Source organism: Leptidea sinapis, chromosome 18 (assembly GCF_905404315.1).
Source record: "Leptidea sinapis chromosome 18, ilLepSina1.1, whole genome shotgun sequence".
NCBI lineage: Eukaryota > Metazoa > Arthropoda > Insecta > Lepidoptera > Pieridae > Leptidea > Leptidea sinapis.
In genome coordinates, this window is record NC_066282.1 from 1,407,346 (window position 1) to 1,468,293 (window position 60,948).

The window sequence follows — 60,948 nt, forward strand, 5'->3', positions numbered from 1 at the left end:
TAGCGAAGGCCTTTGATCGTGTATGGCACAAGGCGCTCCTCTCAAAACGTCGATCATTTGGGCTTCGTGAGCGCTAATGTAAGTGGACTACCAGCTTCATCACTGGGAGCAGCATACAGATCTTTATCAACGGTTATTTGCTCGAATCCGAAGCCCGTGAACGCTGGAGCTCCCCAAGGCTGTGTGTTATCTCCTACATTGTTTCTTATGCATATCAATGTCTTTGGACGCCTCTCGGGAAATCTGCATGCTTTTAATTTCTGGAACAGGTTAGTTTAGGTAACGCAGTTAGTAGAAGTTAGTTGTGCAGATCTCTAGAGTAGGCCTTTGTCGAGCAGTGCACGTCTTCCAATTGAAATGATGAGCGAGGTGTGGGTGAAACGATATTATATCAAACACTTTATTTATTTATCATTGTTTATTGAGAAAAAGGCGAAGTTGTTTCATTTAAACATATTCATAGATACAATATACCGGCGCGCCTGCAGCGCCCCCACCAGACAACTTACATCAACAAAGACATCCGCACTTCACAAACGGCTATGCCACTCTCTATTGAACCTGATCGCTATATTCGATATATCGTGCGATCATACAAACGTCACCGTCAAGCCTCTTACTAAAGTACAATATATTTATTCGCTACAACTAGGTGCCTATGTGTTTACACTAGAACAACTATAACTATATTATATAGTGCTAAATAGTTTACATTATATAGAGGCACCCGCAGACGCACAGTCCGCTACCGTTCACGAACACACCCCTGTGAATTGTACAACTCCATAAATAATAATAATACATAGGTATACTAATAAACAGACACGTCCCCGCTTACTAATTATCGCACATGAGCCTTAGCTACTGAACATAAAAAGAAAAATATGAACATTGAGATTGGATTTAATTAAATTTTATAAAAATAAGGGACGAGATGAGCAGGAGGTTCAGCTGATGGTAATTGCTACGCCCTGCTCATTACAATGCAGTGCCGCTCAAGATTCTTGAAAAACCCAAAAACTGAGCGGCACTACAATTGCGCTCGTCATCTAGAGACATAAGATGTTTAGTCTCATTTGCCGAGTAATTTCACTAGCTACGGCGCCCTTCAGACCAAAACACAGTTATGTTTACACATTACTGCTTCACGGCAGATATAGACGCCGTTGTGGTACCCAAAATCTAGCCGGGATCCTGTGCAAAGGAGCCTCCCACTGGATTTCTCAAAGTAACAGTGACACAGCGTAAACATTGTCTGACATCCCCCTGAAGAAGTGTAACACGATCGGAAATATTGTACGAAGATCTATTACAGTATGAGCTAAGATAAGTGCCATCAAGGTTTTGGAAAGAAATAAGTTATTTTTATATCAACAAGAGACTAAAAAAAGAGTTTGTTGAAAAATACTCCGTCTATGAAACCAACATCTAAAGACTAATGACATGTTATATGTAACAATCATAGACTTACAATATACTAGGATATAGACGAACAAGGCGTGTATAAGACAAGAACATCTCTAATGGATATACAAAAAAATATAAAAGGAAAGCGAATCTATACTCACTGTAATCGAGTTCGATTTGTACAAGTCCTAAACAGTCAGCCACGTTTGGCATAAGCTTCTTACTATTTTGAATATTAAACAAATCAAAATTGGTCACGTATTATCGAGCTGTCAAATCGTCTATACGCTAGTCTATTACTACTACGTCTATTTCGGGATGTAAAAACGGTTGATTTTGATTAATATAAATCAGTCAGATAGTAAGTAAAACGTATAACTGTCTATTTAACAACCTAATCATAAATATTTCTCATATACATAATAATTATATCTACCTAATATGAGCTACAAAACTATTATTTGTCGAAACAAAATCAAATTAATTATACAGATAGATATAAATGTATAGATAATACAATATACTGATAGAAATATTTATAATAATAAATATTGATAACGTGAAATGATATCGGCGGGGACTGTGCGTCTATCGGATGCTTTATAAACGTATATATTTATAATATTTATATTATGAGTGTTACCACACCAAAACCTATATACATAATGTAAGTAGATTTGTTCGAACACCGAAGTCCTCTTAATAATCGGCGAGCTATCGAGATTGTCAAAATATAAGTCTGATATTGGCCAGCAAGCGATTATAGATCAACTCAGGATTAGCCGGCAATTATGTCGTCAAATACAAATTAATAATTTGATTAATCTGTGCGGCTCTGTCGAGGCGTTCCTAAGTCAAAATAGCATAATATAAAACTTATACCAGCTGACTGACATAATGTCATTGAAACTTTTACTTTCACAAAATTAGTATAATAGTATGTCTGTCATACTTCACAAAAACATAATGTAATAATACCATATTCTTATTAATTTACCAGCACGTGTAATTCGCGTCGTTTTACTTTCGACCCTAGTGAGAGGCCGGCCACAGCGAATATAAACAAAAGTTTGTTTGGAGACCACTTCTGATTATTTGTAATATTGTAACGGAGAAACAATATACTTATGAATAATTAAATAATATACTACCGACATGGGAAAATTACTAATAATGTCGCAGTAACAAAATGTAGATATATTTTAACATATTATCATCAGCTTCGCGCCCGCGCCTTACGTTAAGTTAAGGCTTCTTATGTTTCAGATGAACATGAACAACTATCTCTGTCACTTGCGTGCAATAATCTCTGTGTCTCGCTCGCACAGTGAACCTATGGCATCAAATTCATTGTCCGATATGATGTGTGCTACTGTCAAGTATAAGTTCGCGTGTTACAATTGTATAATGTGCAATTCGTGCGACGTTGTCGTTATTTTGTATTACAAATGCGACGATTTATGTATTATTTCCAACTCGTCGACCTCAATTCAGTTTTGATATTTCGAAATTTGCGTGTGCCAAGTATAATTTGAGTGCGACAAGTAAACTTATCGCACGCACGTTATTTTAAAATGGGCAAACGACTCTTTTTCAACCGCAACAGCGAGCGCCAAGATAAAACTTTTCCCGCATGAGTAGTACAATATTAATTATTAGTTATTTTAATATATTCTACGTTAAATTATCAAAGATCTTATACACTTCATTGTAAGTTATTATTCAGATACTGTTATACGTGCGAGGGTCAGCAGTGTTCCCATGTTCTCACCAACTTACACTTGACACTGTGTATATTTGTGTCTGACACCCGTCTCTTTCAATATGGCACTTTGAGTACTGAGCCCACTAAATACGGGGGGATTGATTGATCTTGCCAATGTAACTTCTAACCCCCTTATCTATTAGTCTGCTAATTAAAAGCATAGCTAATTCTCAGTCTGTCTTCTTCTATTGACCTAAGTTAGAATGAGAAAAAACACTCCTTAGCAGCTGTTTTAAGTTAGCGGACCATTATGAATAAGTGCTTAAATGTATATCACATCAATTGTGATAACAAAGTCAGTTACAGTCTCCTTGAGTTGTTATACTCACAGATTGTATGGCTGTGACATTTATGTAGGATGTTATTGGTTGCAGAGTGCCTTACTGTAACATTTTATTCTTTACTTTCACACTGGCTATAAAACATTAAACTCACCTCTCGTTGCATCTCTGAAGAATCATTTAAGAGGTCCATTTAAAAATATCGAAAAGAATCTCGACTTCAAAAATGTATTCTTTATTGTTGTTACATTGTGTTTATATGACATCATTCAGTTACATTACAGTACTGAGGTCCAAACAATCCGAGTGGCCGAACTACGCTTGACTTAAACAAATCAGTATGATATTTAAAAGTTCATAGAGATTGTTAAAATATGTTGTATAATAAAATTATATTATAGTACTTGAATATAAATAACATTACAATAATTGTAAAATATTTCAAACAAATTATGTAACTAGTTATTAATAGCCGTGACTTTCTATTTTACTTTATCACTTATATTTTATTCATCAACTGATCGTGGTAGTTTAAGACAAAGTTATTGATAATTTATTGCGAAATATAACAAATAAAATGACTATAATCGTATGTGCACTGGATTTCACAATAATCATCATAATGCTATCAGCAATAAGCCCTGCAGCACTATACAATCTTTGCTCTCAATTTTTATTTGTGACATTTCCGACCTTCCCGCCTTAACAATAAAGATTACATGGTGAGAGATTCCAACACGTACGGAACTCTATAGAAACAACTCTCAGATACAAAAATTATATAGACGGAACAGAGCTATCCAGCTGAGCCAGTTGGAGACAGTGTATATTGTAATAAGAAAAAAACTCTCGCTCGTCTTTTAAAATATACTATATCGTTTTGTTTTGGTACAATATTGTAGGTTTAAAAAAAAATATAATCCAAATATATTAACTGCCTTCTATATTCAATCCCCAAGTATTTCGAGAAATTAACAAAAGTAAAGGATTCGTATTTCAATATTGGCAACTGGTAGCTGTACTCCGTCTTTTTATTCCTCCCTCTGAGGTACAAACGAGCTTCACTAGACGCGATTTTGGTGTTTCTCTTACAATATTATCACTAAAACTTATAAATCTGTAGCATTGCACTTAAATTATCTGTTGTACAGTCGAGCGAGGAAATCATTGTTTAGACAATTATATAGGATTTCTGCCAACGACCGTACCAAGTCACCGTATACATGTAATGTATAGCGTCATCAAATGTCTGAACTAAATCAAAATAATAAAACACAATAAGCGCATTAAGATGCAAATAAAACCGAACTACACTTTTTTCTTAACACTTTTAACGTTCAAAATGAAACTCACAGTCTGTTTATTGCTTAGATCGGTCGACCTCGACTCGAGCGTCGCAAGTGTGCTGTGCTGTCATTGGTCAGTGAGCCCGCGCGGCTGCTATTGGCGGAGAGCATGTCACGTGGTTAGATTGACGGAGGGCGTGGCCAGGCGTCAATACGCGCGCCGCTCTTCAATATCCGGGACCTGGCCGGTTTATATATTAGTGAAACATCGAAAGTAGCCTTCATCTTCAATACATTATTTTCAGTTAATTGAAATTCAAAATATATCTTAATTTCGCACAATGTTACAACGCCAAAAACAAGGACACATTTAGAGATTGAAATTCAGAAGGATTGTTCTTTCTTTATGTAAAATAAAATTAAATACAATCAAATTGATAATTTACAGAATTGAAGTTTTTAATCTTTATAATAGAAACTTTATTTAAAATGGTTGCAATGCTAATCTGGCCAATTTAACGCCAACAACACAAGCGTGTCTATTTAATGCCAAGCAAAAAAAATCTGATTTGTGTCAGAAGTTGTTTAAATTAAGGTATTAATTTCTCCCCCCCATTTCACTTCCATTGTTGATATCCCCTATATACATATTCGCACGAAGAGTGCTTCGTTCTAGCTTAATTATGTGTACGGCTTCAACTATGCTACGGTTTTGTTGCAAACGAGCTAACATTAAAAAGTTGTTAATGACAGCTCATTTACAATAACCTAATCCCACCCTTGTGGTACTAGGTACTATTTCCTAATGTGCCCTTTTCTGCCATTTTACTCTACTGTACGCCACGTTATAGCACTTCGATCCGTGAGATGTCTATATGCGATATGGATATAGTAGGGAGGCAGGAGGGAGCAGACAGTGGGCTACTCACATTGTGGTGCTTGGCCCTCTTGTGCGGCGGGTCGTCGGGCGCCTCCTCTATCACCAGCTCACCTCCCACGGAGGAGCAGCCCTCGTCGCCGTAGCTCCTGTGACACCACCACCAATTAACACATCGTGTCGAGCATTCACTCACATTGATTGACGGTGCAAATTGTAGTACAAAAATAGTAGACAAATATACATGGCAACTTTGATATGTGAGCTTTTCATTTCAGCTGATCTAACGTAAACAGTAATTCACTTCTATTTTTAAATACCAATAGAAATTGATTAATTTAGAATAGTTGAAAGTCGTTAACATGCAGTATAAATTTTTGTACTGGTCAGTAACGGAATTACCACATAATATTTTACACATCCTGCCTAAGATTAGTGGTATAATAATCAAAAAAAAAAAAACCAAGCATAATATATTAAAATTAATGAAAGTGATTGTAGGTTGCGAGTAGTTTACGGATTTGAAAGGCACGCGTGGTCAAGATTGTTTAGCAATATTTATGAATAACTTTTTAATTGTTAATACTTTTCAGTATATTTTGTTTACGAACGCAATAAATAAGTGCCTAATTGAAATTGGTCAACAATTTCTTATTTTCGTGGAATAATTAATTGAAAATTAGTTCAATAACTGACTTACAATTTGTAAACATTTTTTGTTAATTAAAAAGTTTTTCAGGAATCCTGAGCGGCACTGCATTGTAATGGGCAGGGCGTATCAATTACCATAAGCTAAACGTCTCGTCCAAAATTTTCATAAAAAAAAACCAATTGCAATACCTATAAAGACTTACCTAGGTAAGTATAACAATTGTGATTCTTGGTAAAAAAAAATTATGAGTATCAGATTTCATTTTCATAAGCCACAGCTGAGATATACAAGTAAATACAATAAATATAAATAGTCAACCACAGTGGGTTGCGGACGAGTCTGAATACAATCAATGTACAAGTTACCCGTAGTAGGGAGAGTGTCGCAGCAGCACGCTGCCGGCTGCCACGTCGTCCTCGGGGATGGACACCAGGCTGGCACCCGTCGACCCCACCACGTACTTCTCTGTAACGAAAATATCACAATGTCACACTACTAAATTGAAGAAAAGAACAAAATATACCACTTCAGAGGTAGAAAAGTAGTGTTATTGTGTAATAGTTAGTATATTTTGTAACTATAATGTGTTTCATACAATCCACATTGAATGTGCGAGTTTTAATGTCTGAAGACGACCGGAACTAGAGAATTTTTGAAATGACATCCCACAGTAAAAATTAATAAGTAATAAATTAAATAATTTCATCTGTGACCTACAACTATTCTATTGTGATTATTTTTCAGTATTATTACTTATTTCAATACGTATTTTAAGTTAATAATAGGGCTTAAAGTATGAAGATGCCGTTTCATTGTAAAAAGTACTTTAAATTGACAGAACACTCGTGGTTTGAGATTTTTTCACATGGTACTTATAAAGTTCTTCTTTTAAAAAATGTGCAACATTCGATTATCGACTTTCAATTGTTTTTTTTTTATTAGAAGCACTGGTGCAGAAACTCAGTGAGTTTCTATTTTTTTACGTCTATTAACACGTTTCTTTTGATCAATTCTGGAATCATGTTGTGAAAGCTTTATCATGAAAAATCTAGTGGTGTTACCTTCCCGCTCGCCGCCCGCGCCGTTGGTGACGACCGTGATGTGGTGCCCCGCCATCACCAGCCCCGCGCTGCCGAACGACCCGCCACCAGAACCTGCGGCATTCATTCACTCAGTCACATGATACAATCGGAGAACGGAAACAACTGGTCACGGCAGATCAAAACTCCTGTACAGTCAGTCTGAGACATTCCCTTACATCTTATGTCAGTGCTAGACTAGACCAAGAGAATGGAGCCACAAATAAGAGTTGAACAATCATATAATGATTTATTTAGTTTAAAACAATTACGTATAAGTGGGGGATTGTATGAAATTGATTATGAATATAAAAAAATATATGGTGCATATTATTTTTATTTATTTTCTAATCATCGCTACCTAATTATCTTTATAAATAGTCTTAATTCCGTGGCCATCTGGAGGGCAAAGCCAAATTGTTTTTGAAGAAACTGGGCGTCATTAAGAGAGCCCGGCGAAACTTCAAGCCGGCCTTCATTCTAGCGCTCTATTTGCAGGTCCGGCCACACATGGAGTATTGCTGTGATCTCTGGTATGGCGCAGCCCACTACCAGCTCGAACCATTTCACCACGTGCAAGGCATAAAAGGCATTTATTTTCTCAAAATTGATTCCTTTAGAATTCTTTTTGATGTCATTTCTTATACTACTAGATACTACTACCGCTTCGGAAACAAATGGCGCTCTGAGAGAGAAGAAGCGGCTCAAGAAACTCTCCCAGCATTCTTTTTTCTGCGCTCTTTTCAATAAAAATATACAATATTGTACAGTCAATATAAAATAATCACAATCTAGTCCCAGGCTGTCCGATCATTTAGATATTCAGCAGTGGAGTAATAGGATTTACGACAGAGCCATTTCTTTATAAAACATTTAAATTTATTTATAGATAATGCCTGAACAGTGGCTGGGACTTTATTGTAGAAGTGTATACATTTACCCTTAAAGCTATTATGTATCTTATGAAGCCTACTAGAATTAGTTACAAGCAATCCCTTATTTCTAGTGTTATAATAATGAAAATCACTATTAAGAGCAAAAAGGTGACGATTTTTGTGAACATATATTAAATTTTCATAAATGTACTGACAATAAACAGTCATAATATTTATTTCTTTAAATTTTTCTTTGAGAGACTGTCTATAACCAAGCTGATATATAGCACGAACAGCTCTCTTTTGCAGTGCAAACACTATATCAATGTCAGCAGCATGACCCCATAGTAATATACCGTACGTCATGATGCTGTGAAAATAACTAAAGTACACTAATCTAGCGGTCGCAACATTCGTGTACTCTCTAATCTTTCTAACTGCATATGCCGCAGAGCTGAGTCTATCTGCTAGATGGGTAATACGTGGACCCCACTGAAGCTTTTTATCTAACGTGATACCCAAGAAGACTGTAGTGTCCACAAGTTCCAATCTTTGGTCATTTATAAGTACGTTGGTTTGTACCTCCGCTGTGTTTGGTGTAATGAACCGTAAACACTTTGTTTTTTTACTGTTTAAGTGCAGATTATTCGTCTCAAACCAACGTACTATCTTTGAGAGTGCATTGCTTACCTCGTCATCAATATCCGCACGTCGCTTCACTTTAAAAATAAGTGAAGTATCATCAGCAAACAATACAATCTCATGGCTATCATCTACCACAAACGGTAGATCGTTAATATATATAAGAAACAAGAAAGGACCGAGAATAGAACCCTGTGGAACACTTATTCCCACAGGTTTACCCGAAGACCGTTTGCCATTTACATCGACTATCTGAACTCTTTCGCTTAAATATGATTTTAACGCAGAGCAGCTTGAATTGTCGGTGACCCAGTGCTCTGTGAACGGCTGGATCACTTAGCGTTGCGTAGAGATGTCGCTTGATTGTGTGTATTCTACCGCATTTATCACAGGAGTGTTCCCAAGAACTGTTTAACCTTCGCACGACACGCCACAAGTTAGGATATCATCCCCACCATCTGGATATGTGGCGGTCTCCCACAGTGCTTTTGTCAAGGAGCTTTCTTCCACGTAATACAAAGCTGTGGAATGAACTTCCATGTACGGTGTTTCCGGGGCGATACGACATGGGTACTCTCAAAAAAGCGCGTACACCTTTCTTAAAGGCCGGCAACGCTCCTGTGATCCCTCTGGTGTTGCAAGAGAATGTGGACGGCGGTGATCACTCAACTCCAGGTGACCCGTACGCTCGTTTGTCCTCCTTTTCCATAAAAAAAAGTCCCTAAGATTATAAAAAACCTATGAAAATTTAAAAAAAACTATGAGTTATAGGGATCTCTACCCAAGCCCTTACATACTCAAAGGTTAAGGTTAAAAATTTGAATAAGTATTATATTCCCAGAATCGAGAAAAATTACTTAACAGAATATTAAGTTCTTCTTAGAGTAGGTACAAATAGTACGTAACGAATTTGAGTGTCAAGTGTCCATTAATGATTCGCGACCTGTTCACTTCTGGGGCATTTCATCTTCGGCATAAGTTAGGCATTATGCTTAATTCTCAATTATACAGACCAAATTTTTAAAAGCTGGTCTGAAACGTGCACAATTATGTTATAATCGCCTCGCGTTAAAACAGGGATGGAACTTTGTAACCCTGTGTGACGCCAGCAGACAATCGTCAGCTTGTAAATGTTTTTAATTGGTGATGTTTGACGTTATGCCTGGAGCTGACATCACTAATGGCGGAAAGTCCCCATAAAGCGCGGCAAGTGACGGCAGGTGACGGCAGGTGACGTGTACATCAGACATACCCGGCGAGCCCGGCGCGCTCTGGCTGACGCCGCTGCGCTGGGGGAACAGGAACTGTGCCGCGTGGCTGCTGCTGCCGTTGTTGGTGCTGCTCGTGGTGCTGCTGAGGCGCTGCTGCCCGCCCTGGAGTCACACGCGACACATAAGTATCAATCAGGCATGTATATACACCGGCCACTTTTAATATTTGATATCTCACCAATACACAATAATTGTCATCTCACCATCAGGATTTAACTAAGGATTTCCAAATCCATATATTATATGGAAAACGCTATTCTGCCACATCCACAAATTATCAATCTAAAACACCTATATGTCATTCTATATACAGGGTGTCCCAAAGTTATGGGACATGAAGGGAAAGTACCTTTAATATCGTAGACAGGGTATTTTACTAAAAGAAGACTATATCGTATTTTTAAAAGTTAGTAATTCTGCATTCAAAGATTTTCTAAAAATTACTTGCCTCGTCTGGGAATCGAACCAACTTAAATGTTAAAAAAACACCCCTTCTTTTGGGTTGTTAAATGGAGATAACCAAAATATTTCATACACTGGGTTGATGGAATGCGAAAAATCAGTAAATGGATTATATATCACTTGAGCGATCAATTGCAGTTGAATATCTAAATTGGATGCAAGTTATTATTAACAATCCACCACACTTGATTGCCAGTCGGGTGGGCACACATTATGAACCTACATATGCCACACTCTCTACAATTTTGCCCAGTATTTCTAGTTCACTAACTTGCAGGTCGATTGTGATGTATTCATTAAGAATTAATATTAATACAAAAGAACTTATTAACTTAAGTAACAGACTTACAATATTTTTTGATAATAAATAATGTTATTTCAATAACAATAAAATTATACAGATGGGAAATACGGATCAGACAGACGGTTGCTTTTTATTTCCTTATTCAAAATATTCTGTGATCTGGGTAGAGGTATACCTCATTAGTTCATCTTTCACACAAAAAGTTTATTTTCCACAAACGTATCCACATTTTTGAACAGTTTGGGTGGTTCTATATTTTGGCGATTTGTGTGTAGCGATACATTCGTTGCTTTGAATGTAGCTATGTTACGGTATTAACGGTGTCCCAATATATTTGACTACTTTGGATGACACTCTGTTTCTATCTATCTAATATATAAAATTCTCGTGTCATGGTGTTAAACTTTGAACTCGTCCGAAACGGTTTGACCGATTTTCATGAAATTTTGAGTATATATTGGGTAGGTCTGAGAATCGGACAACATCTATTTTTCATCCCCCTAAATGTTAAAGGTGATCCACACGATTTTTTTTAAATTTTGTCATTTTTTTTTTAAATTTATTTGATTATGAGTCAGCATTAAAAAAAACATACAACTTCAAATTTTCACCCATCTACGATAAACTTTAGTTACTTTTGTATCGCGCTTTTAATATAGGCAATACAACGTTTGCTGGGTCAGCTAGTATTTTTATATATTTGACCACTTTTGGTGTAATTCATGCCGTGTAGGTGGTGTATGTGTCACCTGGTGCTCGCTCTCGTCGGCCGTGAACAGGTCCGGCGTGGGCTCCCGCGACAGCTCCTCGGGCGTGACCAGGCCCGACACGCCCACCTGCGACGGCGACGTGGGCGCGCTTCTGTGGACCAAGTACCGTTGTGAACTGTGTGTGAGGCTGGGCCATACATTTGTAATATATAACTACAGTTCGCATTCTAAAGATAAGATAACAGAAAGGACTTGGTGGGTAATTTCCCATTTATTAACTTTATCATAAATTATTATTTCTAAAGATCTATAGCTTATATAAAATCCACTCTCAAATATTAAGCAAACTTTTGGCGTACCCTATATATTTAACTAATGCTTCCTAGTGCGGTGTTTCCGGGACGATATGACATGGGTAGCATCAAAAAAAAATGCGTACATCTTCCTTAAAGGCCGGCAACTCTCCTGTGATTCCTCTGGTGTTGCTAGAGAACGTGGGCGGCGGTGATCCCTTTACACACTTTAAATATTTAAATTTAAATGTTTTACAAAAAAAAGGCTCTGTCGTAAATCCTATTCCTCCACTGCTGAATGTCTAAATGATCGGACAGCCTGGGACTAGTTTGTAATTATTTTACAGCGATAGAAATGACTGTACAATATTGTATATTTTTATTGAAAAGACCACAAAAAAATAATACTGGGAGAGATTCTTGCGCCACTTCTTCTCTTTCAGAGTGCCATTTGTTTGCGAAGCGGTAGTAGTATCTAGTAGTTATTAGAAATGACATCAAAAAGAATTCTAAAGGAATCAATTTTGAGAAAATAAATGCCTTTTATGTCTTTTTATGCCACCAGGTGACACGTATGCTCGCGTGTCCTCCATAAAAAAATCTATTTATATCTTCAAACCATCAATGATAGATACTTTAAAGTGTTATAGTATATAAAGAACACAAGCCAGACAAAGGTTTCTCATGACATTCATTCACTCGTCTCGCTTCACTTACTAGTCTCTCGCTTTTATTCAATAGCATTCTTTTGTCGTCATGTGTGTATATGTGGACCCGGCCATACATGACTATGCTCTGAATTCAATTTTAATTAAAGCATATACGCAAATAATTTTCTATCACAACAAGAGTAAGTACCAATAAGTTTACTTGATGAGCAAATATAAATATTGCCAAGAATGGTGCGAGAACAGTGACGCAACTACATACATGTTTTATGATGACGTCACAAGATAACATCGGTCAAAGTGTAAGGACCTGCTAATAATAACCGGCCAAGTGCGAGTCAGCCGCGCACATTAATAGCTCGATAACGACCAACAAGTTAATACATAACACAATAATCTTACCTACTTTATTACAACTAGAATAAAAAAATTAAATGAAATTTATAGCCAAGATTTATGAATGATACGCGACTCGAACCCGCGACTTTTTGGGTTCCGTCCGAGCGCTCTTCCACTTAACCAAACGTTCGAGTGACGTATGGTTTGTAAAACGCGGTATGCCTTTTTCATCTCAACAGAAAAATTGTATGATGGCGATTTTGGAATTAGCCATCATAATTTTTAACCGCAATAGCAATAATAGTCAACGTGTCAAAATATCGGCTTGCAAACTATTGCTGTTGCCGTATTGTAGTATTACGGACAGCCGAGTCTCAGTAATAAGGTCCCCGTTGTTGACTCTTCGGGTACAGAACCCAAGAAAAAAAAACTAAGACGTTAACGAACCGCGAAGACAGTCCGAAGGGTGCGCGGAACTGAACGCCGCGTGGGCGCCGCGGTCGGAACGCCAGCTCGATGAGCTTGCCTTCGCTCTGCGGGTCGATGCGCCAGAAACTGCCCTTGCCTGGCTCCTCCTGGCTGCGGGGCACCTTGATGAAGTATCTGCAAACATGTCACGACCAATTATTACCTTGTATCTTTAATTATGGTCAACTCCGCCTCATCTATCACGGGGAGAGTTTAGAATGGCTTTTTGACCTGATTCCTGCCATCATATTGGATATCACACTATATGTTACAAATTCAGGTAATATAACAAAAAGATACTGGCGGAACCGCAAATAATTTAAAGTCGAAAAGCAACTGTTGAAAAAACAGATGATGAATTGAGTTTGATTTTAAGCTTCAGTCATAAGCATACCTGTCTTACTCCCCGTGTAGGTATCGAAAACGTAAGTAAACCACGCCATCGTGGTATATACTTTATACAGGAGGGTCTCACGATCGAGCGGTAGTGTACGTGCGAGCTTTGTTCGTCACCAACTTCACCGATGTTTTGAAAGATGAAGAAATATAAAAAATACTGTGCAGTATTTAAACAAGGATTGCGATACAAATTAAACCTTAATATGCTCAAGAATAAGTTATACTTTAAAGTGGTTTACTATTATTATTATGTAGGTAATTATCATTCATAATAGGTGTACTAAGTGAGTTTAATACATAGGTACCTATTTAGGTAACAAAGCTAGTAGGAACGGAGGTATATTAGAATGGTGCATTATTCTTTCACGCATTTATTAGAATTTAATGAATATCTGATATTTGAGATTAACGACCTGTTTCGTTATAAGTACCTACTTACCTACGCTAACATTGTAAAAATAAAATAGTTTTCCTATCTACCTACATACTACCACAGAATACATAATAGTATACTACTAAGATCTGGCCTAGTTTTATTTCGTCAATATTATACTTCAATTAATCACAATGTAGAGTATTCAGATTAAATTTAAAAAAAAAGACAACCCTAATGTCGTCAGAAGAGGTAAGAGTCACGCGATGGAAAGAGAAGCAACTTCTATTAGGTAGACTTGTGCGATTTGAATTGTACTTAATTGTATCGTAGCAAGAATTTCATTGTAAACCGAGTGAATCTCCTTTACTTATACCATTAATAACTATGTATTCTGTGTTTTAAGTCAGCAGCTCACCCGACTTTATTATAATGAAACAAAGTTAATCAGCGCTGATCCTCGCCTTTCATTATTTGGATAAAGAAATCAGTGTACTTACACCATAAAAGGGACATTATTTTGCAATCAGACATGTTAGGTTCACTTTTATAAATTTTTTCCGTATAACTGCGTAATTGTTATTATATAAAATATCGTTGCGGCCAGGGTCCTCTTGAATAAACTTTAGGTACACATTTATTAGCTATTTGCTTCTTCAATAGTGGTCAGACACAGCAACACCCCATGTCCAGTAAAAATATAGATTTTCGCATGTTGCAAATAAATATAATAGAAACATTCGCTTGCATTCTGATTTAGTACCGACTTCGATACGAAATCGCATTATTTTTACAGGTACTCTACAGTGCGGTTTCAAGGAACTTCCACGTATAACCAAGCTGTGGAATGAGCTTCCTTGTGCGCTGATTTTAGGAGGATGCAAGAACTAGGAGGGTACCTTTAAAAGAAGCGCGTATACGTATCTAAAAGGCCGACAACACTCCCGTGATTCCTCTCGTCTTGCAAGAGATTGTGGGCGGCGGTGATCACTTAACATCAGGTGACCCGTCAACAGCTTCAGATAAGGTTATGGGCCGCTATGAGTTCTCAACCCTATCGTATGGAGTATCTAAAGGACTGGACTCTGAAAAATAAGAAGTGCAGATACCTAGAAGCCTTCTGAGAATTTCATCTGTAGAGAAGGATCCAGAGTGAGACGGTTCTGCAGTTGATAGTGTTGAGACTTAAAGTGCTTTGAAAAGTTGAGGAAATGAAGCTTCCACCGAATGATATACGCAATAAGCGATGAGAACCTGAGAGAGTGGTTCGGCTTTAGCTCTGGATCCTCGAACAATCAAAGAAGTGGTACCTGTTGAGCGAGAGGTTGTGCCGGATGGAGTTCTGCCAGCCCTTGTCGGCGGTGCGGTAGTAGGGGTAGTGCTTGGTGATGTAGCTGTAGATGCCGCTGAGCGTGAGCTGCTTGTCGGGCGCGGAGGCCACGGCCTGCACGATCAGCTGCGCGTAGCTGTACGGCGGCTTGGCGGCGTCCTCCGAGCGCTCCCGCTCGCGGTCGCGGTCCCGCTCGCGGTCGCGCACGTCGCGCGCCTCGCGACCCTCGCGACCCTCGCGCACGTCCCGGCTCTCCCGCACCTCGCGCCCGCTCTGCTCCGTCGTCGACGACGCCTGGAACATGATCATCGACTTCATCACAATCATTATTCTATAGAACTAACTGTTAACCGAGTATTACTATAATTCTAAACACATTACAAAAATTATCTAAGGTAAATTGTCTGTCATTAAATAGTAAATTATTTATTACTGTGTAGGATGATTTATAACGGAAAAAAAACAATTGAAATAAAGTTAATATTTAAAATTACAATTACAATTAAATAAATACAAATAACAAATTGTAAAAAAATTAAATTAAACGAAATAAAGATGAAACACATTCAGAGTAGCCCTGATTATTGGGCACAACTGGAATTATTATATTATGCCTCAATGCAACTTTAAATAAAGAGCAACCTTGATACTCAAAATTTATTTGTAATAGAAGTGCAAGTCAAGGCACATGTCTAGGGGTATCTAGGCGTTGGCCAAGGGATCGAGTCGTTCCGATAATACCGGAGCCCCATTAATTGGACGAGCTTTTCGTCGGACACGATCAAATTATTCGGACATATTGTATACTTAACTATGTACTGGATCTTGTGCCTTATGGAGCAATACCGGCTACTCAATGAAGCCGGTGTAAAGTTCTATCACCAAATAATAGACACTTTTAGCATGATAACGTATGCAAAAGGTTGATAAAAAACGTTTAAGCAGAGAAATCTAATTGTAAAAATTTGTTACGAAGAGGTTAAATCGATTTAGTTACTGAATGTTATCTAAAGGTATATATTTACTAAACTCTTTCCGGCCACTTTAAGGGGATTTCTAATTTGTTAAATCGATGAAATCGTTATAGTGAGGTTTAACATATTAGGTATGTGTTATGGTATACCTTGCGTGTACCGTGGCGTACTATGTTTTTTTTACTTTGACCACTTTACGTGCGTAGATAATACAAATAAGAGTGATCGATTTGAAAACATTATTGAAATCCAAGATGGCCGCCATACACAATTGATATTCTAACAATTCAACAACGAATCACAATTTTGGAGCACGGAATCGAAATGAATGAGTATTGTAATGATACATAATATTATATTTGCTGATTTTAAAATTTTGCTGAAAACGGTTTATCTCGATTTCCGGCAAAACTACAAGTCCTATGGCAAAAAGTTAATTGGCAAAGTAGTAGGTAATAAAGAGATCTACAAGTTTTGTATTTACACTTTTTTCACATAACCTCAAAGTTTATGTGAAAAATTAAAAAAACCAAGTTTTTGGTTTTTTATTTTTATCTTTTACAAAAAAATTTTTTTTTTCACGAAATATTGTAAAAAGTTACCTTTCTATGTTCCAAATACACTATAATTTATTTGAATTGAAATATTTAGTTCTTCACCTTATTTTGCCTGAAATATCTGAAAAGAACCCTTATTTTCAATCGAAAATTCACCCGTCAAAATATCAGCTTTTTTCAAAAAGTTTATGTGCTTTCTATTCGTTGAAATCTTTACTTTCCAATGGTGTAAAAAAATATAAATTACAATTGTAAATGTTCGGAAAATTTATGGCCATCAAAAGGCATTTCATAAACAATTCACACCTGTTATTAAGTAGCAGCAAAAATATGGATTAGAAAATCAATAGAATTGAAAAAAAAAAGTTTAATTTAACACTGAATCATTATCCTTTTTACATTTATAAATAGATTTGATTAATAGTAATCCATATTTTTGCTGCTACGAAACAACAGGTATGAATTCTTTATGAAATGCTTTTTGTTGGACTTAAATTTTCCGAACATTTACAATTGTAATTTATATTTTTTTACACCATCAGAAAGTAGATATTTCAACGAATAAACGGCCCCCAAACTTTTTGAAAAAAGCTGATATTTTGACGTCAGAATTTTCGATTGAAAATTAGGGTGCTTTTTTGATATTAAGTTAAAATAAGGCGAAAAAATAAATATTTTAAATCAAATAAATTACAGTGTATTTGGGACATAATGAGGTAAGTTTTCACCAAATTTCGTAGAAAAATTTTTTTTTTTTAAAAAAGATTAATAAAAAACCATAACATTTCACCTAAATTTTGAGGTTATGTGAAAAAAGCGTAATTACAAAAGTTGTAGATCTCTTTATTACCTGCAACTTTGCCAATTAACTTTTTGCGATAGGACTTGTAGTTTTGCCGGAAATCGAGATAAACCGTTTTTTACCCTAAAACACCCCCCCATTTTCTACTTCCCGACCTCAGATCGCCCGTAATTTATTTTTCCCTTAATTTTTGTTATATCCTCGTTCTTTATCAATGGTTTTCATCCTACTATATTTTTTTTTGGTTTCAAAAATTATCGAACCTGGTCTACTATGGTTCAAGAGCCCGTGATTTTCGAACCCTCTTCATTTGGTGTACATGTCATCCATGTCACAGACATTGCCGGACATTCATAAACAATAAAAGCTTGTAACAGTACAATATACAACTATAAAGTCTGAATTTTATAAACAGTGGATAGACCCACTTAACATCAAGATAAAGGACTAAATTTCGGGTGCTAAAATCTTCGCCGTATCGAATAATTCAAAATGAGGACTTATTTAACTGTTAATTTCTACTTATAAAAAGAGAAAATGAAAATTCAATCTTAGAGATTTATTATATATATATATTTTTATGGAATAGGAGGACAAACGTGCGTACGGGTCACCTGCTGTTAAGTGTTCACCGCCGCCCACAATCTCTTGCAACACCAGAGGAATCACAGGAGCGTTGCCGGCCTTTAAGGAAGGGGTACGCGGTTTTTTTGAAGGTACCCATGTCGTATCGTCCCGGAAACACCGCACAAGGAAGTTCATTCCACAGCTTTGTAGTACGTGGAAGAAAGCTCCTTGAAAACCGCACTGTATAAATGAATATATGTAAATATAATGTAAATACGTACAAATTTTATATCTTATGAATATATTTAAATACATATTTGATGTTCTACTTAGATGGAATTTACACATTATTTGCCAATTGTAATTTTTTTACATACAAGGCATTCAATATGTTGTCACTATATCTTTCAACAATAGAGTATGTAACAAACTGCAGAACAGTAGATTTTGCTCGTTCGCGTTGGACAGTTACATCGTTAAGGAAATATAATACGTAAGTTCTTAAAAACGTATGCAATATTTGTTGAGAACTTTCGAAGGACACAACAAAACGTCCACGAGTTTAATTATTTCTCGGAATTGATTATTAATGACGTCAACGAAGTCTTTCAACTTTCATTTCTTCAAGATAATGAGTCTTATGGACAGAATTTCGATTAACCAAGGTTTACATATTGCTTCTTTGAAACACTTATGATCTATAAGTTAATAAATAATTCGAGATGAAGTGTGATTAATATAATATATATTATAATAATTTATTATTTATGATTAATATAATATATAAAATTCTCGTGACACGGTGTACGTAATTGAACTCATCCGTAACGACTCACCGATTTTTGTGAATCTTAGCGTGCATATCGGCTAGGATGGAGAATCGAACATTTATTTTTCAACCCCCTAAATGTTAAGTGTTCACCCATTTTTATTTTTTTTTATAATTATGATTCAGCATTATAAAATACATACAACTTCAAATTTTCACCCATCTACGATCAGTACTTACTTTTGTATCGCGATTTTAATATTATTCTAATCCATCCACAGCCACGCAATAGAGTTGCAGTATGGCAATCGAATATAATGATTATTGTAGTACCATAAATTTTATATATTATGATATATTTGGTAGGTCTGAGAATCGGTCATAGTCATCTATTTTTTATACCCTAAAATTTTTAATTATTGAATAGTTCATTACTTTATATGGCTATATAACGTTTGCTGGGTCAGCTAGTATGTATTATATCTATATATAATCTTAGATTCCACTTTTTTGTAATAATTACTTGTAACTTTTTTTCACTTTTTTTTCTCCTCTACAACTCGAAGCAATTCCTTGCAAGCCGTTCTCGTAATCAAACATGTTTTCTGTTTGCAATTCGGAAAATTAGAATATTTTTACATTATTTACTTACAACAACCGGCCATAGCTGAAATTCTTTATAAATCGAAACATCTATATCACAATTTTTTTAATATCCCTCATGAGGCTCTACTTAGATTTCTTATTAGCCACCACGTGATGTTTGGACAGTTTTAGTAGTACTGGCTTCTTGAAAAGTTGTGACTGTACGTTAGCCCTACGGTTTGCGGTTTACGCATGGAATGTTAACTTACCGCACCGCGTCTGTTTCTACTTAACAATAAAGTGGAGAGCAATAAGAATATAAAACCATGATAGTTTCTTTAGCGCGACACAAATTTCAGGTTTATTCTGTTATTTTCGCTCATACAATATGCGTTGACCTAAGACCGTGTCTACAAGACGTAACAAAGGACGGCGGAGGCATGCTATCGAACGAAAGAGGTTTACAATTTGTGGTAGTGAGACTTTTTTCTATGAAAATAAGGGACGAGACGAGCAGGTCGTTCGGCTGATGGTAATAGATACTCCTTGCCCATTACAATGCAGTACAATGCAATGCCGCTCAAGATTATTGAAAAACCCAAAACTTCTGAGCGGCACTACAACTGCGCTATTCATTTTTAGACATAAGATGTCAAGTCTCATTTGCCCAGTAATTTCACTAGCTATGGCGCCCTTCAGACCGAAAACGATAGGGTACACATTACTGCTTCGCAGTAGAAATGGGCGCCGTTGTGGTACCCATAGTCTAGCCGGCATCCTTCCACAAGTGTTAGACTTAGATTATAAAACCGGTAATATATACACTGATAACAGACATAGAATTGAAGATCTTGAAAAACGACGTCATTTTATTGATACTGTTATTTTGTACAAAATAATTAATAATATTATGGATTGTCCCTCGTTGTTGCAATGTATAAACATAAAAATACCTCACCCTCAAAAACGCACATGTCATTCAAACGAATTATTTCATGTAAATTCTTGTTCTAGTTGTTATGTAGAAAATAGTTTTGTTCATCGTGCGAGTAAATTTTACAATAATAATTTTCACCATGATTATAGTGTAGATATAGCTCTCATAGGATTTGTATGATCACATAAAGTATTTTTATATGTTTGTATAATTATAATAGACTGTTCGCTATTAAACCTGTTAATTAAGGAAACTCTAGGTCTAGTATCTGTTATTTAATTTAGTAAATCATTTGTAAGACTGTCTGTTTCTGAATAAATAATAAAAAAAAAAGTGTGTGTACATACCCTTGTGTGCGGGGTGCCGTTGGTGGGAGGTCGCGCGTGGTCCGCCAGCACGGCGTAGTGAGCCACCAGGCCCAAGTCGGCGTGACGCCGGCCCGACGAGCCCGCGCCGCGCGGCGACGTGGGACAGCTATTGGTGGCGCTGATGGTGCCTGCAACACACACACACACACACACCTCAACAACAACGAACAACAACCACACTCACGCCGGAGCTTCAGTAACCAGTGAGCTATCAACACATCTGTGAGAGAGATTGTGTCCTTTCCCGACACCAACATGTTTCTGATGCTCCTATAGCTATCAATTACCACGTCGTCCGCAGAATACTATTGTTATAACTGCATTTAAATAATTTTCAAGCGATTGTAATCACGTGAAATGGTCTTCATTTATAATTAACGAATTTAGCCGTCTTGAAACATTGTCAACTACTTTCGTTGGTTGTGGTACATACCGGTAGGCGAGGGCGCCGGGCTGCGTGCGTCGTTGTCCACGGGGATGGTGATCCTCAGCGGCGGCAGGGGAGCCCCCCCACTGGCGCCCGCACCACCTCCCCCCTCCTCCACCAGCGACTGGAACTCCAGCCGGATGTTGGTGGACGGGAACCGCAGCGTGCACCTGACGAATATAACCGACAAGCTTAATGACAATCATCTATACTATACACTGGACATAAATGAGGCTGGCTATACATTCCCAGTCTTCTTGAGGGATGCCCTCTTAGAACACGTTCACCTCTTTACACTAGTAAATCGTCTACCTCTTAATAAGTTAATAATCACAAGGTACACGGCCCAGACTGTATGGTGGCGTCATCAAATCGTCACTCGTTACCTTGGCGGAGTGTGCGGACACGTTGTATTGATGAAAAGAAACCGGACAAGTGCAAGTTTAGACTCAATCACCGAGGGTTTCCGTACAAATTTTGATGATTTTATTACAAATGTATTAGTTTTCAGATGTTACCCATATTAAACCTACTTGTAGTATATAAGACGATACCTATTACTTGCCAAATTTTAGTATAGTAATAGTTCTAGCTACCTTATAAATTTTTATTCCCGTGAGATTGTCGAAATATTCTTTTTTTGTGGCATAAACGGCCGCAACCTTTTGTACGTTACCGTAGAAATGTGATTTTTTCACAGATACAAAAAACTGTAAACCTGAGTGGGTATATTGTTTAAATTTCAACTTGATAGCTTTACGAAGCGGTAGTAGTATCTAGTAGTATAAGAAATGACATCAAAAAGAATTCTAAAGAAATCAATTTTGAGAAAATAAATGCCTTTTATGCCTTTATGCCTTTTATGCCTTCACGTGTTCCCGATATAAAGGGTCTTGACCAGACAGACAGACAGACGGACGGTTTTTTTCCTTTTGAGGTACGGAACTTAAAAAAGTAAAGTCAGTGCTTAAACCGTGTGTTACAGAGACAAAAGAGAGTATGTGTAGCCTGGCGACTGGCGAGTGAGAGAGGTTTAGATGTGGTTCATTGGTTGTGGTCAAGGCCTAGAACGTGAGATAAGCCTGCGATTCACGTGTAGGTTAAAAAAAGTAATGATGAAAATAATATCCCAGCGATATCTGCGACAATGAAACCGGCTACATTAACAAGAATGATCTACGAGTACTGCGTACTATCATGTCACGTTATCAACATAGTATGCTCCACGTGTACACCACTGTGTAACACTCATAGTAATTGCTAATCACCCATCACGAGTACAACAGTATAATACATAAGGCCGCCACATAGAAAACCGGATACATCAAATGATATTTTTACATTTGAACTTCCTTATTTCGCCAACTCTTAAATTCTCTTAACAAAGGATTGTTATTAATATTAATAACTAAAATGTAAAATATATACATCTAGTATCTCGTAAATTCTACTACTCCACAGCTGAATATCAAAGTAATCGGACAGCCTGGGACTAGATTATGAGATGACTAGAATATTGCATACTATATTAAAAAGAGCGCAAAACAAGAATGCTCTCAGACTGCCATTTGTTTTCGAAGCGCTAGTAGTATCTAGTAAATATATTAGAAATGACATTAAAAACAATAATTATAAAGTAATCAATTTTGAGAAAATGTGTGCCTTGTATGCCTTTGCACACAATGTGTTCAAAATGTATTTATTTATTATTAATAGTTATATATACCTACACATATTTAAAAAAAGAAGACTTCTTCGCAAAACTGAACGGATAACACAGTGATAAATCGGACACCCAATTGCTCACTGTACATCTACCCTCTTATTCATAATGGTACGCTAAACAGCCGCTAAAGAGTGTTTTTTCTCATTCTGACTTAGGTCAATAGAAGAAGACAGAGTGAGAATTAGCAATGCTTTAAGTTAGCAAACTATTATGAATAAGGGGGCTAATATATATTCTAGCCTTATCCTAAGTGCTACAAAGCTGTTAATAATCAAGCCTACCTGCGGCCGCAGCTTCGTTAAAAGTTAATGTTTAAACGAAATTTCTGCGCGCAATACCTACAATTACACGTCATACCAGTTTTCATGGTCATCACTTGTACGACGGAAAAGTCGATTTGCTGGAATGCCATCTCAGCAAGTTGAAATTGGAATATTTTTATTTAATGTTGGATATTTGTATTAGTAAAGTAAGTAATTCATGATATGATTCACCAAAAAGGACTTCCACTCAGCATATTTGGAATTGATATCAGGATAGACGGACAACAGGGGGAATTCAACACTGGTTTTCATACGGCAACCTTTAGAATTTTTTTAGCACTAACTTTTGGTACAAATCTAATATTAATAAGGTTTAAAAAAATTAAATAGAATTTTGAGATTTTATTTAAGGTTTTTTTTATGCTTCAGAACCCTTTTTATTCCTAGTAGAAAATATTTAGGTTTGTTTTTAAAGTAGAATAAACTTTTTTTGATTTCTAATAGGTGGCATCTGCGGAAGAGGCAGGCTCTTATTTGAGTTCCGACAGCCGCTTAAGCCACTACAGGTAAAAAGGTTATATATTTAACCACGTTAAATAGTAACGAAATAAAATGTGATCGCCTACGAAACTTCAACTTCATTAAGTATGTTGTTAGTGTTCAAAAAGGGTGTTAGGTATGTGTGGTATGGAATATTATAACAAAAGCATTTGTACCATCTGTATATGATTTTTTGGGGACATCAACAACCTAGGCCCAATCCACTGCAAAGTTAAATTTAGAAAGATTCAGTGATTCAGATAACTTTAACCTATAAAAACTAATTTTGGGGAGTTAGTAGTAGTATATTTACTGGGTTATATGAATTCAACAATGATCTGAATCAATATAATTTATCAAGTGTACACAATAAATAATATTATAAAACAACATCGCATTGCATCGTCTGCGAGTGGCCTAACCACTAACCAATAACAAACAATATAATAACAATAGTAGTTGCAAGTTCCATCCGCAACTAACGGCCTTACAAATAAACTTGGTATAAAGTTATAACTGATAATAAACAAAGAAAATATAAAATGTTTGAATTATCGTTGACAACACTGTCAAAACAATGATAATTCTGAAGTTTTCCCAATGACAAGCTGCCTTGCAAATAAACGCGGGAAACGTTATTATATACGTGAACAAACCATTCGTAAGCAAAATGTCTATTTGTAAACATTTTACATATTCTTGGTTTATGCTCAGTTATAGCTTTATGGCAATTTTATTTGTTAGGCCGTTAAGGTTTTATCTCAATAAAATGTTTAAAAAAGGAAAACATTGAGAGTTGTCATACTGAAACATGCAGGGCAAGCCTGACAGCTATTAAGTTGACATAGCGACATCACATTCTGTCACATCTGTCTGCACGGACGCACACCAAGAAGGGGAAAATATTAGTAGGATTAATCAGGAGCCGTCGCGTGTCGTAGTCCCTAATGTATTCAGTGAAATTGTATTCCAGAAACTCTGGAACAAATAGGTGGGATACAATATTTATCGTGTTAATTAATGAGCAGAGTGGTAGTGGATGATCAGTAAAATATCGTTTGTCATACGTGCTTATATCGAACAACAATTGAAATCATCTGCGTAAGTGTAGCCAAAGGGTATCATCATAGACCTCTCTGTACTGATACAATATCATACCGACCGCCATTGAACAAAATCATTTATCAGAAGTAGTTATTCCAAAAGCGAGTTGACTTGAGAGATAGTTTTAATTGTTAAAAAACGTTTATGTGGTAAAGGTAACTACATATAACGTACGCCGCTGACATACAAAATGTTCGCTGTTTACAAACAGCACAGGCGTTATCTCCGTGGACGCGTACATGTTATTGTATTCATCACTCAAGTGATCGGTCAGTGGTCACTATCACGGTGCTCACGTGGCCCGATATAACTTGACCAACTGTCACCGGGTAACTTCTATATTAAATAGTAATACTAAAATGGCTATCGTAAAATAATCATAGATTTAAAAGAGCGATTGAGTTCCTTCCTTCTCAGGAGCTCTACTTTTTGCGAACATTTTAATATAATGTAGATTCAGTAATTTAATTAAATATTTATTACGATTGAAAAGCGCTATTGCTTGCCCGCTTGGGTTGTTTGGTTCTAAACAAAGCTATCCCGCTCAACGTCACGCGTGGTGAGTGTAGGTACTTTGGTCTGGCACCGACTTCAAACTTATCAATAAGTAGCACATAAAATAATAGTATTTTATGAATATTGAAGGTATTAGATTTGCATAAGAGGTGTATTAAATTAAATATTATGTAGTTATTTTATACTTTTGAAGTCGGTTTTTGACATACATAGTTTTTTTTTAGTCTCATTAATCAGGTAGGTAAACTATAAGTATTCGTTGTTTTTTAGGGTCGTATATTAAATAATATTTTTGAGTAGCTATGGGTAGGCCTACGAAAGGTTCCGCGTGACTTAAACAATATAGATCCCATATTTCACGTTCTTGTGAGATACTGAAATATCGTGAATAACATTTGTTAGTTATGAATGACAGGTAGCCTAAGACCCACTTTTCGGCAAACGGGCTAATAATTATAATATAAAATCAAACTAAATGAAAACTCAAAAAAAATCCAGTACACAAACTATAATAACATAATCCACGTAAACATAAATATTCTTAAACATGTGCATAAAATGAAGACTACTGGGCCAAACTATGTGAAATTTTTATGGGACCAAATGCATTCTGCACCAAACTAAAGAACAATCACAGAAATCCGATCATAAATATCAGCGTAATCGGTGTACATACATAAAAAAATACCAATCGAATTGAGAACCTCCTTCTTTTCGGAGTCGGTTGAAAATAGCATGACAAATTGTGATACAGATTTGTGACAGGTGATGTAAAGTCTGGTTGATAATCTTAAAATATTAGAGATCGCGATTATAAGATATCGAGATATTATATTGAGAGCGGCCACCAACAACATGTTATCTCAACTGTTCATGTCAATATTATTATTTTAATTATGTTCTTACTGCGTGTCTGTTATACCTATATTAATGAGAACAACGTCAATAATATCTTCAGTATATCGAACGACATTTATATATCCAGAGATATCCTCATTAACCAATTCCCTGAGAAGAAAGTTAGACGCTGCCAATGTGGGTCGGTCCCTAATATCCAGTCACGGATGTATGAATATATATTAAATACTAGCTGACCCGACAGACGTTATTCTGAAGATAATAAAAAAATAGTGTTTTATAGGAATTTGCCAATAATATTTCAAACATCAAGTATAATTTCGTAAAAAATGGTCCCTGTTGTTACAATTAAATTGTTTCACAGCAGAACTGGTCAAACCGTGCGTCACTAAATTCTCTCATAGAAAATGTGTCCATACAAAATAAATATTGGAAAAATAAAATAATTATGGGTCTTCAATCGAAATAAAAACTATCCTATCTCTCAAGTTGGACCAAACTGCACTCCATGAAGTAATCCCCATTAAAATCCGTTCATTAGTTTAGGAGCCCATCGAGGACAAACAACGTGTCACGTAATTTATATATATTAAGATTACAAATTGTTATGACGAACTCCAAGACAACCATCAACCTTAAGTTGCACACACGTTTTAAGTACGTAATGGAACACAAAAGGACAAAGGAGTTTTTATCCTGAAATTTTTAAAAGTTTTTATTTTGGTTCATTTACATACATTAGAAGATTTACTGAATATGAAACGTTGCACACACAACATGGCATATTTTTTAGAGTTCCTGAAGGTGGGCGATACTCATTTAAGTCGGAGTAAGTCGCGAGTAAAAGCTAGTATATGTAATAAGTACTCGTTATTTAAAATTGTTTATACATTATTAACTTGAACTATAAGATTGAGCCACAACGCACGGTTTTGCTACTTAGGTATATATGTATGTATATAAGTGTATTGTAGATCAACTTTGTCATATTTTTTGCAATATACATATAATAAAGAGTAGGTACTCAAAGCCTCTGGTAGTACACAGAAGCTATATTGAGCAGTGGGAGGCTCCTTTGGCCAGGACGCCCGCTAGATTATGGGTACTACAACGCCGCCTATTCCTACCGTGAAGCAGTAATGTGTAAAAATTACTGTTGCGGTCTGAAGGGTGCCGTGCCTAGTAAAATTACTGGGCAAATGAGACTTCACATCTTATGTCTCAAGGTGCGCGCGCAATTGTAGTGCCGCTCAGAATTTTTGGGTTTTTCAATAATCCTGAGTGGCACTGCATTGTTATGGGCAGGGCATATCAATTACCATCAGCTGAACGCCTTGCTCGTCTCGTCGCTTATTTTCATAAAAATAAAAATCTAGGTCCCTACACTTTTAAACAAGTACGGACGTTATTGCTAATTGGTAACAGTGTCAGTCATCCGAGAAGTCGGGATCGTCCTCTCTGTCTGGGTCCATGGTAACCGTCGTCGCACGTTGTTTGTCGCCTCCTAGTTTACCTCCCACAAACTAAACCTTTACGAAATGGCAGACTAGCTTTGGAATGCACGCAAACAAAATAGAGTATGACAGAGTCGGTATATATTTAGGTACTTATTTAAAAACAGTCGCTAGCGTGTGAAACTCCAAAAGTCAAAGAAATCGTTCATTACGTCAAGTCGCCAACTACTACTGACATTCTTCTACCCAGGGGCGTGCATATCATATAGGCAATAAGGCAGTGTCTACCTCGTTATGAACCTAAAAAATATAGTGTTAAAGTTAATTTAGTTCAATTTGTTGACCGTTATTTTATAACCAAACTTCTATAGAACCCCCTCTCATAATTTTTTCTAAATACCTACGATAACCAATCTCCAGGCTCAACTACGACTAGTTAGATCTACAATGCCTACCTTGCTAGAAAACTAAGGCACGCCTCTGCTTCTACCATATTGGGAGAAGCCTACTGACTGGAATTAAAGTAATGTTATCACCCGACATCAAGCCTCATGCCACATAAGATCACCACCTCCACTCAATATAAAGGAAATTGATAAAAGTAGAAGCGCTAGTGAAATTATTTTTACTAAACTAACTTTTTCATCACTACATGGACAAGAACCTGCTCCAAATAGTCTAGTTCCCTTAAGGCCGTTCCCAACATTCAGTCTATCTCTTACTTGGGATAAAAATCGTAACTCACCTTATCTGTACACGCTGTCTGTCAATGGGACGACGTATAGCTTACCAGCGATAGAAGTTTGTATGGAAATTGCAATTCACGCGTCCCAATATAAGGCGATAAGAATGACTTATCCGATATATTGGGACTGCTTCAGAATATTGACAGCTAATTACTGATAGTATAAGGTAGTAATTTATTTCTATCTGTACATAGTATATTGGGAACGGCCGTTAGAAGCCAATTTAACATAACAGTTCTTAAAATAGATATTATATCAGTGGCATAGAGTCAATAAGTCAACTGTACAATATGGCGTCTAGTACACAAACAACGGTCGAAGGCTGGATATAGGTGGAAAAAGTGAATGTCCTACATGTGATGTCGCAAATATGGAAAAGCCTACATTGGCTTTAAGCATTCTTGATAACTAGTCAAACCACGGGGTAAAACAGACTTTATACGTGTAACAATAAGTGTCAATATGCTGCTTATTGTTTCGTGTACGTGCAGAGTACTGCCTAGTACTTACATTGTAAGCCGGTATTGATTTGTACCAGCGTCGAAGAGTTACACAAAAATATTGTATCCTGCTTGTATTTTAGTTCGTAGTAGTTTAGCAGATTGAATTTATATTATACTAGCTGACCCGACAGACGTTGTTCTGTAGATAATAAAAAAAAAATACTGTTTTATAGGAATTTGCCAATAATATTTCAAAACATCAAGAATTAATTTGAAAAAATGCTTACTGTTGCTATTATGAAACTGTTTCACAGTGGAACTGTCAAACCGTGCGTTACTAAATTCTCTCATGGAAAATATGTCCATAAAAAACAAATATTGATAATATAAATAATTATGGTCCCAAATCGAAATAAAAACTATCCCATTTCTCAAGTTGGACCAAACTGCACTCCATGGAGTAATCTCCATTAAAATCCGTTCATTAGCTTATAAGTCCATCGCGGACAAACAACGTGTCACGTAATTTATATATGTATGTATATTAAGATGGTGAACACCGAATGGAACAGTCACTAAATGTTACGATGATATGTTATAAGCTTGACAGATATATAAATACCATCAGTGATAACCGCGTCTAAATCGGTTAATTCGTTTCTGAGATTATTGTGTAGAAACAAAAAGCAAATAGGTGTTCTTTAGAATGGGCATTATAATTAACACAACAAGTATAACTAGTCTGTAGTAGTACTACCGTGTGTGTTTTGTACAATCGCATTTGAACAAAACTTGCTGGTCCGTGCATTATGCCTGCGATCGAGCGCTGCCAGGGATGATTGGTTTAACGCTGCTTTTGTTGGTAGTAAAAACTTAAACTTTATAATATATTCCTTATCCTCCTCATTTTAATTATTAGTGTCATTGTGTCAATATATTCAGAACATTATCTGTTATTTATCACTTGAGCATCGTTAAAATATTTTTTAAATTAATATATTCACGGATGCCTCTTGATATTATATTCTTGATAATGATAAACTTTATTCAAACAGGCTTAAAACTAAGCGCTTTTGAATCGTCGTTAAAATTACTGATGTACGCATTATGTTCGGAAAAAGTAGAGCTCGTGAGGAAAACATACAAGAACCTGAACGGCCACTGTTTCATATCAAATAGAGTATTTTACATTTGCTGTAATATAAATAAAAAACGAGTTTGTGAGGTGCTGCATGCAATATAATATGAATCATGTTGAAAGTTAAAAAGCTTTTTAAATATGAAATAATAGCTGACCCGACAGACGTTGGTCTGTACATAATAAATAAAATACAGATTTTCATGAATTTATCGATAATATTTCATAACGTGGAGTATTTTCGCAAATATGCTTCATTTTTGTTGTAATGAAATTGTTGCAGAGCAGAAGTGTCAAACCGTGCGTCAATAAATTCTCTCATAGAGAATATCTCCAGACAAAACAAATATTGGAATAAAAATAATTATGGGTCCCAAATTGATATAAAAACTATCCTATCTCTCAAGTAGGACTTTTAGTCCAGCTGCACACCATGAAGTAATTCCCACTAAAATCCGTTCATCATTTTAGAAGTTCACCGGAACAAACATTAGGACAGTAGATTTGTAGATTATAGGTATTAAGATTTCACAAAAACATGTAGGTCAATACACTTTTATAGTCAAAGTTATACGCTACGCCCTGTTTTCCTTCAATTAACCTGTAAATTTAAAAAAAATGGCGGACGTCGAACAGATTACCAGTTGATTGTCACCGACATCTTGTATTATTATGTATTGTTAGCGGACACGTTCGTCTGAAAAGCAGCAACAGCAGTTATATCAAACCGGAGTGCGCCGTGCACGGCAACGCAGGCCGTAGCCCGTTGTATACAAGGCGCAGATTGGGTTGGCGGCAGAACGCAGACGGCTGACATATCGATCGCGGCGTCCTTAACCCCGTGCCCTTTCAGCGCCGAGTGTTTTGGACACGTACCACCGCCTCCGCCCGTAACGTGTGCCTCGTTATGTCAGCGGATACACGGCTCGCTTATCGCTACAGTTACCGTTCTAGTACTTATAGCTAATACGTAAACTTTTGTCAATACGATAGAGATTTCGAAATTTTAAGTATTTGTACGTGTGTAAGATAATCTCTCAATGACTTTCTATATAATACTAGCTGACTCAGCAAACTTTGTATTGCCGATATTAAAATCGCGATACAAAAGTAACTGTTGATCGTAGATGGGTGAAAATTTGAAGTTGTACGTATTTTTTAACTCATAATCGCTGACTCATAATCAAATAAATTTAATTTAAAAAAATGTCAAAAAAATTAAAAAAAAAAAGTGTGGACCACCCTTAACATTTAGGGGGATGAAAAATAGATTAGACCGATTCTCAGACCTACACTAATATGCACTCAAAAATTTCATGAGAATCGGTCAAGCCGTTTCGGAGGAGTTCAAAGTTTAACACCATGACACGAGAATTTTATATATAAGATATACACAACTCACGTCATACAAAAACAAAGCCGAAATATGGCAAATGCCACAATACACACCATATTAAGCTTCGACTGCTATATCTATACATTAGCTTTTACCTGCGACTTCGTCCGCGTTGAATAGTTACTTTGGCCATTTTATTTTTATTTTTTAGGATACTTTTCAAATAATACACATACAAACTGCTCTTTCCGTTGCTGGCAGTGCTCTTCTATGATACAGCGCATACCCTTGTCATTGTGGATAGTCTCTTTAATTATATTTATTTCCCTGTGAACTCTAATCTCCTATTTCATTCCCATGCAGATCGTACATAGTATCAAACTGCTCGAATAAAGGTTTATAAATTATTTCTCAAGTTAAAGTTTCATGGTTTTATCTTCGATAATCACGAATTTCCATACAAACTATTAAACTCCTCCATTTATTTTTTGCAATAAAAGGTAGCCTATATGCTTTTTCAAGCTCTAGTCTCTCTCTGTGCTAAATTTTATTAAAATCGGTTAGGTGGTTTAGGCGTGAAAGCGTAACAAACAAACTTACATTCACATTTATAATATTAGTAGGGATTTCTGCGATTTTTTCAGTTTAAGCTGCGTATTAGAATTAGAAACGAATCACAATGTCATATACTTAAATGACAGATGACAAAACTCAGTACTCAATTGATAAAGATGTCAATTTTATCTGCTGTTCATGAAAAAAAAAAACAATGTTTATTAAAATTTTCATTTGTGTTCGAACTACGGGAGAGTTGTACAACACGTTAAAATTAACACATCAGACAGTACGTTATGGCTGCTACACACTCGGTTAAGTCGAGTTTGGTAAATTGTTTGTGTTGGTGATGTATCTATCTATGTATCTATATAGTATTTATAATGAAAATGCTCTTTCACGCCTAAACCACTGATCGTATCGACATGAAACTACCACCATTCGATGCGAAATTTATCCAAGATGGTTAATAGCTACTTATTTTATAATAGTATAATTTATTTCCTTTTAAAATTCGCACAGTGAAGCAGGCGGGAACGACTAGTTATACTATATTACTAGCTGACCCGGCAAACGTTGTTTTGCCATATAAGTATAATTCACGCGACAGTTTTATAAGTAATTAAATATTGCCTATATTATAGCCTGTACATCATTTTGTTCTATTGTCAATAGTTTTTGCAGCGCACGCAAAAATAGGTTTTCGATTTTACACCTTGTGTTACAAAATAGCAATTTTATTACGGATCCCTAATTTTGAAAAAAAAACATAGCCTATAGCCTTCCTCGATAAATGGACTACCCAACACTGAAATAATCATTCAAATCGGACCAGTAGTACCAGAGATTAGCGCGTTCAAACAAACAAACAAACAAACAAACAAACACTGCAGCTTTATAATATTATAAGTAATAAGTATAGATATACGTCAACGTTGAGAAAGAGTTTTGTGTTGTTTCAGAGTCATAGAGATAAACAATGAGGATACAGTCATGGGGGTGGTAACGTATTATGTAGTACATTACATGGGACGTGTTACGCCTTTTATTGAGATTCCTATAACTGCGTGATTTGAGACCAGAGACGATTATAGATACATAATTAATAATAATTGTTATAATAATAATTTAATCTCTCAAAGAAAAATTTCAATTTAATTGTAACTGTTCATTGTCAGTAGGTACATTTATGAAAATTTAATATACGCTCACAAATATCGTCACCTTTTTGCTCTTAATAGTGATTTTCTTTATTATAACACTAGAAATAAGGGATTTCTTGTAAGTAATTCTAGTAGGCTTCATAAGATACATAATGGCTTTAAGGGTAAATGTAAACACTTTTATAATAAAGTCCTAGCCACTGTTCAGGCAGTATCTATAAATAAAATTTAAATGTTTTATTAAAACATGGCCTTGTCGTAAGTCCTACTACAACTGAATATCTAAGTGATCCGACAGCCTGGGACTAGATTATGATTATTTTATAGCAATAGCAATGACCCTACAATATTGTATATTTAATTAAAAAGAGCGCAAAAAAAGGAATCCTGGGAGAGTTCCTTGCGATACTTCTCTCTCAGAGCGCCATTTGTTTCCGAAGCAGTAGTAGGGTCTCGTATATTAGATATGACATCAAAAATAATTCTAAAGGAAACAATTTTGAGAAAATAAATGCCTTTTATGCCATTAATAGATACACAAGGGGCGACACAATCAGAGCGTGAGACCCCATCCTCGACACAGGGTTCTATTAGTATTAACCACTTCTGATTATATAACTGTTATAACGTAAACGATATTCACCCGACTTCGAGAACAAGAAGGTACTACTACTGACTACGATTACATTTTACTAGCCGGTCCCGCCCGATTCGCTGGCCGAATTTTTAAGGGAAGTAACATTGGAATTCAAAAAATAAGTAGCCATAAACCATCTAGGATAAATTTCGCATCGAATGTATATTATTATGTTTGGTTAGATAACCCAACCCAACCTAAAAACGTTCAGGGAGTATATTCCCACAACAGTTTTTAAAATATCTTTATGTAAAAAAGTTTCGGAATAAAAATATTGTACGCCCACAAAATATGGGTACCTACCTCCAAATTATAATATCAGCAAGTATAGCCGTATAGATTAGGTATGAACATGATAAGTTAATTAGTAAGTTAATCACTTGAAAACTTCATGTAAATAAACATGACTATCTTTGGTCATGCAATTAAAACTAAAATATGATTCACTAGCGAACGATGTTTTTTTTTTATGGAATAGGAGGACAAACGAGCGCACGGGTCACCTGTTGTTAAGTGATCACCGCCGCCCACAATCTCTTGCAACACCAGAGGAATCACAGGAGCGTTGCCGGCCTTTAAGGAAGGTGTACGCGCTTTTTTTGAAGGTACCCATGTCGTATCGTCCCGGAAACACCGCACAAGGAAGCTCATTCCACAGCTTTGTAGTACGTGGAAGAAAGCTCCTTGAAAACCGCACTGTGGAGGACCGCCACACATCCAGATGGAGGATGATGAGGATGATATCCTAACTTGTGGCGTGTCGTGCGAAGGTGGAATTCGGCGGCAGGAATCAGGTTAAACAGCTCTTCGGAACACTCCCCGTGATAAATGCGGTAGAAGACACACAATGAAGCGAGGTCTCTACGCAACGTCAAGTGATCCAGCCGTTCACAGAGCACTGTGTCCCCGACAACTCGAGCTGCTCTGCGTTGCACGCGGTCAAATGGATCGAGCTGATACTGGGGTGCGCCAGACCAGAGATGACAGCAATACTCCATGTGTGGCCGGACCTGCGCTTTGTAGAGCATTATGTGGGCCGGCTTGAAGTATTGCCGTGCTCTATTAATGACGCCCAGTTTCTTTGAAGCCAATTTGGCTTTGCCTTCCAGATGACCACGAAATTGGCAATCGCTCGAGATTTCGAGACCCAGTATTCCGATACTAGGCGAGGCTTTGAGGGAAGTGTTGCCCAAGAGCGGTGATATCTTTATTGAATCTCAATCCTAAAATGGCGATCGGAGAATATTATTTAAATCTATTTCCTGCTTTTGGCTCTCCAATGGCCGACGCAACCTGTGAAACGTTTATATATAACGTGCTCTCTATTTTTTCTATCAATATGAGATTACTTATTGGTATTCAAATTTAGTTTGTACTAAAATTTATGGACGTTCGAACCCGTGCCACCCGGGTTACCACGCGCTCCTATCAACTCAGGCCGCATCATAATCCGTAAATCTTGGTATGTTTGTACGATAATAATTGTATATTATTAGGAAATTGACATGAGATGTCGCTCTTTCAACAACAAATAAACAATTTCTTATTTTCAAACGATATCTCTCATTTCTGCGATTAAATGTACAAATTTTTTTTGGATATCCACATTGAGATATTGAAATGCAGACAGACTGGGAATCGATTGACGCATGACATAAAATCTGGATTTTAAATAATATAAACTAGAGACTAAAATACTGAAAGTTACCGTAACATAATTGATGCAGTCATAATACAAAAGAAAAGTTTACAATTACATTTATTCACCATGTACATATTGCAACAACACTAAGTAAATCTTCATGAATATACAAATGATTTGAGTTTTCATTCGTGTTAATCCCGCCAATATTTGTCTTTAAACAATTCGACACGTGTTTCGCCTCTACACGAGGCAACCTCAGGACGTGTTGTCTCGCCAAAATCTGGCACGAATCAAGTGAGCCGGAAGCCGCTCTTTTATACCCTCGTCCCATGAAATGACGCGCTGTGATTGGTCGGCTGTTGTGACGTATTACCCCCGGAAGAGATACGCAACAAAGGTGATGGGACTAAATTTGTTTGTTCATTCAACAATGTAAACATGTTATTTTTGTGTTTTATTATTTCTAATTGCTCTAACACATTTAAGCGGAATCCTTTTTCACATGTATGTAAAATATTAAAATTATTATTGTTTCCGAGTGAGTGACCGGTATCAATTAAGTGTTTCTTATTACGTTTAAAGACAAATATTGGCGGAATTAACACTAAAGAAAACTCAAATAATTTGTATAATTATGGATTTCATGAAGTTACATCAGTTCGTAAAAGCGCTCTGATATGGTGTATGAACGAATAATAAATATATTAATAAATGAGTTAGCTATCATTTAGATTAACGTTTTAAAGTAATATTTTTTATTCAATGCCTCAACAGAAAAAAAAGCTAGTGGGAGTGTTATTGTTACTATTTCCATACAGAACCCTAAGACCAGTAAATAAAGGACAGTGCAGCTTATTAAAGTGTTTGTTGCGGTGCGTGTATGGTCACGCTTCCGACCATTTAAACGTCGACATTCCCTCACAAGAATGGGTGATTGTGTGCAAATGCTGTACCACGCAATTCTTTTATGTTAGCCGTCACTACGAACGGTTGGCCAGGGGGGGGGCAAACCCTCCCGCCAGAAACGATGCGATAAATAAGTTGCCCAGGGTGGCAGAACTCTGATTTGTATCAAGCAAATTTTCATACTTGTTAAATATTATATGAAATTATTCAGAAAAGGCATTCACATTAGGCCTCCTGTCAGTCGGAAATAGTAAATAATACGACTTTTTGTTTATAATGCGAATGATTGGGTGTAGGGGCTAGTGTAAAACCCCACCACTTATCACCAAGGTTTAAAAGTCGCTAATAACATCAGATGATTATTCGACAGCCCCTTTCTAACAATTTAATCAACAGTAACTTCGCGGTCTTCGCGAACACTAAATATTAAAATATTCGAATTAGCATAACTCAACGTTATAAAAATAGAAAAACAATCTTGTTTTTTGTATGTCGTATAAATATATTGAATCGTTTATTTGAATTATGTTTGGTGATCTGTTAATCGTTTTCAATAAGGTTAAATAAACATTGTTGTATCAACGTTGTCGACCTTGTATCGAAAGGTACTATATTTGCTCATCCCTGAAATAAAGTAATTGGAAAACTGATGGTTGGATAATGAGGTGTGGCTCTAGATTACCATCGCCTGCTGTGGCGTACGCGTGACTAGCACTATTGTTGCCCGTGTGTGTCTGACGTATAGTGTTGTAACGCCATTAATTTTTCCATATAATTTAGGTACCTGTCTGTGACCTTCAAACAACGTACTCTACATATATACAGCTTCTTTAATATATTAGTATACATAATATATTAAAATACCGTTACAACTCCAAGCATGATGCAACATTTCAAAATTAAAATTTCAAAAACTGGAACGCGTAAACCTTTTCCTTTTCTCTATAAGAAAATAGCGTAAGCCATTTTATATATTTTATAAGTACGAAAAGCTAATGTGCCACCAACTTAATGCGAGTAGCGCCACACCGGGGGATTGAACGCGGAGTTTAGCAGTAAATAGTATGGTTTAATATCTCTACACATTAATTATACTGCCTCAAAATATAAACATGCAAAAGTTTGTTATAATAATTGTTTATTGTTTGTTTCAATAAAATGCGTGTACTTTCTATGTACGCATTTATTTAAGTTACTCGGCATTTAATAAAAAAAAAGGATTGTGTGGTTTTATGAACTCACGGTAAAAGTGAAACTTTTTTTCACATTATACACATTTAACAAAAAAACAAACAAAATAGCGTGGAGCACTGGCACAAATGAGTAATAGTCTATACACTACACGGTCAGCTGCTGCGATCTATAGGCGCCGCCCGACGGTCACGCGACATGCAACACACAGACGAAAAAGTTTGAGACGATGTAATAAAAGTTTCACTTAAAAAAAAACTATTCAAATTCTGTCTGGTCAAGAATTCATGGAATTACGCACTGTTTGTATGAAACAGTTTATCACTGCTTTCTCTAAAGGTTATCATGTGCTTGTCGTGTGTCGTGTTAAAAGGCCATTTTCTCTAAAACAGGTCAAATTTGTAGTCCAAGGGGATCAGATGTGTGGCCTAGATGCAGTTTGCTGAGAGGTTTCATAACGTGATTCTTATAAAGCCTCAATACACAATAGCTAAAGTCTACGCCTATCTTTTTCATAATGACATTTTTGACTCCTTAATCACTAAAGACAACTTGATTATTAGTTTTTAATGTTATATGTATAATAAATGCCTTCCGAATAGCAATACAGAAATATTTTGAAAATATCTTTATTATCAGACTAGCTATAATTATTTTTATTGATCGCTTGATGATGCAAAGCCGCTAAAACTTACCCTATAAAACCAAATATTAATTGTACTAACAAAAAATGCGTTGTAGCTCTGCCTTATCTACACAACATTAATTATTCAATTTCTTACTCTTGTGTATAGGAACTCAAGTTGTATCATCATTATCATGTAAGTAGTGTTCAATCAGTAAATGTATTGCTCGCAAGGCGCGACGCCCGCGTGTTTTCCTCCCATCTGTCGCTACGCTAATAAAACACCTCTATTATTAGAACATGTTACGAATATAATATTTCGTTGTAAACAAGTCAAACTCATGCGAAAGGAATGTGTCATGTGCATTACATTCACTGCAAATCTCGCTGATATCTTTGTCTTGTCTAGAATGTTCCATATTTCGTGCAATATTATCACTTACTTAATTTTACTTATTTATATAAGACACAAATTCTTAGCAAACTATCTTTCATATGAGACAGTTTTCGTGTGTAGTATTTTCTTTGTTAACGCGAGTGTTACACATTTAAATAAAACACTTTTATGGGATTAAAACGCGTGTAATTGTTGCGTAAAAGTTAAATTTTTGCGAGATCGAGAAGGAACGAGATCTGGAAAGATCTTGGAAACGTCGGGTTAACTAAAATAACAATAAGAATGAAACTTTATCGCTAAAATATAATGTAAAAACACAGTTACAATTACCAGCGTTTTAATCATTTTAAAGTGTTTTATTTAAATAAGTCTTCGTATATTATAAATAGTTTTGTATTCAAACATGTATTGATATACATAATTAAGTTTGTTTTTGTTACGAAAGTTAGTCTGTCTGAGTATCCGGTTTTGTTGATAAAAAACCGGTCATTGAAGAAAATTTAACAAAACATTCGTCATTAGTGGTTTTTCATGTTTTCATTACAAAATATACATCTTTAATCAAACAAAATGTTATGATGCAACAAAAGGATTCCTGTCATCGCGCTCCGAAGAACAAACTGATATCTGCACTGTCTGGTTTCTGGATGTGGGTTGCATGTACTTTCTCGTACAACGAAACAGCTAAGTACACTATAGTACAAACTGCAGGAAATCTAATTAGGAAATCGAGAGATGTGATAGAAGTTGGAACTAATCGTAACCGGTTTAGTGAGATTGGAAGAAGAAGAAGAACAGAGGACTGCCAAAACTAATTGTCACGAAATATGTACAGTACAGGATCATGTAATAATCTACACGATGACAAAAAATATTAATTAAATGTTAATAAACTTTGAAAACAACAATGCCTTTAGTTTAAATTACGAAGAAACCTTATCCGCAAACTATTAATAAATGCATTTTATAAAATTGTAATCTTATTTGTGTCAGAATAACTAATAAAGCTCGTAAGTAACCCTAAATAAGTAAATATAGAGGCGCTTTTACACATTATAAATATTAAAAGTAAACTTGGCATAGCTTTAAGTAGGTAGTAGGTACTACTTACATTGTGATACAATTGGGTGGAAACTAACACTCCTGACATTTAGATCCCTCGCCTTCGACTCGTGTATCACACGACCTTTTCAATACTGGTGTTTTTTTTTATGGAATAGGAGGACAAACGAGCGTACGGGTCATCTGGTGTTAAGTGATCACCGCCACCCACATTCTCTTGCAACACCAGAGGAATCACAAGAACGTTGCCTTTAAGGAAGGTGTACGCGCATTTTTTGAAGGTACCCATGTCGTATCGTCCCGGAAACACCGCTGTTTTTACCTGGAAACACTGGTGTGGGAAATAGGATAAAAAAATAATCTCTTACATGTTTAGTTCAATAATATATGAGAAAATGGCGTCGTCGTTTGTCCAATTATTTAGAGTAGTGTGAACACTAGCTCACAACCTCCAAATTATATAGTTTCTAATTAGATTTCGTGTAGTTTGTATTGTTTTTTTGTAAGGAAGAGGCAAACGATCGTACGGGTCATCTATCTGATTGCAATGCCTTTGATGTTGCAAGAGATCACCGCCGTAGTCTGATATTGTAAGCATTGAGATGGAATCCTCGCTTCTGTAGACAAATCACGAACAATGACTTCATAGTTCATAATATATTGAAGTAGAGGTGGCGGGTCAAATGGGATCATTAGAGAGGGTTTCCCGGCACTAGATGCAAAGGCCATTGAATACAGTTTTAAGTCCGCCCGGCGCGGCGCGGCGCTATTAATGAAGTAACCAGCTCCCTCATTAAAACTACGAGGGGTTCTCACGACATATTAGGGGTTAAGGTATGATTTTTTTTAAATTTTAAATATTTATTTAATCAAAATAATTACCATTATTATCTATAAATTGCTACCATATAATAGGAAGGTCATTTATGCCTTTGCGATAGAACTATCGTGATCTAGATTCGTCAAACTATGTGAAAGCATTGTGTACTGCCTTCTGAGAACAAAACTTTATATCACGTAGAAAATTGTCCAAATAACGAAAAAAATGGTAGTTTTAGCAGTAAAGATTACTTGCTCTTTATGTTTTTCAAACAATACCGAATCTAAAAAAGGCACTTTACAGCAATTTTGCCTCTCTGTCTATCCGGGCAAAACGAAAAAAAAACTGAATAGATTTAATTATAATTGATGTGTGCCGGTCGAAATGATTATTTATTCGTAAGACCGTGATACTTCCACACCTAATATTATTGCATGCCAATATTGGACAATGATCATGTATGAGCAATACCTGATAAGAGATCGGCTTATCTCAAGAATTTGTTACAGTTCGATTAGAGGTTCGATTGCTCATAATTATTAATGTTTCACTTAGTGTACAAACACATTTACTATTCATCCGCTAATACAATCCCCTTCACAGTTTTTGAACGTTGTCAGTCACTGCGCACAAATATAAAATAAGGTCTCGCTGGCGGTGGGAGCGGACAGCGGGGGGTCGGGTGGCAACAATGCGTACAATTGGCGGTCGACGACGTACGCGACTATCTGCGCATTCATTGATTGTATCCATCGATTTAAAAATATTGACGTCTTGTTCGGTATCCAATACTCGCTGGAAACATTGACGATTATAATATAGTGTGCATGCATATACCTAATACTAATATTTTTAATAACACATTTTTTCAAATAGAGACTTACCCCCTTATTCATAATTGTCTGCTAACTTAAAGCATTGCTGATTCTCACTCTGTCTTCTTCTATTGACCTAAGTCAGAATGAGAAATAACACTCCTTAGCGGCTGTTTTAAGTTAGCGGACCATTATGAATAAGGGGGTAAGTGTAAGTCGTCGTTAGTTACTAGTAATCTTAACTTATCAATATATGAATACATGAAGAAATTTAATGCTATAAAGTGGCCGGTATCAACGTCTGAACTTCAATATTTGCACTCGTTGTTATGTATTTTATGAGCTCGGTAGCTAGGTCAATGTGCAGTAACAAAGAGACGCGAAAATAGTTACGATTTACGAAACATTTGGCAGAGCGGCCGCGCCGTGTCATCCTTGTTGCGACCTTCTGTTTGATGATGGAACGACACATGACTTGATGACCACTGAACACCATACACTGCTTCCACTTGACTCATGCCCTTAGCTGTTAATCAGTAAGTACAACTATCGATATTGATTGTCTACTGAAATGTTCTGCATAGATCATTTACATCAGATAATTAAAAAGATACATTAGGTGAGACTTTTTTTTTATTTAAGAATCCTAGAAGAACAACGATTTACGAGACAATCATCACTGCGATATGAACAACTGCAGGTCAGAATAAAAATCATGTGTCATCATCGACTGAAAACTTAGGGTTGGATTCTCGGCAATTTCTTCCTCCAAAAGTTATGTAAAGAAAATTTATGCAACTGTTGTGTAATAAGGGGTATTAAAACACGAATGTGGATTTATCACACGAGGCGAAGCCGAGTGTGATAATAGTTCCACTTGAGTGTTTTAATACCTAATTATAAACAGTTGCATACAAGACTTTATCTACACCCAGAATATGAATCCTCTAAAAGATTCTGAAACAGCTTACTGCTAACACCAAAACACCAGTCCTTGTAGTAACCTAATATCATTCATTACTGATTATATAATATACATATAAACTAAGTATTGAAACAATTATTTATTTTAGTAGTAATTTACATTTTGTATAGTGTTAAAATTCACTCGAATATAATGTTCTTTTGCAGCGTTTAAAATGAATCGCTCATTTTTTGTAAACAAAACAATAAAAATATTGAAGAAAAATGGCGGGGATTCGAATAACCTACTTTTTTTTACGGCGTGCGAAGTTCTGGTAGTGTGAAGCGCGGGTAAACGAAAATGTTCTTTTTTTGAAATTCATACAGATACCACGCATCGAGCAATAAGAATGTTGCTGTCTGTTGAAACTCTTTGCGCATGAGATCGAAAAAAAAATATAGGAGTGTTGTTATGAAATTCAGTACAACATTACAACACTCATTTGGATGATGTAAAGGTTATTAGAACATTAGGTGTTTTAATGTTGGCAATAAGCTAACTGTTTCAGAATCTTTAATAGAGGATTTAAAGCATGGGTGTAGATAAAGAAAATTTATGAAACTGAATCAGAAATATACTCTGTATCGGATTTGGTTTAAATTTTTCTTGGCGGGTTTGTACAAAGAGGATTTAAGTACTACGTAATAAGAGTCGGGACTATCAAAGTAAAAATTTAAATTTAGTTTAGAATCGTGCAGCAATTTGACATAAGTTTGAAATAGAAGTAATTACAGTATCGCGATTGGCTACGAAGTATAATCTGTTGCATAAAACGTAGTGGATTACGGATTTATTATAGCCGTCATCTGTCAACCTATCAATAACTGCACGTTTCATACAATCGTGAATCGCTTTTTTCTTAGAGAGTTTTGCTGGGCTTAGATTAGCTTAGATTTATATAGGAGCGTTTGTATGTTTGCGACCTATGATAAAGACGTTTTAACCACTTTGAAGTAAGGATGTACTCTAGCAGAGTAGCACTAACAAAACCAAAAATATCAAAAAAGGAAAACAGAGAGCCAGTTAAAGATGATATAAATAATATTTGAAAATATTATTGATCCAGGTTTCAAAATCAAGGCGAAAAGTGTTGAATATGTTTGAATAGGAAAAATGACTTCAAATACTAACTAATTAACATTTATTAAATTGTAATTGATAATATACTGAAATTTATCTAATTCTCGTCCTGGTTGTGGTTCAGTAGACTAATGAGTTGAGGCTTGGTAGCTGAAGTTTGATACAAAATATGGTCCTAAATATTGACCAGCTAACGTCAGGGTGTCGAATCATATTTGAACTTGGAAATTTGGTAACGACCAATTAGTGTGGTTTTTGCGTAAAAAATCTTACTCAAAAATAATACTCTTTTCGTCTCATATCATAAAGGACACCTACCTACAAGAAATAGAGTACAATAATAATATATACTGTACACTATTCAGCACAGTTGTCAACTCTACACTAGGTACCCTTTAACTGTTGCCGTCTAGCAACCCATCGCAGAATCAGAGGTTTCTGAGCTTTAATAAATGTGTACACGTAATACGTGGATTTCTATTGAGACAATTATTTGATTGGAATTAAAAAAAAACTGTAAAAGTGACCAGTAATATGCTCACTTCAAAGGCTTACAATTTGAGAACGGTGATTGGAGATGTTTGCCGGGCCGACCGCCCAGGCCCAAGCAATGCTTCATCATTGATACAAAAGGGTTGACAGTTACTACATAATATAGAGTAAAATTATTAAAATCTTGTTAGAACCAAGACTTGTCGGCTTGTAATATAATTATTGCAGTGTAATATAATTATTGCACTAACTCTAGAAAACTCTACTAACAGGTTTGTCCTTACGCTCAAAACATCGAGCCAAAAAGAAACAAAATATATAAACCGCACTTGAATCTTTAATTCGGTAAACAGGAGCTCGTTAAATGTTACACTCGCAATGTCGGCCGGCAACGACATCGCCACTCGATGACACAAGCCCCGCACGCAATGGATGCGTGACACGCGGTCGAACGTACACGCTGTGCCCACGTCGAAGGAAAAACACGGATCGCTGTCCCAATCATTATCAATAAATTATTCATCAATTAGTTTACATATTAACATCGAGTCACTCAATCATGCCCTGCCGTCGTGAACACAACCATGAACGAAATAGTAGGTTTTAGTTGACATCCAATCCAGTGATCGTGGCTGGCAGGAAAATGATCAAAACGTAGAAAAACAATTCATAATTTTACCATAATAATAAATATGTATACTATATTGAAATATTATTCATTACTAATAAAAATTATATACAATAACACTGCGCGTAACAAGCAAAGCCATTTATGTCCCGTATGTACCTTAATATTAAAGGTGATCTTGAATAACTTGATAAATATGACTCCATTATCTATATTATTTATCGGATTGCGAATGCTACTAATAAAATATACAACTGGAACATGACGACACGGTGGAAATAATGTGCAGCACAGCCTTTTTTATAGAAAAAATAGTATGATTACAAGAACCGGAAAATGATGTTAATTTGTGAGCATCATGTTTCTGCTTATACCGATGACAAGCCATTATGATCCTCTGATCGTCCCATCCATTCCATTAGATTAGCAGTTTCTGAAATGCCAGTCACGTGGTAATTCAAATTCATAGATAGTGATAACACCATTATACAAACCCAATTGTCAACGGCTGGATTAACCATCAACGCAATGCAGCAAAAAGCTAATTAATCATTCTTCAATAGCGAGAAGCGATAAGTAAAACCCAAACAACAACGGACTGTGCGTAAAGTCAGATAAATAGATATTGTAAACACAATATTACGAAAACGCGAGCGCACCGGGCGTATCATGATATAAAGCGTACAAAGATAAATACTAGAATGAAGGTCGCGTCGAACAGCACGCAATCAGCGTAGAAACAATAATAATAGTATCAGCGACAGGCGACAGTTGCTAATATTTCGTAGATATATCTTTAGCTATCTTTGGTACAGCGGTACATTAAATATTGTATTTCAGACGCCGTTATGCCACGTTCAACGGATAATAACGATGATGCTCAAATTCTCGATTATTGTTAACTTTATTGTAAACTGTTATAGACAATTAATAACTCTAATGAGTGGTTCTGCTAATGGTTGACCACCAAACCTATCCGGACTAACTGGAAGAGGTGAGGCAACCGGCCCTGGACATCCGCAACACCAGAGGTCAAGAAATGCGTTGCCAGCCTTTAAAGTGGGAGTATGCTCTATGAATGAACATCCCTAGTCGTATTCGGTTCAGGAAAACAGTAGAATCAAATTCCACATAATTTTGAAAGCGAAAAGTTTCCTAAAACGTATTGGATTTCGGCTATCTCCGTTTTTTACAAGATTATAGCCGTCAATCTATCAATCACTGCACGTTTCATACAATCGAGTGAATCTTAGAGAGTTTCGCTAGGCTGATTATGCCTACGAATGTTTACTACAAGTAGGCATAATTTTCATTCAAGCTAAAAATGTTAGTTTTATAAAATCTTAAAAGTCTTTTACTCACATCTAATAATAATTGTGACTAACTTGTAAATGACCGACGTAAATTAAATTAAATAGATTAGCCTTTGAAATACTTTTTCGATTTTATTGTAAAAATCTATAATTTGTTATAAGCACCTAAAAATATTTAAATTTTAAACAATACTCGTAGCTACTGGTTCACATGGTTCAATTTCAGTAGCTGCAACTGCTGAATTGTATGCGATTAGAACTGTCAGATTAGACTTTGAAGTTGAATGATTCTAAAATCCTATTTTGAATAAAAATGTTGCTCAATGAAATCGAAGTGATAAAAATCTATTAAGAAATCCTTTTGAACCTAGTTGATTCAAACCTAATGTTTCTACAAACACGAAGAAAACTTGTCAGCTTCAAATCAATTTTTGTTTACATTTTATTGTAACATGTTCTTTTTTAAGTTTGGTTATTTGTTACGCTTTAGATAAAAAGAAATTTCTGGAAATAAAAATGTATTAAATTTCTCGTATTTCGTATTGTTAAACATCACAAATATTTTTCATAATTCACTTTTTTGAGATATTCACTTTTTAGCTACCTAGTTTCAATCTATTTTAATCAAACCGTCTGAACGTATTCTTCTGGGAATGTTTCTAATATGCTTTCGTAATCATCAAGATAAGGTGTCACTGATTGAGAGAGGTTACGATGGTGCTTGCAGTCTGTTTTGATTAAAGATTTTCGCTGCGGCTTATGTCTGATAGAGTTTCCCTGCAGACTTGGTATTTGATGATAATGCACTGTATTTGTATGTTTGGATTTATTCCACACGTGAGCGACAATGAAACAACCGGCATCGCAGGCGTGGCGGCCGCGGGCACGTCGCCACTAGCGACCTGTATGTCATCGTGTTTGCAATCCGCATTACGTAACTTTGGTACACAGAAGTCAGAACGATGCGACCGGCCTATGTAAACAAGGCGCGCGACGAGCAGTGTTGTGTCGGGCGAATTATAATACATTATTAACTTACACCAATACAATATAACCGTCTTTTATCTTCGTGGATTTGAATACCAGCTCAATTTACAGAGATATGCTTACCCACATGATTAAAATTAATTATTTATTTACAAAACACAAATGTCGTGATGAAACGTGGGATTAACGTTGCGCCTCGCTGATTACAAGTTACAAAAGCTTTAATTACTGTTAATAATTCATTAATAATATAGCATATTTAATGTTATATTATTCATAAATTAATAATTAATAACATTAAATATGTTATATTATTAATGAATAATAATCAAGTGTAAACAAAATGGTCAAATTGCAAGTAAAGCAATTTATACAATAAGAAGAAAGAATATGTATCTATCTATCCATTATGTAGATAATCTAGGATCAGCCTCCAAAGCAAGCAACTATTTTACGGCTCTAGTTCTCAGGAATTCTTGGCGTTATATTAAACAATAAAACCGTAGAGGTCCTGAGTAAAAATGCGGCGGGAGGCTCCTTTGCACCGGATGCCAGCTAGATAATGGGCACCACAACGCCTATTTCTACCGTGAAGCAGGAATGTGTAAGCAATACTGTGTTTCGGTCTGAAGGTCGCCGTAGCTAGTGAAATGCTGGGCAAATAAGACTTGACAACTTATGTCTCAAGGTGACTAGCGCAGGTGTAGTGTCGCTCAGAATTTTTGGGTTTTTCAATAATCCTGAGCGGAACTGCATTGTAATGATCAGGGTGTATCAATTACCATCAGCTGAACATCCTGATCGTCTCTTTTTTCTTAAAAAAATGCGTAGGGACGTTAAATGATGGTATCCTACTACATGTATTACAATTCACAGGAAGTGTTGTGAAGTGCTAATTGACCTCGTTCCTTCGCTAGCCGTATCCCGAGTGCGGTCCTCAGAAAATTCTCATCGGCGGTTTTTTCCAAGTTAATCGTGATCAATAATATGTGTTTATATATATAATATAATATAAAATACTATCAACTACCAATCAGCCTATCTGAAGTTCTCTGTGATTAAGAGACACACGCTTACAACACAATACGGCGTCGTAAGTTAAAGGTCGGGTGGAGACAGCAGAAGAAATCTCTAAGCTATAGAACTATATCTGACTGACCGTCATTGTTCAAATGTGGACAAAGCCTAATTCAGACGAAGCCGCGGGCAGGAGCTGCACAATTTGATGGTTAATTCATACAAATACACAGTTTAGTAATGTCTGTACATACTTACAAGTAGTAAAGAGGTATGTGATGCTATCTGAAGGGAGGAGGGGAATCAATAGTGACCCGGTTCACGGCTGCATTCACGTGGTGGCGTACTGACGAGATATAAAGCGGATGCGATGCGTGCTGGTGTGATGCTGAGGCACTTGGTATAATACATGCTTAGCGTGGCGCGATCTGATAAAAACCCTCTGTACCACTGGGATAAAATTGTACCCCAAATGGATATCATCAACCTAACAGTTCTGTTGGATACCTGGTCACAAGATCCACAAGCACATAAATCTAATTATAAGGTTACGGGAAATTGAATTAGTCGCGTTAAACATGTCGCCTCACAGGTGACTGACGGCCGTTCCCAAAATACTCTATCTACAGATAGAGATAAATTACTACCTACTACTGTCAGTAATTAGCTGTCAATAATGTGAAGCTGTCCCAATATACAAGTCATTCTTATCGCCTTATATTGGGACTCGTGAATTGCAATTTCCATATGAACTTCTATCGCTGTTAAGCTATACGTTGTCCCATTGACGGACAGCGTGTACGGATAAGGTGAGTTACCGTCGATAAGTTTATTGGGACAGAAAATTATAGTTACGATTTTTATCTCAAGTAAGAGAGACACTGAATATTGGGAATGGCCGTTAGAGACCACCAGCGAGTAAGTAGTAATGTTGTAATAATTGAAACGGCGGACGAGAGAATATGATGTATTTCAGTATACCTAACTACCTATTAATACATCACATTTTATTGGTAAACTGTTTTTTTACGTACGTATATACATATCTATTGCCTTTTTATTTATATATCTATAGACAAGATATTAAACTTTCATAAGTAAACACATTGTATGTAGACGTCGGTGCATAGACGCGACACACACATCAATAGTAGTCTTAACACAATATAGTTAAAGTTTAATTTCCCCAGAGCCCCGCCAGGCGTCACCCTCATCACCTACTCTAACATTATTTATTACTCATTATACACACACTAGTACAAATCGTCTGTTGTCACAAGCTTACTATATCACCCAAGCGAACAGTTGAACTAATTTCTACTTGTTTCAAAATAGTATTATTATATGTTAAGTTTCAGGGTTCGGAAAACACCACTATCAATCTGAAACACATTATTTATTCGATGCTGTGCAATCATTTATATTATGATGAATATAAATGTTTATTTCCGAGTCATGGATGTTTATAAAAATATGTATTTTTTTAATGAAAATAAGGGACGAGACGAGCAGGACGTTCAGCTGATGGTAATTGATATGCCCTGCCAGTTACATGCAGTACCACTCAGTATTCTTGAAAAACCCCAAAAATTCTGAGCGGCACTACATCTGCGCTCGTCACCTTGAGACATAAGATGTTAAGTCTCACTTGCCCAGTAATTTCACGAGCCCTTCAGACCGAAACACAGTAATGCTTACACATTACTCCTTCACGGCAGAAATAGCCGCCGTTGCGGTACCCATAATCTAGCCGGCATCCTGTGCAAAGAAGCCTCCAACAAAACGTATTTATGTAGGTATGTTTAAGTATATTTTATTAAATATAGCGTTGTATTGTACCCATAGTACAGGCTATGCCTAGTTTGGGGCAAGATAATTTGTGTCAAAGTGTGTCAATATTATTATTATTAATACTGATCTCAGCAACTAGCTGTTGTATTGCTTGTATATAGTGATATATAAATAAAAACTGTGTATTCAGTGGAATACGTTCACTTTATTGTTCAGTTACTCAATGACTCAACGAATCACGTGCTTCTCTATACTTATACACCCGTAAGGATTTTTCTCGAATGATGTGATTTTCTAGAAACTGTGACATTCCTAATGTTAAAACGAGGAACAAACATAAACTTGTTAGGCCTACTACTCGGTTGGGTCGACTTAGTAAGTCTTTTGTTGGGCGATGTATATGCTTCTACAATATAATCCCAGAAAATGTAGAAAACAAATGTGTTACGAAATTTAAAGGAATTGTAAAAAAACGTTTGTGTGGGAAATGTTACTATAGCATAAACGATTTTCTTAATGACGCCACGGACTGGGAATGAAGCGAACCACCTCAGGTTCTTTAATTATAAATGTTTATTGTACGATATCACATTGTAATCCATATTTTATATATATAAAAAAAAAGCCCGCTGAGTTTCTTGCGCCCATTCTTATCAGGTCTGAGGCAGTCTCTTTTGAACGGGTGGTAGATTTTGACGTTCAATAAGAGATTTTAAATCGTATTTTGAAAAAAAAAATTGAATTTGATGTTGAACTGTGTTTTTAATCTAAAAAAAAGTTGCTCATAAAACAGCTGAGTATGTTAAGGTCATTCATCGTGACCTTTGTAAGATTACTTTCACATCCCTCAAAAATACAATTAACATGAGTTCTATCCGATAGTACTAATCAAATGATATTTCCGCATAGCAGCAACGTTATCAAAATAAAATATTTTTTATTCAAAATAGGATATGAAACCCATTCGGAAATTAATGCCTCAGACCTGAGAAGAACTGGCGCAAGAAACACAGCGGGCTTCTTCTTTTCAAGCACAGCTAAATACACTATTTAATATTGAACACTTTAATTATTGTGACTGACAGGAAAGGTCGTTTCCTCTCAAACGCCGCCGGAATTCTTTTTCTTCAATCACCGAAAGAATAAAAACTTATACTCATTTTCTGACTTGAAATTGTAAATCCTCACGATTCTGTCCATAGCATCCCTTTATAGTTTACTAGCTTGTGCCCGCGACCTTGTCAGCGTGGACTTCCACATTAAGTCTGAATATATGTGCATAAAAACATAATTATTACCAAACAAAATATAATTAAATACCTACTCTAAATTATTGGAAGTAAGTAAGAGAATTTGTTTTGTTTTTAAAGTGAAAACCCTCACTACACAAATAAAATTTTTATGAACGATGCGGGACTCGAACCCACGACCTCCTGCGTTCCGTGCCGGTGCTCTAACAAACTGAGCTAACCGTTCGAGTGACGTGTCGTCATGATTTACAAGATTTTATGACTAATGTTAGAGCACCGGCACGGAACGCCGGAGGTCGTGGGTTCGAGTCCCGCATCGTTCATAAAATTTTGTTTTTCAAATTTTATTTGTCTAACAGTGATACCTCATAAGTTATTCCTTTCCAGAATACCTTGTTAAGGATGATAGCTATATATCTGAGAGTAACAACGCATCAGTAATCAAAGTATTACCTTTAATTAATATCCGATAACGTTATCGTGCTAGTTCATTCAACTACTGCTCTAGTCTATCACAATTAAATCGCAAGGCTGTACACTCACCACGCAGCGTCTACAATACGCCCTATTACAAACGCAATAAGGTTCCTTTTGCAGCAAAACAGTAACAGTCTATTATGCGCCACTACGGCGTCGTTTGTGTTGAGTGTACAATTTATCTGAATGTTATATTGTTGTGTAAATATTTTGCGCGGCTTCAGTTGTTTATGCTATTTTCTATAAATAGGCTAATACTGGAGGTCACAATTCTTTCATGATTGATAACGACTAACTGTTCTCGAATTCTTCTGCATTACAAGGAAGCTAACGGGAAAGATAATTTAGTGCAAAGAGCTGCATCTCTTTTTTTTTCTTCATTTCTTACTATTCATAAATTTAATCCCCATTTATTAGCAGAGTGGTTAGCGATCCTACCTACAAAGCTAGAGGTCCCGGGTTCGAATCCCGGTAGGTGCAAGCATTTATATGATGAATATGGATGTTTGTTTCCGAGTCGTGGATGTTTAAATGTATTTATGTATGTTTATATGAACATATGTATGTTTAAGTAAGTATATTGTATTAAATATATCATTGTCTTGTAACCCATAACACAGGCTATATATGCTTAACTTGGATCAAAACAATTTGCGTAAAAAGTGTGTCAATAATCAATATTATTATTATTTACACTATATAATACATTAAGCGCTAACCTAACATAAAGCTGTGTGGAAATAACTCAAAGGCTTTGCAATATTTGGAAACTACATGTACATACATACATACATACATATTATGTAAAAAGACGTAGTTCTTTTTTTATTTACAGTAAGAGCATGCAGCGATGATAAAATCAGGAGTATTTCTTTATAGTAAGCATTACACTACATTTTTCATAGTAAGCATTCGCTGAATTTAAGAAGTAGGTACCTGTAGCAATGTATTGCAAACCAATATCTTTACATTATAGCAAATAACGTAAAGATTATTATTTTTTTATTAAACAGCACGTGTTACTCAGTAATATTATTTAATTACCTGGTGAAATAATTATTAAAATTGGTGAAGTAGTATCCAGTTTATTAAGTTATTATCTTGCTTTGCACAAGCCACCTAAAATTATATCAAAGCAATGAATTGACTCTCTGACCCGGCAAACGTTGTTTTGCCATAATATAATCTATATATACAAAAGAGAATGTATGTTTGTATGTTCCCTAATAACTTCTAAACTATTCGACCGATCTCAATGAAATCTTTTGTAATAGATTCGTTGAAGCTCAAGGAAGGTTTACATTTATAATATATATGGCAAAACAACGTTTGCCAGGTCAGCTAGTATAAATATATTATGTAACCCGCAGCCGCTCATTGCAGGTATCAATTAAATATCATTCACGAAATTATTTATATTGCGAATATATTTGTAAATAACTTCTAACCATCTCCGAAATACGCTGCATCTTATGGTATAAGTATTATTCCGATCGGTTTAGTAGTTTTTGCTGTATAGCCAAACGAAAAACCGGCTCTGTTTATTAGATAGATAAATGTAGCTTCATGATGTTTGCCAAGTGTTGTTGCAGTATGTTACTGTCACGGAAAATAAATATTATAATACTAGCTGACCCAGCAAACGTTGTATTGCCATATAAAGTAATAAGAAAAAAAAATTTTTTTGGGGTATAAAACATAGACGACGACCAATATTAAATCGTACATAAAATCTACCAACTATAGGTAGCTAAAATTAAGTTTTTTGTTTACCTCCGGAGAAAGTTCGTTATTAGTTATTCATTTTAAACTATTCTTTCGAATTGATTTCTGAACGACGGGGGACACATCAAAGGAAAAACAAAATTGTTGTTTTTATTTAATTCCGAACATTTTCATATTTATACACCTTTTAAACCTTCTCTAGACTTCCACAAATAATTCAAGGCCAAAATTAGCCAAATCGATCCAGCGGTTCTCGAGTTTTAGCGAGACTAACGAAAAGCAATTAATTCATTTTTATATATATAGATGTCTATTATTATTATATATATTATGACTCGCTAAAATAATATAGCTTCACCAATATTTAGAATCTGTTTTCGGTTGATACCGTCAGGTTATTGGGCGAATGAGCGGCTTCTACTAAAAATGACGCAGTACGACGATGACTCAGCCAACATAAACAGCTAACTATCATAAAACTCACGTTAAGTTTTAATCAATTATAATAAGAAGATAAATATGTACATTGCGTATATTTATATTATTTTTTATAGACACATACAGACATGACGGCTGGCGAGATGAGCTAAAAGAAAAAAAAATGCAGTCACATATTTTTATTCAAAAAAAAGATTTATTGCACGTCAAAAACTACGACCCATTCGAAATAGTGTTCCTCAGACCTGAGAAGAACGGGCGCAACAACCCCAGTATTAATTGGTATCATTAAGAAAGTCATTGTAACGTTATAGTAACGTGTACGACCAGCGGTGTATTTACACTAGGGACAGTTGGGGCGAGTGCCCAGGGCGGCAAATTTTTGAAAAAAAATTTTTAGTCTTATGGAGATTGCTCAATATAATTAATTAATAATTTTTGGTTTTATTGATAATTTAAGAAATTCAATTTATCCATTATTTGTAAATTATAATTTTGGCACGTTTAGTCAAAATTAATAATAAAAAAGATTTAATCAATTTATTTCCTTGGAGATTTAAAATAATAATCGTTTTTTTTTTTGTTTTGTGGAATTAAAGAAATTTAATTAGTATTTTATATTTTTACTTTAAGTAAAATTCCAGTATTGGGGCGGATTTTTTTCCGGTGCCCAGGGGCGGCATTAAGTTTAAATCCGGCCCTGCCTTTTTAACATTCTTTTGAATTTCGTAATACATTTGTTTTGAACATATTCTAGGATCTTGTTGTAAAAGCATATACATTGCCCAACAAAAGACTTTGAAACTCGATTTAACCAAGTACCTAGAAGGCAAAACAAGTTTATGTTTGTTCGACACAATATTTTCAGACCGCAGAGCGCACCTATATCACGCTCAACCGTTTACAATTGAAAGACTCGACAAAAGGTGAGTATAAACTCCGGCCTCGTCTGATAACAAGTGACTCCGAAGCTGGGCGACGCCTTGTCACCGACAATTCTGTTTGGATATTATGTTCTACATATGACTTATGACATAAATCCAATTGACTCTTATACGTACATTTATTACTAGCTGACCCGTCAAACGTTGTTTTGCCATATAAATTATTTTTAGAGTTAAACCATTTCTTGGACATTGCAACATTACTTTATTTATCTAAAATAAATGTAGCCTAAGTTACTCTTTCTTACATCATCGACCTAACAATGAAAGTCCCGTCAAAATTGGTCCAGCCATTTCAGAGATTAGCCGGAACAAACAGACAGACAGACAAAAATTTGAAAAAATGTTATTTTGGTGTATGTACCGTGCCGTATATATATCCATATGAATGCAGTAAAAAACAGTTATTTCAATTTTATTTATATGTATAGATTTAGGTAGGTATAAGTGTAAAGCAGACTAAGAAAAAAGAAATGGCCAAATTTTCCTAAAAAGGTTGGTGTACTCAGTAAGTCAGTCAGTCCGAGATACTTCAAGCCACCACCTGCAATTATATGGCCTCACATGGAGACCTTTTCGCTCCATAGGCGGGGACTCCCTATGGCAACTTCTTCCATTCGACTTCGTACAAAGAAGAGAAGACTCGAAACATTGACGACCATACAGTCAGCTTGATTCTACGGTATTTTTAGTTTATCTCTGTATTCTGTATCGCGTATATCACAGGGATTGGTCAGACGAGATGAGCAAGTTCACCACCTAACATTAGAAATTTCACCCGCATCGTGTTGATGCCTGACGTTTTACAAATGCCTGTTTTCACAAAATCTCTTTACTTCACACAGCCACCGTGTGAAATCATAATATGTAGCCTACAACTGGTTCTATTCCCTAACCGATACAAGTTCAAGTGTAGAGCATAGGTACTCCAATCTCACATGTTGACCCTCTGCTATTGAAAATATCTTTTGCTTTTGTTCTTTCTTTCAGAAGCTATCACTAATCGTTCATTAAAACATGAAGACCCGGCAAAACATAGCTTATGAGGTGACATACTCGTGATAATTACCTTCCTTGCAATACAAAAAGATAATAAATTAAGTGTTTTCTGCTTATTACAATTATGTACTCAGTGATTATTGTTATGTATTTCAATATGCACAATATTTGTAAATAAGGTATTAATTAACAACAAATTGTAAATTGCCCTTGAAATTGATAGTTAAATTGGCTTTATATTTACCAATACAACAGGAAGTAGCAACAGGTCATTACAACAATTGCTAACTAATATATGTATTAATATGCTTCAAATAATAATATGTGCACTGGATGTGGATAAACATTACACAATTTAATTTTAAGGGTCACCTGATGGTAATGATAACAGTCACCCATGCTCTTTTTTTTTTTCAAATTCATAGATATATTTTTATTTCAAAATAGAATTTTAAATATCCATTAAAATGTCTATGCCTCAGAGAAGAACGGGTGCAAAAAACCCTCTGGCCCTCTTTTCTATAATATTAAGTTTCAATAATAGGTAATGACCTGGCCCTTGTATACACTATACAGCATCAAACATATTATACATAATAATATGTAGGTACAGGCTCCTTCTTGGTATTCAATTTGACAATAAAATATCAGGCATAGGACTAAGACTCACTGGTCAAAAATTCAAGAAATACATGGTTCTTTCAAAATTGTATATATTTTAGTAGTCTAACCAATCTTGCTGATATGATTTAAAAGATTGGCTGTGAGTTTCTAATCAGTTCTTCCCCCATGTCAAAGCCCCTTTACGAATTGATGTTTACCAAGCTTTGTTGCAATATGTTAGTTAATAATATGTTATTGTCACTTTTATTGTAACTAAAAATATTTGTATTCCATTCTATAAAGCATAGGACACACATACTTCATGGGACATGAACACAGGTGTTCACATATTTGGGACCCAACAGCAAACATAAACAATTCTTCATTCAGTGAGGAACTTTCTCAAAAAGTCCTTACTATACGTCATTTGTCATGGCACCATAGATATTCCTGAACTATTACATACTTTGCTCAAACTAAGAGTGCCAAGACGGCATACCCACTATACCACCATTTTTTGTGTACTGTCACTCCAGATATTATCAGAATCTTCTAACAAGCCGCATTCTCAACCTCTACTTATTTTTTGAATACTACAACTAATAAAACGTCTTTCCCAGGCTTAGATTTTCTACCTTACCAAAACTGAATGTTAAATATATATTATTAGACAATAATGACATCAGTTGAACCACCTAAATCATTAAAAAACACTCATAATAACTACACACTCACCCAAACACATAATGTTTTTCAGCAAAAAGCAATCATATATATATTGTGAACATATAATGTCAAGAAAATAATAATACACACAGAAAACATAATATTATATACATTTTTTCTTTCTCTCTTTGCTTTATTTCTCTAATCTTGAGTAGGTTATTTATGAATTTATGATTTTTTATTATTCTTCTTCCTTCATAATATAAAATCAGCGCTGGCCAATGTTTTGTTCTATATAGCTAATAAGAAATGTGCTGTAAATGTTATGAAATAAATAAATACTATACTTCATCCTCTTCATTTCAGATAGCAAATCAGTACTACAATCCCTACAAAGCAAGACTCATCACCTCAAAACTAATATATAACTGTCACAATTCCTTGATGTATGTGATCACAAAACTCTTCTATGGATTAAGATCACAGCGGCTCAAGAGGCTAATGATGCCGCTGATAACTACCCTGTAAGGGTTTGTATAGGACAGCAATTGGACCAATTATCTCCCTCCCCTCTGGATGGCCTGCATCAGTCATAAGGCAACATACAAGCTACATGATAAATATTGGACATAGGGGAGTAGATGCAGACAGGCAAAAAACTCTACCATACACAGACTTCAGATTCTGTCATGAGCTGGTGAAACTCACATATCACAGATTACATAAAATAACTCATGATAAAGGGTCATTCTTTTAACAAGCAACTGTTTAATATAGGTGGCACCAACAAATCATCAGTAAATCTGAAAAGACAGAACTTATCTTTTTCACCAATAAGAGCTAGTTACCAGAGCTCCAGCCACCAAATTGATTAAACACCAAACTCTGCCTATTAAAACAAGTGAAAAATCTGGGTGGTTTCTTTGATAATAAATTGAATTGGTGAGCTCTATCAATGAAATTGGAACTCCAAAGTCTTACAACACTTAGCAACTGTAGCAGCGACTAGATGTATGAGAACTTTACCATCATACACACTTTAGTTTAAGACTAGCTAAGACCTTTAGATCTAGTCAAGAGAAGAGGCAAGGACAGACTTAAGACTAAGAGCAAACAGACTGAGTACACTTGACACTCGAGTTCTGCAGGGAATTGTGAGCGAAATACCACTGCTTGAGGCACCCATGGACAAAATACTCATCAGAATAAGTCATCATGTGTTTGATCAAAGATAAAACATTTGACATTCAACAACGAAGTAAAAGATAGCTCTGGTATCAATAAAGTCAGGATATACACAGACAGATCACAAACACATGTGGTACTAGAGCTTGTGTCTTCCTGCATGACTAAAATATCAGTATATCAATCAGTCTAGGCAACCTAAACAACACCTTCACACATAATGTATTGGTTTACCAAAGCGGCAAAAACAGTAGCAGCCAGAGATGTCAGATACATTCATATGAAGATTGTCTCCGACAGTGCATCCATACTTCAAGCCCACTTTAACCTTTATCTCTGTCTTAACTGTTTATAAAGGAAATATGAAGAGAGTCGCCCTGCAGCGGATCAAAGTAATGATAAAGTAATGATGCTGCAGATGAACTAGCCAAAATGGGCTCTGAGGCTATAGTATGTGGACCGGAAACCATTGGTACTTATACCTCATACCCAAATCAATACATGGCTGAGCACAGTAACTCACTTTAAAATGGAGAAACTCTGATGGATGCATACAAACAAAAAATGCAAGCAACTCCGGTGGCAGCAAAGAGGTTATGATTACAACTTGACCAAAATAGGCTGGGGCAAAATACTGCAAAGTTATACATATTATTATCAGCCACTGTCCCTTAAATGAGCATCTGTTTACCATAGGTGCCACAGGCAGTTTATGCAGGAGATGCAAGGAGACAGAAGAACAACTGCCACAAATCCTCCAATTTCCAGTATCACTCCCTGATGGCCTGGGCTGGTTGGAGTAAGAAGATTAACTGACCCACACAATGCCCCAATTAAGTGTGCGAACAGGCCAGGTGAAACTTAACTATTAGGTGTCAATGACAGTCCATGCAGGGCTTTGTGCATCATATTACAGGAAGAATAGCCCCACACACAATTATTCGGTACGGGAGTGAAGCATGAGACTGAGAAAACAGACTGCTTATTAGAGAACAACTGGAACCCATTAGAATCAATTTGATACCTCAGTTCCAAAGTGTAACAAGTCTGAAATTTAGTAAGTTTCAGATAAGTATTAGACATTGATAAATGAATCCACAATTACCATAGAGATAAGTAAATACAGTTTAGTTATTACTTCCAATATTTCCTTATCAGTATTAGAAACCCTTTTGAGAAGAGTTTTTATGATTATATAAATAATAGTACCTATGTAATAATTTACTGTATTAGACCCTGGCTTCTAGATTGTCTTGCTTTCCAGCATAGGACTCCCCAAAGATCTCTTGCCTTTCCTCATCCAAGTCATAATATTATTATCCCATCTAAATATACAGTAATAAATAATAACATAGTACCTACATAACATTTACAAAAAAAAAACTTTTAAATATTTAATCAAATTTTAAATTTACTTACAATTTTTTATTGCAAACCTACATTAAATATAACTAGAGCTTACACTATGTAATATTTTAATAGATAACTTCAATATACACCCACTAAGCAAATGATTTTTAGATATTCAACTTAACCTCACTTAAGAAAAATAAATAAAACCCAACAAAACTGCAAATACAGTCATAATTGTTTTGTAAACAAAATAAATTAAAATCGGGTGGGTAGATACAAACAAAATAGACAATGTTTACAAACAAAGCTAATAAATATCACGTAATAACGACCTTTGCGCGTTATCTGTCGGTGTACTGACCTTTTTGGCAGCAGCATTGCGGCCGCTCCCTTCCGCTGGAACACTCCGTCGACGAGCACGCCGTTCTTGCTATTGCATGTCAGGTAGAACTCCGGGTGATCGTAGTACAGTTCGAGATGGCGACGAGAGATAAAGCTGGAATGTCCCATATTCACGTCTACTTGTCCTCGGCTCGAATTCCGACCAATAATCACTTTCTTTTGACGAATTAGATACTCAAAGTCGCGACCGTCTAGACGAGCAATCGCTATGGGCGCCGGTTCCTGCGCCCATTGCACCTTCGACGGCGAAGGGGGCGCTGATTTGAGGGATAGGAGCGCCCATGCATCGCTCTCAGAGCTTCGCGAGATCTGAGTCTGAGCCATCTTCGGCGTGCGTACCTTTATCACCAACGTCCACACGCGGGGCGCCAATTCTCACCAAGATAGCACATCACAACCCAGACACTGTTGAACCACGACCCGGATATCCGGAATCCGTTGAATCCGTGTTCAATCTGCGATTTGAGGTTACTGACGGGACGCACATGCGCAAACTTTCCAGTTGTATTGTACGGTAAACAAGAATTATATAAATCACACCACCACGTGATAAAACTGTATACATATACTTTGTCAGGAAACAGATCGATATCACTCAGTTTGGAAAGAATGTCCCATGACAACTTGGTAATCACTAACGTTTTATTTGTTGCACAACAATATTTTCGCAATATGACCGAAACTAGACACTAAAGTAAACACGAGGTGAGAACAAAAATAACCAAAAACGTCAATTCGCCATCAACGCAGTTTACATTTCGTAGCGCCATCTACGCATATTGCAAACATAACAAAACAACTATTTTTCAAAACGTTTCATTCTACGGTATATCATAAAAATTTATATTTGTTTTATGTATAAAATTAAAAAAAAAACTTAACCATAAATATTATTACTATACCATACAAATTAGTAATAGAAAACAAATGCTCTAAGCTTGGTGGTCTACTTTAACGTGACATTGGCTAGCTTGTGGTATACCACCTTCCACAGAAGACATAGTACGAAGGATAGAATAGTCTATGGTGTCTTGCCTGTCCAGATGGACGAACAGAACCAAAAAAAAAGTCTATGGTGTCGAGTGTCAGATGTCAAGTTGAGCAATCGGTTAACGGCTACACAGTGTATTTTTATGATCGGCTATCGGGTAATTCGATTTTCAGTTCGGTGAATTCTGAAATAATTGTAAGTTGATTGTGAGAAAATTGTAGCAATAAGTAAAATTA

The 60,948-nt window shown here is 35.9% G+C and overlaps 1 protein-coding gene across 1 annotated transcript; it reads right to left on the reverse strand.

The window, feature by feature from the left end:
* Nucleotides 1-399: 399 nt before the first annotated feature.
* LOC126969628 (forkhead box protein K1) lies at nucleotides 400-60,472 on the reverse strand. The gene is made up of 11 exons (XM_050815182.1): nucleotides 59,681-60,472; nucleotides 21,474-21,637; nucleotides 21,020-21,168; nucleotides 15,462-15,775; nucleotides 13,359-13,514; nucleotides 11,651-11,762; nucleotides 10,117-10,237; nucleotides 7,330-7,422; nucleotides 6,634-6,733; nucleotides 5,669-5,765; nucleotides 400-4,980 (listed from the first exon to the last, which is right to left on the reverse strand). The coding sequence occupies exons 1-11, from the start codon at nucleotides 60,043-60,045 to the stop codon at nucleotides 4,948-4,950; spliced, it is 1,704 nt and encodes a 567-aa protein (XP_050671139.1). The 5' UTR covers nucleotides 60,046-60,472; the 3' UTR covers nucleotides 400-4,947.
* Nucleotides 60,473-60,948: the final 476 nt, after the last annotated feature.

What these genes read in the sequence shown, in the direction of transcription:
- LOC126969628 (XM_050815182.1), bottom strand. Translation starts at nt 60,045, where the DNA reads ATGGCTCAGACTCAGATCTCGCGAAGCTCTGAGAGCGATGCATGGGCG. An exon ending in CCCGGCGCCCTCGCCTACCG is followed by an intron (nt 21,169 to 21,473) that starts GTATGTACCACA and finishes TGTGTGTTGCAG; the next exon opens with GCACCATCAGCGCCACCAAT. An exon ending in GAGCGCGCCGGGCTCGCCGG is followed by an intron (nt 7,423 to 10,116) that starts GTATGTCTGATG and finishes TGAATGCCGCAG; the next exon opens with GTTCTGGTGGCGGGTCGTTC.